The sequence below is a fragment of the Carettochelys insculpta genome, chromosome 11, assembly GCF_033958435.1.
Source record: "Carettochelys insculpta isolate YL-2023 chromosome 11, ASM3395843v1, whole genome shotgun sequence".
Classification (NCBI taxonomy): Eukaryota; Metazoa; Chordata; order Testudines; family Carettochelyidae; genus Carettochelys; species Carettochelys insculpta.
Genome location: NC_134147.1, coordinates 8,486,324 through 8,558,412, shown reverse-complemented (window position 1 = coordinate 8,558,412; position 72,089 = coordinate 8,486,324).

Here is a 72,089-nt window from a genome sequence, read left to right as displayed (position 1 = left end):
AGAAAACTTGTGTTTCTAGAAAGCAAGTATTATCCTGCAAGATTTTTAAAAAATAATTAGAGGGAATTTGATACCTCAGGACAACGCTAAGGCTCAATAGAACTTTTCCCCTGTTAGCCGCAAGTTACAATCCAGACCAGAAGGTATTGACACTTTTACCACCTTGTACCTGTTTGTTAGCCTCTGTGTGAGGTAACTCAGGAGAGTCCCAGTTCTAGGAGGAGTCTAAAAGTCAGATGATGGGCTTAAAAACATGAAGATACTTGCTGTTTGAAAACCTCTTCCTTTCAATGCCCATCTTCTGGTTTTGGGAGGTCTCCCTCAGGATTTTTCATACCACTTACCACAAGCTCAAAAGAGTCTGTCATCAAGATGGAAAAGGCTCATCAGAGATATTTTATTTATGTGCCATGAACATTTCATGTATAAGTTTATTTTTAACAACTTTTTAAAAGTCTGATGATGCAAAGGTTTGAAAGTATTACAAAAAGTGTTTCACGTTGTACTTTGTAGGTCCTACATAGTTCCTAAATCATAACCCTTTAAAAATTTCTGCAACAGCATATTGACAGGAAATTAAGAGTTGGTGTCTAATCTGTGTATAAATGGCTGTTGTGCTTGGTAAGGTCTTAGTCTCAGTAAATGACCAATGTATTTAAAAGTTAATGTTACCCAGAATTGTACTGAGGTTTAAACTCTTTAATCCAGAACCCTCTCATCTGGAAACTTCCTTAATCTGGTATGATTTTAGTTAACTGGATGACCCCTTACACCAGGTGTGGCCAAGTTCCCTGTGGTCCCATAAAATTTCTTTCCATCCACCAGCCCTGGCTCTCAGTGTTCTAGGCTGTTATTTAGCTGTAATTTACCCCTAAATGTCTTCAAAGAGTCCAGTAAGTGGTGGAAGCGCTGGTCAGCTCATGAGGTGCCAGACTCAAGAGGTTCAACCTATAGTGTTTGTGTAGGTACTGCACTTTCAGCTTTAGTAATACAAGTCCTCTCGCCACAGAACGAAGTATAGCACAAGCAGGAGAAAGGCAAGCCCTCCCCACAATCCTTCAACCTTGAATCAAATGGACTAGCTCAAGGATAGAGTTCTCCCAAGAACTTTGCTAGGCCTGCCTAGAAAGGGCAGTTTAAAATGCCTTTATTCTAACTATAAACACTGCCTATAACCACCGCATAAGGGTAGAGCAATGTGAAAAACTCTCCTATTGACCTCGCTCAGTATGGACAGCCAACTAAGCTGAGGGCATATAGGTAGATTCTAGCTACACAATTGCCGTAGCTAGAATTGTGTATCTGTGGTCGACTTACTTTGCCGAGTGTAGACCTACCTTAGGAGTTAGTCACGTAAATGCCTTTTGAAACCTGAAGTCAAGGCTATGTCTACACTAGAGTGATCTGTTGACAGATGTTTCCATTGGACAATATTTTCCAACAAATCTTCTGTCGACAGATCACGGCCAGACTGCCAAGTGGATCAAAAAGTGATCCACTCTGTTGACACAGAGTGGCCAGACTGCCCAGTCATTCTCTTGACAGAATGGCCCAATGGAAGCACAGCAGACAGGGCTGCCCAGTGTCCCAGAAGCCCTGTCTGTTGACAGAGGGCCCCTCGGAGTGTTCAAACCAGCTTTCTGTCAACAGAATCTACTGACAGAGACATCCAGACTCATGGGGAAGTGGCAGAATGCTGGCAACAGAAGTGCCACATTCTGTTTATCTATTGTTGACGGAACGCCTTGGGTATGTGGACGCTTCGCAGGTTTTGTCAACAAAATGCCAGTTTTGTTGCCAAAACTCTCTAGTGTAGACATAGCCTAAGTGACTTATACTGCATCGTGTTCCAGTAGAGAATGTGCTCTTCAAGTCACTTAGGTGCTTTTTAAAATTCCACACATAGACTGCTAATTTGCCATTACTTATCTTCTACACACTTTGAACTGTAGTGCCTATTGAAAGAAAAGAAAGCCTATGTTCATTTAAATGCTTTGAAGTTAATGTTTCTGTATGCATGATACAATGACCTTTTAAAGAATTACAGGAAAGTGACAGCTTTTTAAAAAATGTCAACTATTAACTGAGCAAAAGGAGTTCTCTTCTCTCTCCATACTTGAAGGTTTCCATAAAAAAAAAAAGTACAACTAAGTTGAAGTTGCCTGACAACAGCTTTACCTGCACTGACATTTCATCAAAGACAAATAACGGAGGTTTAAATATGATCCCACACTGAGTGGTTAGTACCTGCTATTCCAAATGCAGAGTTAATTACTGTAATTAAAGTACCTTTATACACATCTTGAAAAAATAATGCACACTAAATTACCCAAGGATTTTGCACTAAAAGCAAAAATGTACTGCATAATAGAATGATTCAAATTACTCTAATTTGAAGTCCTGGTTTTTATTTTTATTTAGTATATGGAGAAAAAGCATGATAGCTTTCTATAGAAAAAAGCTTCTGTGACATTAACATAACATTAACATACATCGAATACTGTTACTGTTACAAAGATGTCACCTATTTGTATCATTCACTTATGTATTTGTATTGCTTGGAATACATTTAATAAACTGTTAAAGCAGCAGCAAAGTACCATCTGATCCAAAGTACTGATCCAAAGCAAAATGTCACTGTCAAGTCTTATACCTTAATTCTCTAGTTGCAACTCTGGGCTCCACTCCCCATTCATCATTCCTTCACCTTGTAATGACGCATAAGCAGGATAGCCAAAAATCATATCTTTTCTAACATAAAGCTAGCATCTTCCCAAAGATAGAAACAAAGATGAATCTGCTGCCTAGGACCAGAGTCAGAAATCTTGGGAGCATGTGCATGTTGGTCAAAATGTTTTAACGCAGGTTGAACCTGTTGCAGGAGGGAAATTTCTGAGGCAGGTTATGGTTTTCTGCTAAAAATCCTATATTAAAATCCTAAAGTCTACAATAGGCCTATAAATCCATAGTTTAGAAATTCGGCTAGCATGAGTGGAAGGTTACCCACACTTGGGCCACCTCCATCTCACTCACAAGACCCAGGGAAGGTCGTCCTAACTCAGACAGGGTGTTGGAGTTTGGAGGGAGGGATAGTTGCCCTGGTAACCACACTCCAAGAGGAAGCCCTGCATGTGAGAACAGAGATACCTCCCATCTGCTATCCCAGGCTGCTACATGAAAACAAACATGCAAGTGCTATATGCTGTTACGGACTTTTGCTTTAATCTTCTAGATAATGCACCCATGAATTATGCCCATGGGAATGCGCCATCATGATTCCCATAGACAGATCATCACTCCAATTAGACCCACGGATGTCATGAAATGTCTGCTTTGTTTAATTAACTTGTTAAGGAAAACAACCTGTACTAGAGATAAGGTGCCCTGCAAGCTATGGGCGGAGCTGCTGTGTAACCCGTTTAGATTATTGGCTAATTGTGCTCATTCCATCTTGCTGCTAGAACCTATCCTTGCTCAGGAAACACCCATTACATTGCTTCCCTCTGCTCATCAGCATCCTACAAAATCAATTGTAACCTACTATCTGGCAGTCTAACAAGCGAAGTGACACTCCACCAGTACTGTGCATAATAAACCCTCTTGCTTGCTTCATACATGGTATCCAGACTTTGTTCCAACATCTATAATCCAGCACCCTTGGACATGACCAGTGCTGGACAAGAGAATTTGCTGGACTACACGAGGTCGTATTGTTTAGCAACATTACCAACACTTCTGCTGCTTACTGGACTGTTAGATGACTCTGGCTATGTCTACATTACAGTGATCTGTCGACAGAAGTTACTGTTGGAAGATATCTTCTGACAAAACTTCTGTCAACAGATTGTAGCCAAACTGAAAAGCAGATTGACACAACAACCAACCAGAAGCACAGCAGACAGGACTGCCCAACAACCTGCAAGCCCTGTCTATCAATGGAGGGGACCATGGAGCATCCACACGGCTTTGTTTTCATAGACAGATTCTGTCGAGAAAGGTGTTCTGCCTCATGGGGAGAGGCAGAAGGCTGTTGACAAAAGTGCTGAGTTCTGTCGACAGTATATCAATAAAAGGCATTTTTAGTATGGACACTCCACGAGTTTTCTTGACAAAATGGGTTTTGTTGACAAAACTCTCTACTGTAGACATAGCTATTCAGGGGTGAATTACAGCTAGTTAACAGCACAGAACCATGTGAACCAGGACCGTTGGCTGGAAACAAACTTTATGGGACCACAGGAAACACAGCCACACCCATGATAAGTGGTCATCCAGCTAACTAAAATCATGCCAGATGACACAGTTCCGGATTAGAGGGGTTAAAACTGTAGTGCTTTTAGAACTAATACTATCATACATCTAGACAATGTGAAACGAGGCACAAAATAAAATGTGTACCAATGTACCTAACAGGGAAATATCTTCTTAAGAGGTCTATGGTGGGAGTGGTAACCGTGAGTTGTGTCTGGATTTAGCACTCCATACCTGGAAACTGGTGTCTCTCACTCTGAAGCACTTTGCAGGAGGTTAGTGATGTTATTAACCCTCTAACAGGGAACAGAGGCAGTGTTAATTATAGCAAGGGAAAACTGGGAGGGAAAAATAACTTGCTCTGTTTTAACTGCATGCTTTGAAGGTTGTTTTAATTTTAGCCAAATGGTTCTAGTTAACTTGCTCAACTCATGATGATTCATCAACTTTTTTCATCAACTTAAAGTAATGGGGAAAGAGTAATTTATTTAATTTTTAATCTCAGTTTTTGTATTTTCTTGTAAGAGTGTTTTCTTTAAATTAACATACTTGAGACTTAACTGAGTGATTGGTTAATCAGTTAGCTGGCTCGCTAGTAGCAATGCACAGCAGAGGAAGTCTGCAAGGGATTCTAAATGAAGAATCCGACAAGCAAGTGGAGGGAAGATGTTTTAGATCCAGTAAATTATGTCAACTAAACCTAAGTTTTTGGGATCTCTCAGTTTCTTCTTACAGAGTTCTATGTGAACTGAACTGTTCAAATTTTATTTTTTTCCTATATTAATGTTTATTGTAACTGTGAAGATAAAGTCCGTGGGTTATAAAATAGTTATGTTACGTTGTAAAAACCAAACTATTATTTATTTCTTCATCATATGATTTTACAAAGTTATTTAATTAAATTAATTTCTTTAGTTCCTTTGGAGACTTGAATATAGGGGGTCCACCCTGTGCAATCCTTGCTGAATATCCCTAGAGACTGAACTCTGGGTTTCCACCTACTTTTCTATGGGAAATGTGTTATTTTAAGGCCCTGGAGAAGGTCAATGAAATGAAGTCTAGTCCACCCAAGGTTATGTGTGAAGGGTGGGGGATTGTTTTATATCTTACATCTATTTAAAGATTGTTATTAGTAACTTTTTTTAATTGTTTTTCTTACTAGTACACACACTCATTACATCCTTCAATATAAGTTTCACCCAAGACTCAGTGGATCAAATTCTGCAGAACAGTGTAAAGCAGCATAAGATACATATCTGTAGGTAGGTAAAGTCCACTTTGCTGAAGAAAGTGTAAATTATACCAGTTTAAATCTGTCTCTGAACCTTCTCTTTAATTTTTAAAATAAATATATCAATGCTAATCCACACATACTATGGAATAGCCAATTCCTGCTCTTCACAGTCTGTGACATGTGTTTCATGGCTGTGAATCTGGTAGGGTCTTAGATATATCCAGCTAAACTTTACTGAGGATACCCTAAAATATATTCACCAAGCACTACTAATCTTAGGCTAATGTCAGTTCATTGATGCATGCAAACAGCCCTCATTTAAATCAGTAAGAGACATGGATACATGTTCAGTGCTGAATTTTACCCCTGAAGCATTGTTTCCTCCTCTTCATTCTTAAACTGTATGAGAGTTCCATATGCACTAAAACAAATTTGAAAATGTATGCCATCAGAATTTTGTAAAAAAAATAACTTTTTTCTTCCAGGTTTCAGTGCTAAGTGAGTATTTATAGCCAAAATTACATAACATATGTGACACAGAATTCCTAATTAAATGAAGTCAACTTTAACTCAAGTTTTACGAATGGTAATTCTCAGATGTAGGACCCATTGATCAATGTCTTGATGCCTTTCCAAGGATCCCAAAGAAATATAGCATCATGCACAGCAAGTGGAAATGACTAGAACCCAGTACTTAAATCAATGGAGTACTAGCTTATTGCATGAGTCATGAACATGCATCAAGTTCAAAGTATATCATATGAAATACCCATATTTTATTATCAAACAACGATGTTAAATATTTAAAAAACATACAAGGTAGGCATTCGGCCTCTTGTACAGTAGTGCTGAAGACTTCATTGTCTCATTCCTCAGATCTGAGACTCTGTCAAATCTGATTTGGCACTAACCCATTATCCTCAATATTTTAGCAGTCAAGGGCTGTGCCTACACTAGCAACCCCCTTTCGAAAGGGGGAGGATAATGAGACACTTTGGGATTCCTATAACCAAATAGGGATAAGGGGCTTTAGAAGTGTGCAGGGACCTATCGAAAAGGACCCCGTGTAGATGAGCCGTGTGCAATCAAAAGTGGCACTTTCAAAGAGCCACAGCTCCCATTATGCTAATAAGGTGCTGCATATTTATTGCAGAGCCTCATAAGCATATCCCAAAGTGTCTCATTAGCATCCCCCTTTTGAAAGGGAGGTGCTAGTGTAGACATAGCCAAGAAGTCCACAATGCACCTAATACGAATCATGAACACCTGGAATTGTATTAGGATATATTCAAACAGTAGGTCTATGTCTACATGACAGCCCTATTTCAAAATAAGGTATTTTAAGATAGCCATTTTGAAATATCCTACTTTGAAATAACATAACCAGACACAAAGGCCATGGCTACACTGGCCATGAACATGCAGTGCCTCATTAGCACAATGGCAGCTGCACGCATTTTGAAAGTGCTAGTTTCTAAATGCATGCCACCCATGTAGCTGGGGGCCTTTCGAAAGGACACGCCCCCCCCAGGACATCGAAAGCCCCTTCTTTTCAAAAACCAAATGGAAAGAAGGGACTTTTGAAGTCCAGGGGGTTCTTTTCGAAAGGCCGCTGTCTACACAGGCGGCATGCATTTAGAAAGCGACACTTTCGAAATGCACGCGGCCGCCATTATGCATATTCATGGCAGTGCCTCATTAGCATCTGCCAAAGTGGCTCATTAGCATGCCCCTTCCAAAAGGCTGGGCTAGTGTAGCCATGACCAAAATTAATATTGAAATAGCACCCATTTATTTCAAAATAGCATTTCCAGGTCCATCGCACTATTTCGAAATAGTGCCATTAGAGCTCATTATGGCCCATTTCGAAATAGGCGTTATTTCTCAGGAAATGAGGTTTACCGGGATCAAAATAACAGACACATTATTTCAAATGGATTGTGAAATAGAGTGTGCATCATTTAGATGCTGCCAAAGCTATTTTGAACTAACTGCTGTTTTTTGGAGATAACTTAGCCACATAGACATAGCCGAGCAGAACAGCCAATGTGTGCAAATCCAAGTATAGTCAAGCATAGAATGTAATATAAAAGAAGAACTATGCTGCAAAAAAGTAAACTTTCACCTCACAGGCAGCAATCTCAGATAGCAATTTAACATAACAACAACAAAAGAAGGAAAATCACTTTAAATTTAAGTGTTTCCATTATTAGTCAAATAATGGGACCAGACTGTCAAAGCACAACACCTGTTTTCACAACTGGGCCTGCAGGAGATTTAAGTTATGTCTACAGAGCCAGTGATATTTCAGAATAAACTGTTCCAGAAGAGATTTGTATCTACACACAAAAGCTGTGTCTACATGTGCCCCCTCCATGTCAGCACCTCATTAGCATCTTCTGAACTGCCTCATTAACATGTAGACAGTTAAAATGTGTATCGAAATAGCACTCAGCTATTTTAAAATAGAGCATCCAAACACAATAGAGTCTATTTTGGATTAGAGCCCTAGCTTATACCAAGATCACCCCTGTTCCCTGTCTACACAGCCTTCATTTCGAAATATCTGTTTTGGAATAGGCACTATTTCTCCTAGAATGAAGTTTACCAAATTCGAACTAAGTCATCTGCTATTTCTAAATTATTTCAAAATAGTGGTTGCATTGTGTAGGGCATGGTTTCCCTGGGGGAGCGTGAAGAAATTTGGGGGGGGGCCAGGTGACCGAGTCTCCCCCGCTTCATTCCCCTTACTCCAAAAAAGAGTTTGCCTCTGCTTCCAGCTCTCAGCCCCTGCTATTTTACATGGGTGATCCAGCTCAGCTGCTATAAAAAGCAGGCTGCTGGCAAAGACCCACATGGAGCTAGCTGCCTCCTGCAACGGAATGTGGGTTGGGGGGGGGAGGAGGAGGAGGATGGGGTTTGATGGGGGTGCCTGGCTTAGGGGAGGGGAAGTGAGGGGAAGGAGATGGGGTAAGAGTGAGGGACTGGTGGTGCCTGGCTTCGAGGGAGGGGAGGGGCTCCAGTGGGTGGCTTGTGGGGATCGGGCAGCTGGCCCCAGCTTGGGCTGGTGGGTGGGCTGGCAGTGCAGGGATTAGGTGGGTGGATGGTTGGTGTGGGCAGCTGGCACAGGGCTCAGGTATCTGGTCAGCTGAGACTGTACCAAGCATCTGCAATGTGGGGGCTGTGCTGTTAGCCTGGCCAGTCCACAGTCAGCGTCTGGGCCAGGATGGGGCTGGCACAGTGTCTGGCACTCCAGCCAGGGCTGCAAGTGGTCTCTGCAGGGCCCGGGCCATACCTGCAGCTCTGGGACCATGCCAGCAGCACATCTGGGGCGGAGCTGGTGCCCATAGGCCCTGGTCCATGTCCAGCATGGGGCTGGAACTAGCCTTCACAGTTTGTGGCTGAGCTGGCGTCAGCCCAGTAGGGGTCAAGGTGCTGCAGGAAGTAAGGGACCCCCGGGGCTGCGGGGGGGTGGCGGCACTAAGGCTCCAGAGGTTGACGTGCGGCTCAGGGCAGAGAGGCACAGCTCCACTGAGTCTGCTATCTGCTATTTTCCAGACAACTTTTCTGGCAATCCCTTTCATAAATTAGTAAGCGATCCATTCAATGTTGAGGTCAATACATTAGCAGAAGTATTACACGAATAAGTACTCAAAATGAAATCTGATTCAAGTGCAAAAGAATTTCAAAAACTCAAGCTTGGAGAAATTTTGGATAAAATATTTCCCAATGAACTTGAAAGTTGGGGATGAAGTGCTACACATTATTCTTCCATTTTTGTCAATATTCTCCTGTGAAAAAAGCTTTTAAAGCTTACTCACATTAAAAACAAAACAAAGAATTCAACTGGATGTCAAAAATTATTTGCGTTGTGCACTTTCATCTTTCAACCTTAGGATTTCCAAACTTGTGAAGAAAATCAGCGTCATCCTTCACATTAAATTCATTTTGTTTCTGCTGTTTCTGCTGTTAAATTACATTTTTATTAAATTTTTAGGCCAAGAAAAAGTATTTGTGCTTATTTTTAATTTTAAATAACATTTTGTATCAAGCTTTTGTGTTTATTTTAAATTATGGATTGAACTTTTGGTTAAAGGGGGGTTGGATGATGGTAAAGAAGACGTAAGGGTGCGAGAAGATCAAAAATCAAAAGGGGGCGTGATGCTGAAAAGTTTGGGAATCACTGGTGTAGGGGCTCACAAAATTGTTTTGGAACAGTGGCCGTTATCATGGAATAATTTTGCTGTGTAGACACATCCTTAGAGAATAGTCAGGTAAGTTTACACAGCAGGAATTTTGCAAATTGGGAGAAAAAAATGCCTGTTCTTAACTTTCCTCAGCCCAGTTACTGTTGTCCTTCTTATTGTCTAACAGCCCGTAGAAGTGACGGGGAGAGAATGGGAAAAACACAGAAAGGATTTAGTGAGATGTAGAGAGAAGGTAGGCCAGACCTAATGAGAGGGGTTGTGCTGAAATATGTGTATGTGTTGTCCATTTCACCAGCCCATTTTGGCTGGGGACCTCTTGCTATGCAAGAATCTACAAGGATTATGAAAACTGGGACAAATTGTGTTTTTTGTGAGACTGACAGAGGTGCTTCTGAAAACAGGGAGAGTTCATTTGTCATGGACACGAGGTGTGACAGATATGATGAACACAGGCATATCAGACCATGCTGCACCTTTGAGAGACAGAAATTGTACTCTGACTCTGAAAGGAAGGATTGCCAATCAATGGAAGGTGGTGACTGCAAATTCTGGAACAGAAAAACAATTCCAAAAAGTAACAGAGAGTAAGCCGTGCTAGTCTACATACTATCAAAACAAAAAGCAGTCAAGTAGCACTTTAAAGACTAGCAAAATAGTTTATTAGGTGAGCTTTCGTGGGACAGACCCACTTCTTCAGACCATAGCCAGACCAGAACAGACTCAATATTTAAGACACAGAGAACCAAAAACAGTAAGCAAGGAGGACAAATCAGAAAAAGATAATCAAGGTGAGCAAATCAGAGAGAGTGGAGGGGTGGGGGGGAAGATCAAGAATTAGATTGAGTTAAGTATGCAGACAAGCCCCTATAGTGACCAAGGAAGTTCCCATCCCGATTCAAACCATGTGTTAATGTTCCGAATTTGAATATAAATGTCAATTTGTCCGATTCTCTTTCAACAGAGGAGCGATAATGTCTTTTCAGTAACACACATACCTTGAGGTCGTTGACAGAATGGCCCATTCCATTAAAATGTTGACTAACTGGTTTGTGGATCTGAAGTGTTCTGATGTCTATTTTGTGCCCCTTGACCCTTTGTCTAAGGCACCCACATGGCCCCACAATACGCTAATATATTTATGGCTGACCTGGAACAACGATTCCTCAGCTCTCGTCCCCTATTACCACTCCTCTACTTAAGATACATTGATGACATCTTTATGATTTGGACCCATGGTACAGAGGCTCTAGAAGAATTCCACAGAGACTTTAACAATCTACACCCCACCATCAACTTATGCCTCGATTACAACGCGCAAGAGATACATTTCCTGGACACTACAGTACTAATCAAGGATGGCCTAATCAGTACCACACTGTACCACAAACCCACTGATCGCAATACTTATCTACACCCTTCTAGTTTCCATCCTGCACACGTGACTAGATCCATTGTTTACAGTCAAGCTCTTAGGTATAATCGCATTTGCTCTGATCCAACTGACAGAGACCAAAAACTACAAGAACTTTACCAAATATTCATAAACCTGAATTACCCACCAGGAGAAGTAAAAAAACAAATCGACAGGGCCAGACGCATACCCAGAAACCAGCTACTCCAAGATCATCCCAAAAAAGCCAAGAACAGAACACCACTGGTCATCACTTACAGCCCCCAACTCAGACCACTGCAACGAATTATTAAAACCTACAACCTATTCTTAATCAGGATGCTACACTCTAGAAGGCCCTGGGTGACATGCCTGTTCTCTCCTACAGACAACCTCCCAACCTCATGAGGATCCTTACTAACACCCACAGTCTATACCCCAGGAACACCAGTCCTGGAACCTTTCCCTGCAACAAAGCCCGCTGCCAGCTTTGTCCACATATCTTCTCTGGAAATACCATCACTGGACCTAACCAGGTTACTCACAGAATCACAGGCACTTTCTCATGCTCCTCTACTAACATCATATATGCCATCATGTGTCAACAATGCCCAGATGCTTTGTATATTGGACAGACTTCTAACTCCCTTAGACAAAGGGTCAACAGGCACAAAACAGACATCAGAACACTTCAGATCCACAAACCAGTTAGTCAACATTTTAATGGAATGGGCCATTCTGTCAACGACCTCAAGGTATGTGTGTTACTGAAAAGACATTATCGCTCCTCTGTTGAAAGAGAATTGGACAAATTGACATTTATATTCAAATTCGGAACATTAACACATGGTTTGAATCGGGATGGGAACTTCCTTGGTCACTATAGGGGCTTGTCTGCATACTTAACTCAATCTAATTCTTGATCTTCCCCCCCACCCCTCCACTCTCTCTGATTTGCTCACCTTGATTATCTTTTTCTGATTTGTCCTCCTTGCTTACTGTTTTTGGTTCTCTGTGTCTTAAATATTGAGTCTGTTCTGGTCTGGCTATGGTCTGAAGAAGTGGGTCTGTCCCACGAAAGCTCACCTAATAAACTATTTTGCTAGTCTTTAAAGTGCTACTTGACTGCTTTTTGTTTTGATAATTCCAAAAAGGTTCCACTCTGTGGATTTTTGCATATACTACATCAGACCAAATAATCAGAGCCAGAGGTCAAGGGCCCAAAGACTGGCTTTTCCTATAAAGACTGATTTTAAATGGACCACGAGGATTCTTGATCTGCAAACTGACAGGAACCATTTACCACAATGGCCAACTCTGCTGGCAGTGTTAAGGATGACACTGACATATACCAAGATCCAAGTGGAAGATGGGTGACCTCTGGTAAGTTAATATTCATTTTGATTTTTCATTATTTAATGGCATTTCCTCCTGAAACAAACATACTTTGGTTTTTAAAGGCTGTCTGGTGACGAGTAAGTCTACAGCCACTATCCTTGGAGAAAGAGGGCAAAGCTGCTTCTGCGGAGGTAAGGTCAGACCTGCTGGGTTAATCACAGTGATCTGTTTGAGGAGTGCATAGTACCTACCAGACTGGAGGTGGAGCGACCTGCCTGTAGAGAGGTACCAGCTGACAGATTGAGATCTACAGGTTCATCCCTGAAGTGACCACAGAGAGGCCAGAAGTGCAGTTACCTCAAAATTGTGACAATGGTAAATCAGTAGATGTAAATGATGTTCAAAGGCAATGAGCAGTAATACAGCAGCTATTACACAATCAACATCATGGTCATTTGGTCTTGTCCAAACTTCCCAGTTATTGGTTATATTTCTAGTAGTCTGTCCCTCTAACCCAGGAGAAAAAAGCAGTTTGTTGCCAACAAAGCACAATGCTAGAGTGAGAATCCATTCTCTCTCTCTCTCTCTTGCTCTCTCTCTCTCTCAGGTGAAAGGCAGAAGATTACAGCTGAAAACCAAAATAGCTTCACTTTAGGAAACAAAGTGTTAAGAGTTGAGTTGTGGGTGGGCAAACCTAATAACTGGGGCCAGAACCAGAGCCCACTGTCACAAGACAGTAATCAGGAGTCAGTTGTGTCAAGATACCTGGAGGTCAGATACAAGAGTCTAACGGGAGATCAGAACCACAAATCATACACTGGGAGTCATGCTCGGTCAGGATGCCAGGAAATCAAAGCCTCTGGAGCACAAGATACACAGTACAGAACAGGATATAGCTATGATTATTCAGACAGCTTCTTGTTCCTGCAGCTGTCTTAATGGCCAGTGGGTCAATCAGCTGTTCCAAGAGAGTGGAGCCTCAGAATGAAGCAAGGCTTCAAGACTCCCAGGTAAGCAAGCAAACGTGGGTGGCCTGCCAGCTGAATGGTTGGAAGATGGCCACTCCTGCAAACCCAGGTGCCAGACACAAAGAGTTTGAATTTAATTTAGTGATGAGAACTTCTCATAAAAAATTCATGGTACCCTTCCTCTCACTCTCAGCTGCTAGTTGCTACAGACAATTTAAAGGCAGGTTAATTTGATGGCAAGATTAGAATTATTTCCTTTTTTCTTAACATTTTTGTTTATATGTTTATTGTCATACAGCTCTTCAATATTTGAAAAAAGTAAGTCAGTCGGGGAAGCTTAGTCACAAGTAAGAACTCTGGCCTTGAGCCTGGAAAGGTTTTAAAAATGATATCATAATGTTTCTATGCAAATAAAAGTCATCCATTCCTGTTGGTAACTTTGTAGACTGCCTCTTTGGTGCCTGTTTGGCATCCTTAGACCAATGACCAGATTGTGGTCTGACTGCACAATCCTCAAGTGTATCACTTTCAGCACTAAGAGAGCAGCACACTTTGCAGTAGCTGCAAGGGAAGAGGAAACCTGGCACACTCCACAAACACCCACACAAAGAGACCGGCAACAGAGCTACACCAGCACATCAGGAAGCATATGTTGTGCTGAGTGTAGACCCAGCATAGCCTTTTTGCTCCTTAGAGTAGGGGAGCGAAACCATCTCCCCACGTCAGCCAGCTCCAGGGTCAGCACAAAAATCATTTTCCAGGTTCCACCTCCCTTGTCCAGTGCACTCGGGACCTGACTGGCCCCAGACTAGAGAAAGTCAATCCCTTACTGGCCTCTGGCCATGCTCCCAGGCTCCCTTCCTGCCACAGCTTGCTGGCCCTGGCCACAGACCACTGGCTTCTTGTTCCCAGACACTGGCTTCAGCCCTGGGCCACCACTCCACAGCCCATGCCACACGATGCTGTTGTCTGTCCTGCCTCCTAGCTCTCAACTCTCAGGGCTCTGGATTATTCTCTGGTCCAGCAATATCCATGTTTGTGTCAGACCATGGATTTTGTCAGAACAGAGAGTCACAGATTTAGAGAGTCAACCTGTACCCTTTATTCTGAGCAGATGAACACTATCAGTTGAGTCCTAACTAAACAAAAATCAAATATAATCCCAGAGAACACCATCACATCCGAATTTGAATTATCCAGTGCTCACAATTAGCCTTAGTTACAGAATGCAAAATTTATAAGGCTTTATTCATATTTTGATAAAACAAGTAAAAATGGTAAAAATAGGTATGATAGATAAATATTCATGGCTAAAGCCACATTTTTAGATTATGTCAAGGTAGCCAATTGCTGAACAGGCCTATTCATTTAAGTGTGGCTCTTAGCAGTTTCAGACAAATACATTTATTTACTGGCAGTAAACAATAAACTAGTTAACTGTCATTTTTATAGCATTCCTATCACAAATTGTTTAGACATCTTAATATGACATTTCTGAACAGCTCCTTATTAAATAAATGTCAAGTTACTGTTTGAATTAAATTGTATGTTCACCCAGGCCACTGTGTATACAGTAGAGAACAAAACATTGAAAAGACAGTTTTATATTCAGACTAGAACAGTAACAATAACCAAAGATTTTATAGTAACAGAGAGGGAGCCGTGCTAGTCTATATATTATCAAAACAAAAAAGCAGTCAAGTAGCACTAAAAGAATAATTTTAGAAAGATTTTATGGGAGTTAGATCAGTTATACAGTTACAGTTAAACAAGGAAAAAACTTTGAATAAGAAACAGTAGAAGATACACAAATAGGCCTTTTGTGCCTTAGAATTTGCCCTCTTCACAGTCACTGCTATAGTAGTGCTGATGTAAACCTTTGGAATAGTTTATTTCAGAATAAGGCTGCTGTGTAGACATATCCTAAGAGATTACAAAAGACAGTTAGCTACCTGTTCTATAACTGGTGTTCTCAGCGATGTGTTGCTCATGTCCATTCCAACTTGGGTGTGCGTGACACACGCCCAGTTGCTGGAAGCCTTTTGCCCTAGTCAGTAGTCATAGGACCAGTGCGACACCCCCAGGAGTGACATTGATATGGGGAAAAATATATGCACCCCCCACACACTCAGTTCCTTCTTGCTGGCTACTGTGACAGTGGGAAAGCGGGAGGGGTTTGGAATGGACACGAGCAACACATGTCGAAGAACACCAGTTACAGAACAGGTAACTGTCTCTTCTTCTTCGAGTGATTTCTCAGGTCCATTCCAAGTTGGGTGATCACAAGCCAATGCCTAGGAGGTGGAGTCGGAGCCCTGAAAGGAATGCAGGACAGCCCTGCCCACCACAGCATCTTCCCATGCGCACTGCATCAAAGCATAATGTACTGTGAACATATGAATTGAGGACCAGGTGGCCACCCTACAGATGTCCTGGATAGGCACTTGTGCCATATATGCCACAGAGGATGCCTGCGCTCTAGTGGAGTGAGCCCTAACTGCTGGGGAGGGGGAAACCCCCATGAGCTTGTAACACTCCTTGATGCACGTCACTATCCAGGAGGAAATCACTGGGGGAGACCGGAAGGCTCTTCATCCTATCAGCTACTGCCACAAACGGCTGCTGCATCCTTCTAAAGGGCCTAGACCTATCCACATCGAAGGCCAGCGCCCTTCTAACATCCAAGGTATGCAAACATTGCTCCCTCATGGAGGAATGAGGTTTTAAGTAGAATACTGGTAGGGAAATGTCTTGGTTAATGTGAAATGCAGAGACCACCGAAGGTAAAAATGAGTGGTGATCTCTCAGCCTAACTTTACCCTTGTGAAACACCATGTACAAGGGGTCCACTGAAAGTGCTCACAACTCATATATCCTCCTGGTTGAGGTGATTGCCAGCAAAAACGCTGTTTTGTAACTCAGATACATCAGGGAGCAGGTAGACAGGGGTTCAAAGAGGGCCCCTGTAAGCTTGGCTAACACCAAACTGAGATCCCACGGGGGCAGTGGCACCCAAACCTGGGGCTTGATTCTTTCTAAACCTTTCAGAAACCTTTTGATTACAGGGTCTGAGAACACAGAAGATGTTCCATGACCCGGGTGAAAGGCTGAGATGGCAGCTAAGGGCACCCTAACCAAGGAGAGAGACAAGCCCTCTGGTACCAGATCCCATAGGTAATCTAAAATCATCAGGATGGGAGCTTGTGGGGGAGAAAACCCTCTGTGAGACACCCACACTGAAAACCTTTTCCACTTAGCCAAATAAGTCACCCTCTTGGAGGGTTTTCTACTGTTTAATAACACTTCCTTTATAGGATCCGAACAGGCCAGCTCCCGGTCTCCCAGCCACGGAGCATCCACGCTGTGTGATGCAGTGACTGGAGACTGGGGTGTTGCAGTCTCCCCTCTTGCTGCATCTGAAGTGTCCCTTACTAGGAAAAGAAAGGGCTGCTGAGGTTTCAAAAATGAGGTTGGGGCCCCTGTGGCCCCTTTTGGTGGCCCTGAGGCTGCTGGCCTGAATGGTACCAGCCCATACTGTTCCGTCTTCTGCTACCACCCCTTTGCGGCTGTGGAAACTGTCTTTGCTGTGGATGGGGGTTAAAATGCCTGCATTGATTGGCAGGCGTATGTAGGCGCAAGGAGCGCTGGGTGGCCCTAGACTCTTTCAGACTATGCAGTCTTTTATCTGTCTTGTCTAAAAACAGGATATGGCCATCAAAGCCCTGGTTCAGGATCGTTTGCTGGACCTCATATGGTAGGCCCAAAACCTACAACCATGCTCCCCGGCACATTGCCACTCCAGAAGCCATAACCCTCATGGCAGCAACCTCAGTATCCTGTGCTGCCTGCATGGCCACCCTTGAAACCAGTTTGTTCTTCTCAGCCACCACTTTGAAGTCCTACTTGGCTTCAGGTGGTACCATCTCAGAGAACCTAGACAGGGCACTGACTGTATTGTAAGCATACCTGCTAACCAGAGCCTGGTGTTAGCAATCCATAGTTGTAACCCCTCATTGAGTAAGCCTTCTTCCCACAGAGGTCCAAGTGCTTAGCGTCTCTATTTTTTTGGGGAGGGATCCTGGATCCCTTGGTGCTCTCTGTGGTTTGCAGCATCCAGTACCAGGGAGTCAGGTGGGGGGAGGTTAAGCAAATGTTCATTGCCTTGGGATGGGACAAAGTACCATCTCTCATTCCTATGGGCAGCAGGAAGGGTGGAAGCCCACCACCACCTCATCCAGGGAGGAAGAGGATGATAGCCCTTGTGCCTCCATTTGGAGGGGAACGCCAGTAGGGACCTGCTCAGTCAAGTGGCCCCCCCATGGGAATTACGGGGCAAGCAGTAGGCACCGTGAGTGGAGCTGGCATGGGTACCAGCTGGCCAGAAAACCCCCGAACAGGTGGTATAAATGGCACCGGTATCACACCCTGTACTTGAGCCTGTGCCCGGGCTTGTACCTGCCCTTTTGGCACTGGAGGGATTCTCACCAACGGCACCAGCACCAATGGGGTCCAGTCCCACTGTGAAGATGCCAACGATGGTGTAAAGGTCGATGCTGACAAGATAGATGTAGGCAGCTCTATGATGTTTGCTGCTTCCTGCTGTTGCTCCAGCGGTGGGGCACCCAGCGACACCGATGGTGCAGAGCGCAGGATTGGCAGGGCCCCCAGCACCATTGATGTTACTCCCACACTTTGGCCCTGAGCCTCGTGAAATGCTCCTGGGATCCAGAAGGCCCACTGTTGCGGCACCTGCAAAGCCGACAGCCAACCCATATTATCCAAACAATGATTACGGTGCCTGCGATGGCTATGGCGTGACCTTCTCGAGCTCCTGCTGAATCTGAAGTTTGAGTAGAACAAGTCTGACTCTGACCCCAATTCAGAAGCAGATGACCATGGTGGGGCCACCAGAATCGGCCCCAATATCAAGCGTACCAAAGACAGTGCCAGTGCTGGAGCATAGGGCACCTGAAGCTGGCCCACAGTCACTCCCTGATGGGTCAGCACTGGCATGCTCAGCACTAAGTACAGTGTCAGTGCCGGCATCGATGTTGGCGATGGTGTCATGTCCATCAGCCCTGATCACTCAGTCTCAGTGCTACAACGCCAGTCCTCCATAGATGAAGAAGAACCTGGCCCCGTCATTTGAAGAAGGCCTTGTGCCGCTCAAAATGCCTCCTGTGTTGATGGCAAGTCCAGCGCCTGCAGACTCCCACTCCACACTGGCTTCAATGTACATGCCACCTGCCCTTCAATGGTGCGTGCCAGAGCCTTGTACTTGAGGCCACCACGTTTGCACATCGGAGACCAATGTCTATCATGCCTTCTCTTCTTTTTCAGCACTGGAGATTGACTCCTAAGGCACCGAGAAGGTGACGGTGCCTGCTGCCCCAGTGCCGAGAGTCCTTGGACGGCACCATGATAGACTGTGCTGGTGCAATTTGCACCAAGGAGGGTCCAGTCTCTGCTCTTGCTGGAGACTCCTGAGGCTTAAGAGCCACCTCCATTAGCATGAATTTAAGACACTGGGCCCCAAAGTTCTGGGTTTAAAGGCCTTACAAACTGAGCAGCGGTCACGCAAGTGGCCTTCCCCCAAGCAAATCAGACAACACAAATGGGGGTCACTCTTGGGCATGTGTTGGCCACACTTGGAACAAGTCTTAAAGCCTGGGGAGCCAGGCATTCCCCAGTGCCAAGGCACAAAGGGGGATGGAAAGCCCCACCTCAGCTATGAGTTAAGACACTAAAGACTAACTATCAAACACTAAAACTATTTACACTTCTTTGAGAACTATTTACACCACAAAAGGCTACTAGCTAATAATTTGAACAAAGAAAGCAAGAGCTCCAACAACCAGCAACACCGTGAGAAGGAGCTGAGCGGGTGACGGCGGGTAGGGTGGTGCATATATTTGTCGCCTTATCGGTGCCATTCCAGGGGGCACCGCACCAAACCTATGGCTACTGGCTAGGGCAAAAAGCTTCCGGTTAAGTGGGCATGTGCCAGCACATACCCAACTTGGAATGCACATGAGCAATCACTCAAAGAAGAACCTCTCGATTCCACTTTCATTGTAATCCAAGATGAGCAGGGAGAGTTTGTGAAATGCCTGCTATGAACAAAAACATGGAACTCATACAGCCATGTTCCTTTGAAGAACATGGTATAAAGAAGAGAATTTGAAAGATTCAGGTACATCAACCTAAAGCCATACTACTGCAGAAGACTGACCCGCTCAGGATCAATCTTCTGTGGTTTTGTTTCAACCACGCGCGAAATGGTCCTTTCTGGGGTCAAAATTGACCTCAAAACTCCTCACAAGCAGCGAGGATAAAGGAAGGTTAATGGGAGAAACACTCCTGTTGACCTTCTTCCATGTAAGCAGCCATTGTAGTCGACCACTGATAAGTCGATTTTAATTATGTATCAGCAGCCTATTGCTAGTATAGACAGAGCCTCAGATTATTTACCCTGTTGCTATGTCTACACTAGCTCCCACCTTCAAAGGGAGCATGGTAAGCAGGGTGTTGGGAGATTATTAGTGAAGTGCTGTGTTGCATATGCAGCACTTCATCAAGCTACTTCTCCCCCATGCCAACTTCGAAGTGTTAAACCTTGAAGTGTCGGCTTGCATGTAGCTGCGGCTCACCCAGGGGTTCTTTGAAATGTCTGGGCTACTTTGAAGTCCCTTTACTCCTATGTACACCCTACTTATCATGCTCACTTGGAAGTTGGGAGCTAGTGTAGACACAGCCTATGAGTCTGATTTGACATGCTGTCAACTGATTTCATTGGATCTGCATAAAATAAATCCATCTCTAGAGCAATTATGCAATTCTTTCCACATATATTCTTCAGAAAAAGTTAATTATAAAAATGTATCTGGCGACATGAAGCATTTCTAGTGTAGAGGCAAGTCATGAAGACAGTAATGATTTTTATACGCATATCAGCAGATAGACCTAATGTATCACTCTTCCATTCTCTTAAGCTTTATTGCTTCTCTAACTCAGTAACATAAATTGCAGTCAATTCTTCAAGGGTATCTCTTACTGAAATTGCATTGCAGTAGATAAAAAGGAGACAAATGACACAAAATAATCGCAATCTCAAAACCACATTAATCAGATAAGTCATACTTCAAAAAGTGAATAATGATACTGGGCTAAGCTTGGAGAACAATGAATATAGGCAAGTAAATTAGAATTTCAAAATGCTAGTTAATATTCTCATTCTTTTTAGAGCCACGTCAAAAGATCAAGTTATTTATTTTTAATGGATATATTGGACTTATTTTAAAAGATTATATGAAAAAGTATCCATATGTTCACAGGCAAAGGTTTCTTCATACGAGATATAACAACCCATTCAGGCTTGTAGAGTTACTGAAAAAGTTGCAATGTGTTGGAAATGTAGAACACATTAAAATTACACTCTGACTGATACAAGAGAGGAGGAAAAATCAGCCAAAGTGTGTCACTTAGCTTTAGTCACCTGTTGTTTGATACCAGTAGGTCAACTGCTCTAAGCTTTGGATATTGGGTCATCTTTCTTATTATATTAAATGAAATGTGAAGCAAATTGTTATGGAGCAAGCACAGGCACTGTTCTGAAATCCAGGTCTCAAGAATGGAAATGCCTTTCAGCAATAAAGTATTTTTCCAATCTAATATTTATTGTTTTAATTATAATTTTTCCTCCCTTTCAAACTGGCTGCAGACAAATTAGCAGCGTAAAATGAATTTTAGAGTGAGTAATAGTCTAGTTTATTTGTTTTCATACTCCAGCCCTGATATAATGACACATAAAGGGAAGCCATGAATAAGCCTGGCAGCAGTACAATCAGCTCACTTGCCTGAACCTATAATAATAATTTACATGAAGAAAACTTGGAGACTGCTACCATTTTATTGTGTCCGCACAAAACTATTTCAAGTAAGTAATCCCACCCTTGGGCATGATCCAGACAAGCCTTAGCAGTTGGTGACATAACAAATCTATGACTCTGCTATTCTAGTGATGCCTCTTTAAATAACATCTATAAAGCTTGCATTGGATGGCTGCTGGGATAAAGTCTGAAATGAAGCCTAACTTTAGTCTTTTTTTTTTTGTGAGAATGTTCAATATTTTGAAATTGATAGTGTAGGTAAAGTGAAATTACTAACAGGTCCATTTAATATGCCTCTCAGGCTTCCAGATGAATTAGATCTATTGTGGAATAATTCAAATTAACTCATGCACACCTTTCAATAACCAGATACACATCACCAGAATCTGAGAAGAAAGAAACCCTTCAGCCTCATCTAGTGGTACACTAGAACACAAATTGTTCAGACACTGACATTGTCTGATACAGACAATCTGAAACAGGCCTACTATTTCTCGAATTAGAAAAAGTACAAAAAAGATACTTAAATCTGGGAAATTGGGAAGTTTGATTTGCCTGTGGAACTTTTTACTGTCTTTAGTACACTGTGAAGCACTTGGAAATGACATCAGTGAACTTCAATGAACTTATCTACTGATTACCTAGAAAGCTTAATGAGACCTTGGATTTTCAATGGTGGAGTTAATTTAGGTGAACTAATGAAGATTAGACAATCATGGTCCTAAAATCTTATACTCTTCCCTGACTACTCTAATCCCATCACCCAGGGAAATCTGTTTACTGACCCTGAGCCTGAGACAGTGGTCATGGACTAGTAGGGTTTATGTGACTATTCCTGGCTGACAAGAGACTGAACTCATTGACAAGGGGATATGAAAGAGAGACAGAAGACCTGCATGAACACCACATAAATTTAATCTATTTATAATAAAAAGAAGCAGACAGCAGAGGAGAGACAACCACAGCTGTGGATGTTTAAATGCCATAACTCATTGTATATGCCCAGAAAACAAGAATTTGCATATGTGTACAGGACATACCTGGAAAACCGTTCATTGTAAATATTATGTTAATCAATTACAACCAGCCACAGGGATTCATTACAAGATACAAAACTTTTCATTGACAATGAAGCTTAGGCTGATCTTAGAAGTGGATACTGTTTAATTTTTATTTCATGGCCCGTAATAAATGAGTTGACGGCATCTGAATATTTCTATTGGACAATCCTATATTTTAGCAAACACTTTGTTGATTTTCTAGCTAGAGGATCCACGGACCTACACTATGAAGCTGTTCCCTGCACAGACACACTGGAGTAGCCACTTGCAGTACTTTTATAGTTGTTACTAGTATTACACTAACCATGTGAGGGCCCCAGTCATGAATGAGGATCCCATTCTGATAGGCACTGGAAAAAAAGCACAAAAGAGATGATCCCTATCCCAATGCGTAAGTGCATGCATGTCACTCCTCATTAGCCTGCTTCCTGAATAAAAAGGCTGCTGTCTACAAATCTGGCAATCCAGTACATCACAAAAAATTAATGAGACTAAAAATAAAAGCATCTCTGTGTTAAACAGATAAGCATTCTTAACTGGGATTCAGAAAGTGATGCTACATTGAACATTGTCGTGGTTTTACTGGACTGAACTAGAAACATGGCTTTAATCTGGTGGATTAATCTGGAGAAGCATCTTCCCAGTACATTTCCTGGATGGTTTCAAATGCTACAGTGGCAAACCAGAACAACATTAATGTAACAAACACCTGCAATTGTACCAAAAATAACTGAAACAGAGGAAATGAATGACTTACCTTACATATGCCTGATTTGGGTCTCACGCAACAGCATGCAGGCACTAAACGGAAAAAAAAAAAGAATGAGTCTTAATCTTGGGAGATGTAAATTACTGATTGAGGACATTGCACGGCAGACGCAAGGATCCATCCCAGCCATTTAATTATGTTCAACTTTATCTGGGTCTCATTTGTTCTATTCCATAAGCACTAGAAATATTTTCCTGCTCCACAGATCTGAGAGTAAGCGTAAAAAATACCTAGCACTAATTTCAATTTAACTGCAGTGTGAAAAACCTACAGTAGTTATAACAAATGTCAAAATCAAAACATTTACAAATGTGGGTCCATGTTGTTATGAATTACAGCAAATTCTTAACTACTCTCTGGTCAAGTGCAGAGCTAAAAGCATTTAAAGGAGCCTAGATATAAGCAAGATGTTCTCAGATTTCCTCAGAAATATATTGACTCAAAAGGGGGTAATAAATAACTGTGCACAATATTCAGAGTTATAGATCACATTGACTTTTGGACGAGATGAAGGGATGGAACTCTTCTAGGAACTGACATCAAGAGAAATCATGAAGATAAATTGTTTCCATATTTAACACTTTGGGCTCCCAAACCTGGTAGTAAGAAGTTCCTATTTCAATACATTTTGGAGGCAATTTTAAATACTTTAAATACACAAAGACTAAATTTACAATAGCCAAGATAACATCTGAGTGGCATAAGATGTTCTACTAAATCTAACATCTTGACATTAGCCACTCTGAGTATTTTGGTATGAGTTTGTGCACTGATACGTTTGAAAAACAGCCATCTGACAGTCTGAGAAATCTTGGCATACTGAATAAAACAACTTTAATACCAACTTCTCACCTACGTCCCCAAAGTATTTTAGAAATATAAAGCAGATATACAAAACTGATTAAATAATACTTTATTCACAACCAAAATGCAAACACTTCTTAAGTGTAATTTAATACTTCCTGTTCACAGTTTGAACCCTGAACATCAGTGTGGGCCAGGAATTAAAAGCTAATAATGTATCCAATTTAAACATCGGGGTTAATTTAGAAGGTCAACATGTAATTAGGTAAATTAGAATTTAATTTCAAGACCAAAGCTATCACACTTGCTGTAAGTGTCATCGGATCTAATTACCACACATCATCAGTATCTTTATTTTACATCTCATCCAAAAGATGGTATGGTATTTACAGCAATGCAGGTTTTCCAAGTTTCTAATGCCTTGTTGGGGCATACTGTCACCAGATACTAAATAGTAAAAGTGCCATCATTGAATCTTCAAAAGCACTTTCCTGTGTTTCCCTAGGAACTTCCCCATCCCACAGGGAAAAATATATGGCTATTAAAAAAAGCTGTACAACTACAGGCTGCATCTAAATTAGAGATAGGGCAATTATTCTATACATAATTGCAATGCAATCAATATCTGGAATACTAGTATTAATGTATTCTAGCCAATACATTACATTGGTAAGTCAGAGGTAGATTCTAAGAAGAGCAAACCCAATAATGGTGCTGGGAGAATCACAGAATCCTAGAGCTGGAAGGGATCTCAGGAGGTCATGGAGTGCAGCCCCCTGCCTAAAGCAGGATCAACCCTAACTAAATCCTCCCAGCCAGAACTTTATCAAGCTGGGACTTAAAAACCTCTAAGGATGGAGATTCCACCACCTCTCTGGGGCTGCATCTACACTACGAGATACATCTGAATTTCTTAGTATTGATGTTGTAGTTCTGGAATTTACAAATTTGATTTTGACCATCCTCACCTCCCCACATGCTCTTTACAATTTCACTTAGTGCTGCTACTCTCAACTAGCAAACACTGACTGTTGCAGTAGTGCATTGTGGGAACCTATCTCACAGCTTCCTCATTGCCATAGCATTCTGCATATGCTTGCTGGTCTTGGACATCATCTTACCACATTGCATTTTCCTCATTCCCTCCCGTCCAGTAAGCTAATGTCCATTTTTCCCATTGGAAGGAAGGAAAAGTAGGGCATCAGCAGAGATGGCAAAAAACTGCACAGAAATCTCCTCTGTACCTGAATTCTCAACTGGCTATCCACTGAGTGCCACGCCCCCAAGTAATTGCATACAAGCCCTGAAAATAACACAGAGACCCTGACTGTATTCTCAAAGTTAGAAGAAAGAGGATAGAAAAGTCTAGGAAAAAAAGATTTTTGTCTTCCCTCTTCATTACACAGATACTGCCAAGATGGGGGATTGCAGTGAAATATCAGGCATTGAACTTATAATAGAAACAGGAATCTCAATTTGCACCCCCACATTTTGTGGGGGGCAAAGCAGGAAGACAGATACTAAATGTTAGGAAAAAGATTTTATAACAGAAATATCAAACCAACAGGTGTTTGCAATGGACAGCAAGGCCCAAAACCACTTTTGGTGGTGGGGGTGCTGTGGTCTGCAGCTGCAGAGCCAGTTCAAATATTTAAGTAGTCCAAGTAGTCCCCCTGACTATCTTAGCCACCAGGATGGACTTCTCCCTAGCAGTAGCACGCCCCCGATTATCTTAGCCGCCAGGGGAGACTTCCCCCCAGGGGCAGCAAGCCCGTTTATCTTAGCTGCCAGGGGACACTTCCCCACCAGTGACAACAAGGGCCACCCAAAAGGGTCTCATGCTGGGGCATGGGGAACGTTTAGTGGGGGGGGCAGTTGAAGTACTTCCCCCAACCCACCGGGGTAGACTTCCCCCAGATGTCAGCACACCCCCAAACTATCTTAGCCGCTGGGGAGACTTCCCCTTGGTGGCAGCAAGCCCCAATGGCCCGATGCTTGGGTGGGGGCGGTTAGCAGAGGGCCAGTTGAAGTGGTCCTCCCAACTATCTTAGTTGCCAGGGGAAACTCCCCCCCCAGTGGCTGCAAGCCCCCACAATTCTTTCCTGCCCTTGGAACCCTAACCACGCACAAGCCAGGTCATGTTGCTGCCTGGCAGCCTGGTCAGCACCAAATAGCAGGCACATCCTTTCATTGGGTTGGGGGGGCTACCCACATGATGTGGTTGAATGTGGAAAAGACCCTGATTGTGTGGCACCTGTAGAAGAGAGGGAGGGGGTTCATGCACAAATGTAAACTGCTGAGAAGTTTCTCAGACTCTTATACAAGCACAGCCCACACAACTGCCTTGCTGCCACATGGTGCAGCAGCTGGTGCCAGGCAGTGCAGAAAAAAACAAACAAGTATAGAGACAGAACCGTGAACTCCATGCTCAGGCTATTTGTAATGGGTAGATGTGCTCACAGCGCTAATAGCAGAGAAAGGCAGACATTTCTCAGTCTCTCACACAAACATGATCCCACAGGCTTCATGTTCATGATTTGAAATTCATTGTCTTTCTGTTACCTAATTCCAACACACTTGGAGAGCAGCAGCCAAAGCGGAGCACTGAGGGGCATTGTGGGTTATATACGGGACACCTCTGGAGGCTAATAAATTTGATTTTAAAACATGGCACTTCCACCCTGGCCTTTAATGAAACTTCTGTATTTGAGCTTGATGCTATATCCATCAGGTAACAAAGATATTGTAATCTCGATATTAATGCTCCCTGAATCAAGCTAACGGTATTTAAAATGAAGAGTCGTGGCAATATCAAGCTAACTTCCTTAAATTTGAATTTATCTCATTGTGTAGACGTAGCCTAGGTAATTTACAAGGTACAATGTGTACCTTGGCTAGGCAATTCCTAACTAAAATATATGACATTGGCCTACAAACGTATAGGCTACGTCTACACTACAGAGATCTTTCAAATGAAGCCCTTCTGGAAGATCTCTTCCAGAAGATCTTCTTTTGAATGAGTGCGTCCATACACAGAAAAGCGGATCAAAAGAGTGGTCTGCACTTTTGAAAGAGAGCATCTACATAGCCCCACTGTTTTGAAAGAACAGGCCAAGGATTGAAAAATTAGGCCCCATGAGTACTGCTCTTTAAAAAAAGGGCCTGTGGCACATCTACACACATTTGCTTTCGAAGGAGTGCCACATTCTTTTGATTTACTTTTGAAAGAACATTTCTAGTGTGTAGACACTCCACATGATTTTCCAAAACCGTGCCCTTCTTCCGAAAACACTTTTGAAAGAACTTGTACTGTAGACGCAGCCATAAGAATCAACCTCAAGGAAGGAAAGGAATTTAGTGTGATGGATGGAGCATGTATTCTGCTTTCTTGGTAACTGTAAATAAATAGAGAATAAGACTAATACTGTGTAAGGCTTTTTTCAGTGGCACAGATCCTACATACCTGCAGGAAATTACGCTCTGCGCCTTAGGAATTGGGTAAGGGTGGGAGTTTAAAATGACAGGGTCACGCCTTGAGCCCTTGGGATTGGGTAAAAGTGTGTGTGTCCCTGAAGTGTGGAAGGAATAAAGAAATTTGTCTGGGTAACACTTTGTTACAATGTCACCTGAAAGTGAGACCAGGCAGTCCTGCAGCATTGTTATAACCAGTGTGGCAAGATATTTACGTTCCAGATGCACTAAACCATTCATGTGTCCCTTCATGCTTTATTTCAAAGGAAATGAGTCCAGGCTGATCATGGTCTCTGCTCGATGATACTCCAAAGCAGTGCAGTTTATTTTCATCATCTGACTCAAATACTACCAGCAGGAGGGGGATTTTATTTTTTGATGGTTTGAGTTTTGTAGTTTCTGCTTCAGGGTGTTGCTCTTTTTAGATGCCTGAGAGCACGCTCCTAACTTCATCCCTCTTAGATTTGGGACAGCATTTAGATTCTTATAGCATGGGTTGAGTGTTCTAGCTGTCTTTACAAGTCTCATATTGTTACCTTCTTTGTGTTTGTACAAATCTGCAGTGAAAGTGTTCCTAAAATGACCAATATGTGCTTGGTTATCACACAAGACTCCTACAACATGAAAGAGATAGCAGAATGTGGATAAAAACAGTGCAAGAGGCATGCAATTCTCCCCCTAGTGTTGTCAGAAATTTAATTAACGTTTGTTTTTTTTTAACAAGTGTAATCAGCATGGAAACAGTTCTTTTAGAATGGTGGCCAAAGCATGAAGGGCCATACATATGGTTGGCATACCTGGAGCACAAGTACCTTGTAATGCCAGTTACAAAAGACCCCTGCAAACATCTGTTCTCACTTCCAGCTGATGCTGTAAATAAGAAGCATGCAGCATTATCTCCCATAAATGTAAACAAACTTGTTTGTCTTAGCAATTGGCTGAACCAGAAGTAAGATGGAGTGGATTATAGGGTCTGACATTGTACATTGTTTTCTTTGAATGAAGTTCTGTAAACAAAACAAAAGACGACATATGTAAATTGCACTTTCACAATAAAGAGATTCCACTACAATCCTTATATGAGGTGAACTCAAAACACTCTTTCTTCTGTTTATCATTTTACAGTGCACAGATGAGTAACAAAAATATAAAGTGAACACTATAACCTTTGTATTCTGTGTTGTAACTGAAATCCATATATTTGAAAATGTAGAAACTCAGTCAAAATGTTTAATACATTTCAGTTGGTTTAACAGTGTATTTAGAACTATAATTAATAACAATTTTAATCATGATTTTTTAATGAATCACATCAGCTAATTGCAGTTAACTGTCAGCCTTAGTATAAATCCAGAAAATATATATATGGACCGGAGTTCCAATACTAGGGATGGCAACCAGATACCTACATACTCTTTTTAATCTAATTGTTTTGAATCTATACCAACCCTATACTATTTAAAATTGAGAGATCCAATGAGACCATAGCCCATGCTTGTATTGCAACCCTCACAGAACAATCCATGTTGGTTTTTAAAACATTTTACTTTGGTTCAAAGAATTAGCCAAGATTATAACAGTTCAGTTCACATTGCCATGTGTTATTTTTAGTGTTTTGGAAAATTACAGTAGTTAGAACTATAACACATTGCTATAAAATTCCCTATAAAAGTGACTGATTTGAGAAATCTAATCATTCATGAGAGAAAAAATAGTTTCATAATTTGCTATCACAATCTTCAAGCTTCAGTTGTTTCCTTTAATTCTTTAAACCTTTAAGCTGCGTCTACACGTGCACGCTACTTCGAAGTAGCGGCACCAAATTCGAAATAGCACCCATCGCGTCTACACGCGTCGGGTGCTATTTCGAAGTTAACTTCGACGTTAGGCGGTGAGACATCGAAGTCGCTAACCTCATGAGGAGATAGGAATAGCGCCCTACTTCGACGTTCAACGTCGAAGTAGGGACTGTGTAGACAATCCGCGTCCCGCAACGTCGAAATTGCTGGGTCCTCCATGGTGGCCATCAGCTGGGGGGTTGAGAGATGCTCTCTCTCCAGCCCCTGCGGGGCTCTATGGTCACCGTGGGCAGCAGCCCTTAGCCCAGGGCTTCTGGCTGCTTCTGCGGCAGCTGGGGATCTATGCTGCAGGCACAGGGTCTGCAACCAGTTGTCAGCTCTGTGGATCTTGTGTTGTTTAGTGCAACTGTGTCTGGGAGGGGCCCTTTAAGGGAGCGGCTTGCTGTTGAGTCCGCCCTGTGACCCTGTCTGCAGCTGTGCCTGGCATCCCTATTTCGATGTGTGCTACTTTGACGTGTAGACATTCCCTCGCTGCGCCTATTTCGATGTTGGGCTGAGCAACGTCGAAGTTGAACATCGACGTTGCTGGCCCTGGAGGACGTGTAGACGTTATTCATCGAAATAGACTATTTCGATGTCGCCACATCGAAATAAGCAATTTCGATGTTGGCTGCACGTGTAGACGTAGCCTTACTGAAGCAAAAGTTCAGAATGCTTGAAAATGCCTAACAGCATTGGGCAGAAAACATGAATAATTAGGTAGATATTGGTGATCTAAGAGCTTGCTGTGGAGAACAAAGCATTATGATATTTAAGAATTTTTTTGATGAGGGAAAAGATTTATGGCTTCCTGAGACAAAGTTTGATATAAGAACTGAAGACTGAGCTCTAAAGATGTCAATTTGAATCTGTACCTCATCTAAAAATCTGGCAGAGCTATGGAATATAAAGTTGAGATTCTGCAGACATGTACTTACAAATTATCTTCTTTCAGAAGGAGAGGAAATGGTTTTTGAATGGAGCGTGAGCACACAAGAAAAGCTGATTAAGCTAAAAGGATGGCTGGCGTTGATACTCTGCCCCCATTTCTCCTGTGCTATGATGTTCAACTTTGTTCAAAGAGCACCCAGAGCAGTTTAGGAAGGCAGAGGTACACATGTCTTCTGCATTCACCTCGCTACCCCTTGCCTTGAGCTGTCTGGGAAGCAGGCTGATTCCAAAGTGTAAAGGGTAGACAGAAGTATCTCTAATTTACATCAGTCGCCAATGGATCCAAAAAGGCTGGTACATTGACTGGGCATTACTGACATGTTGTGACACCCTGACCCTCCTTTTGCAATGTCTGAAGGTTGGAAGGATGATGTAGGAGACACTAGGGGCACATCTACACAGAGCTGTTCTCTCAGCAGCTCCATGTTAATAAGTAGTCTCGCAATTGCAAGTGGCTGCTCATTAGCATAACATTCAGGGACAAGAAACTGGCAAGAGAGGGTTTTAGCCAGCAGAGGCACATCCACACGGCTTGTTTTCTGCTGGCAAGCAGTCTCTGCCAGCAATGAGATTGTGTACAGCTATGCTAATTGGCTGTGCAATATGCTAATGAGCAGCCATTTGCAATTGTGAGACTGCTCATTAGCATGGAGCTGCCAAGAGAACAACTCCATGTAGACATGCCCTAGGATAGTTGTGTGCTACATGAGGCATTGTCTAGGGTTGGTTACTCCAGCTTTAGAGTTGTTTTGTATCAACAGAAATATGTAATTTGTCCACATGCTGAGATACAGGTTGAACCTCTCTAATCCGGAACTCTCTAGTCTGGCAACATCCATAATCTGGCGTGATTTTATTAAACCGGACAACCACTTATCATGGGTGCAGCCAAGTTTCCTGTGGCCCCATAAATTTTGTTTTCAGACACCAGTCCAGGCTCTCAATGTTCTGTGCTGTTATCTAGCTTTAATTTACCCCAATCGTCTTCTAAGAGCCCAGTAAGCAGCAGAAGTATTGGTAAGTGCACTAGACAATACTGACCTCCTCTGGTCTGGCATATTCTCTTATTCAGCACCTCTTAGATCCCAAGTTTGCCGGACAAAAGAGGTTCAATCTGTATATACAGTACTTTCCTCCAGCTACTAAATTGCACATTTTCTTCATTCTTTCCCTGTACCACACTGCACCAACCCTGATCACAACCAAACTAACCTCCTAGCAGCAATGAGGATACAATGCATCCTGTATTTCTGCATATATGTGAATGTTAAAAATAAAAATAAGTATATCATTAAAGTATTGTGCATTAACAGTCTTTGCTTCAAAACCCTTCCTTTTAAGTAAACATCAGTATCTTTAAGTCACTTAATCCTGCAATTCCACCTTGATACATTTTTACATTGCATCTCAGAAAACACTTCTCAGTCCTAGACTCACACGGTTCTGTCCACTAATCAACCACATGTATAGTAATGTCATTCACAAGGCGTATTTTTAGTAAAAATACCTCAATTCACATATGCTGTGCCAGAGTCTTATATGCATGACTTATATGCATGACTTCAGTGATAAGATCTGGTAACATTCTACTAACTGTTCAAAATGTTGTAGTCATTTGCTTCAAGCCACAGTACTATTCCAACACCTTGACAGAACTTCTTGTACTTGTACTATTTTCTACAACTCAAGGCTACATCTACACTAGAGAGTTTTGTCAACAAAAACTCGCGCAGCGTCCACACACAAAATGCGTCCTCTAAACAGCCTGTCAACAAAACTCGGCTGTGCCTCCGACAGTGTTCTGCCTCTCTGCAATGAGGAATAACGCCTTTGTTGACAGTTTCTGTTGGCAAAAAAAGACATGTAGACACTCCAGGGGGCCCTCTGTCAACAGACAGGGCTTCTGGTTCACCAGGCAGCCCTGTTTGCTGAGCTTCTGGTTGGCCATTCTGCTGAGAGAGCAGCTGGGCAGTCTAGCCACTCTCTTTCGATGGAGTGGATTGCTTTTTCAAGCTGCTTGTGTGTGTGGAAGTGAATTGTCAACATAGGTTTTGCCCACAGTAACTTCTGTCGACAAATCGCTGTAGTGCAGGTGCAGCCATTACGTAGAACTCTGGCTTTTGATAGACAGTATTTTCCATTAGTTTCTTTATTTGATTGTCTTCTACTTACACAACTTTTAGTCCAAATGTAAACAAGCTTGATCAGTATCAAAACGTGCTGATTACGGTGTTCAACACTCATGCCAAACATTAATGTTCAGTCAAAATTGGATATCAACTCTTAGCCAAATCTTAAACACCAGACAATAGAAAAAATTTCCTTTTTTCAGAACATGACGATACTGTAGTCAGCACTCCCTCTAGATTACTACCTGACTCCATATGATCTGTCAATTGCTTAACACGCTGTAGATGCTACATAACAGGTAATGTCAATTTTTTAAAGATTAAAACAAAAATTCAATTAATTGAAAATTCTTTTTGTCGAGACATGAAGAGTTGTATCATTATCATTAGCAAAGGCTCCCTGTAGTGAGGCAGAGTGGCCCCTCACTGATCCAGAAGGGGAAGAACCCCTCCCTGAGCCCTGGAGGGGTGGAGCACCACACCTGCCCATCACCTGGCCAGAAGCCAGAGGGTGTGACAAGAAGTATAATACCTAAGCCCAGGAGCTCAGTTGAGCCCCAGCAACTGGAGAAGACAGATACTCGTCCTGAGATCCCAGACTTGGAGGCTAACCAGTCCTGCAAGATACTGAAGAGTGGCCCAGAATGCAGGGCCCCCAGCTAGATTTCACAGAGGGAGGAGCTTCAAGCTGTGATAGAGACCCCGCTTCACCCAGACATAGAGGACCTCAACTTGCAGCCCCGTGAGGGGAGCTTGGAATTGGCCCAGGGACGGATGAATCAGCACGGTGCTGTTTGAATCCCTGCTGACCTCAATGGCAGACCACTCTGCCACTGACAGGGCCCTGGGTTGGGGCACACTGGAGTGGGTGCGTCTGCACCCCTGAATCTGTGCGGCAGTTTCCCCCTCTCACAACTGTAGGCATATGCCTGTGCTTGTCGGCCTCTGCACTGCTAAGAGGCCAGACCCTTTGCTGCCCCACACTGTGCTAGGGTCTGGGTTTATAGCGTGGGAACTGTTTGTGGTCCTGCTCTGAGAGGGCATGGGCCCATTTGACTGTTTGCTTGGCCTGACCACAGGCCTGAGTCCTGGGACTAGTGCAGTTAAGACTGATTCTCCATACGCACCTGTCCAGTGAAGCGGAGTAGCCCCTCACTGATCTGGAAGGGTGATGAACCCTTCCCCGAGCCCAACTGTGCTACATTCCCAAAGTGGGACAGGGAGAAGGTGGAGGTGAAGCAAGGAGAGAAATCAGTCAGAACAATTAGAAGTTTATTTTTGGAGAAGAGAGACACTACTTGTCTGAGGAAGCTGCATGCTTGTCTATGTCTGGTGTGAAGCGTTACTTTTTATGGTATTAGAAGACTCGCTAGAGGCATGAAGCAGGAAAGGGAAAAATGCCTTAGATAAGGAACATCCCAGCAAACAAAGCAGCCAGACTGATCACCGTGAGGAGGCAACACAGGGGCAGATGTTTTGCCAAGGCTGAGAATCTAGAGATCTAAACAACACTTGGAGCCCCCCACCCCCACTTCAAGCACAGAAAAGGTGAATCATAGAAGAGTAGGACTGGAAGGGACCTCGAGAGGCCATCGAGTCCAGCCCCCTGCCCTCATGGCAGGACCAAGCACTTTCTAGACCATCCCTGAAAGCCTTCTATCTAACCTCTTCTTAAATAGCTCCAGTGATGGAGATTCTACCACCTCCCTCGGCAATTCGTTCCAGTGTTTGATCACCCTGACAGTTAAAAACTTTTTCCTAATGTCCAACCTGAACCTCCTCTGCTGCAATTTCAGTCCATTGCCTCTTGTTCTATCCTCAGAGGCAAGGAAGAACAAGTTCCCTCCCTCTGCCTTATGACACCCTTTTAGATACCTGAAAACTGCTATCATGTCCCCCCTCAATCTTCTCTTTTCCAAACTAAACAAGCCCAATTTTTTCAGCCTTTCTTCATAGGTCATGTTCTCTAGACCTTTGATCATTCTCGTTGCTCTCCTCTGGACCCTCTCCAATTCCTCCATATCCTTCCTGAACTGCGGTGCCCAGAACTGGACACAATACTCCAGCTGAGGCCTAACCAACGCAGAGTAGAGCGGGAGAATGACTTCTCGTGTCTTGTTCACGACACACCTGTTAATGCACCCTAGAATCATGTTTGCCTTTTTCGCAACAGCATCACACTGTTGACTCATATTTAGCTTGTGGTCCACTATAACCCCCAGATCCCTTTCTGCTGTACTCATTTATAGGCAGTCCTTTCCCATTCTGTATGTGTGACACTGATTGTTTCTTCCTAAGTGGAGCACTTTGCATTTGTCCTTATTAAACTTCATCCTGTTTATCTCAGCCCATTTCTCCAGTTTATCCAGATCCTTTTGAATTATGACCCTATCCTCCAAAGAAGTTGCAACCCCTCCCAGCTTGGTATCATCTGCAAACTTAATAAGTGTACTTTCTATGTCAATATCTAAATCGTTAATGAAGATATTGAACAGAACCGGTCCTAAAACAGACCCCTGCGGAACCCCACTAGTTATACTTTTCCAGCCAGATTGAAAACCATTAATAACTACTCTCTGGGTATGGTTATCCAGCCAGTTGTTCACCCACATTATAGTAGCCCCATCTAAGTTGTATTTGCATAGTTTATTGATAAGTATATTATGTGAGACCGTGTCAAATGCTTTACTGAAGTCTAGGTATACCACATCCACCGCTTCCCCCTTATCCACAAGACTCGTTATTCTATCAAAGAAAGCTATTAGATTGGTTTGACATGATCTGTTTTTAACAAAGCCATGCTGGCTGTTCCCTAGCACCTTACCACCTTCCAAATGCTTACAGATGATTTCTTTAATTACCTGCTCCATTATCTTTCCTGGCACAGAAGTTAAGCTGACTGGCCTGTAGTTTCCTGGGTTATTCTTGTTCCCCTTTTTATAAATGGGTATTATATTTGCCCTTTTCCAGTCTTCTGGAATCTCTCCCGTCTCCCACGATTTACCAAAAATGATTGCTAAAGGCTCAGATACCTCTTCTATCAGCTCCTTGAGGATTCTAGGATGCATTTCATCAGGCCCTGGTGATTTGCAGACATCTAATTTTTCTCAGTAAATTTTAATTTGTTCTTTTCTTATTTCAACTTCTAAGCCTACCCCTTTTTCACTAGCATTCTCTATGTCAGGCATTCCTTCAGATTTCTCAGTGAAGACTGAAACAAAGAAATCATTAAACATTTTTGCCATTTCCAAATTCCCTGTTACTGTTCCTCCCTCCTCACTGACCAATGGCCCTACCCTCTCCTTAGTCTTCCTCTTGTTACCAATGTATTTGTAAAAAGCCTTCTTGTTTCCCTTTATGATTGCAGCTAGTTTGAGCTCATTTTGTGCCTTAGCCTTTCTAATCTTGCTCCTGCACACTTGTGTCGTTTGCCCATATTCATCCTTTGTAATTTGTCCTAGTTTCCATTTCTTATAAGATTCCTTTTTTATTTTGAGATCATGCAAGATCTCCTGGTTAAGCCAAGGCAGTCTTTTGCCATGTTTTCTATCTTTCCTACACAGTGGGATAGCTTGCTTTTGGGCTCTTAATAATGTCCCTTTGAAAAACTGTCAACTCTCCTCAGCCATTTTTCCCCTCAGTTTAGCTTCCCATGGGACCTTACCTACCAGCTGTCTGAGTTTACCAAAATCTGCCTTCCTGAAATTCTTTATCTCTATTGTACTGTTTTCCCTTCTACCCTTCCTTAGAAATGTGAACTCTATGATTTCATGATCACTTTCACCCAAGCATCCTTCCACTTTCAAATTCTCAATAATTTCCTCCCTATTTGTTAAAATTAAATCTAGAACAGCTTCCCCTCTGGTAGCTTTTTCAACCTTTTGGAATAAAAAGTTGTCTGCAATGCAATCCAAGAATTTATTGGACAGTCTGTCCCCTGCTGTATTAGTTTCCCAACATATACCTGGATAGTTGAAGTCCCCCATCACCACCAAATTCTGGGCCCTGGATGATTTTGTTAGCTGTTTAAAGAAAGCCTCATCCACCTGGGTAGGGGGCCTGTAGTAGACTCCTAGTAGGACCTCATCTGTGTTTTTTACTCCTCTGAGTCTAACCCAGAGACTTTTAACCCGTCCATCTCCTACGTCCATCTCCACCTCTGTCCAAGTGTGTACATTTTTAATATACAAGGCAACACCTCCTCCCTTCTTTCCCTGTCTGTCCTTCCTAAGCAGGCTGTACCCTTCAATACCAACATTCCAATCATGAGTATTATACCACCAAGTTTCTGTGATGCCAACGATATCATAGTTGTATTCATTTATTAGTACTTCCAATTCTTCTTGCTTATTTCCCATACTTCTTGCATTTGTATATAGGCATCTCAGACATTGATTTGGTCTTGCCTCCCAGTTTTGCCCTGGCCCTCTTTTTACTCTCCCAGTGTAGCCCATACTCCCTCCCATTTCAAATTCATCTCCCATGTATTCATGCTGTCCACTTACCTGCAGGCTTTGCTCCCCTGCCCCCGTCGAACCTAGTTTAAAGCCCTCCTCACTAGGTTAGCCAGCCTGTGAAGGGTGAGGCTGCCCAGAAAGCATCAGAGGAAACAGTCACACTGACTAGGGAATACAAAGAGACAGGAAGACAGTCTATTCCTCCCAAACACGGATGAGGGTTAACTAATCTGACAAGAGTTTACCAAAACCTGGCAAGGAAAGACGAAAATGCACCTCAGAAATCAGCAGATAGCCCCTTTACTGCTTTGCCTTTTTTTGCTTTGAGCCTTTGAGGGAGAACTGAATATTAGGTTTTGAAGATGATATTTTTGAGCTGCTTTAAGTTAACTTACTGGTTACAGATCTCCAGAGTAAAAAGGTTTGGAAAGTCCCACATAAAACTGAATCTGCCTGGTTAACACAGAAGGGCTGACCCGCAGACACCCAGCCCCAGAATTGTCATGCTGCATGTTTCCATCCATAGTGAGGTACAGGAAGCCGGGTCTGCCTCCCAAGAGAGTGAACTTGGTACTCATTGGGGAATTCTGCACCACTACACAAGTGCAGAACCAGTGTCCCCTGCAGATGCTCTCCACCCTCCCCCACTCACCACAGAAGATAATTGATTCTGATGGGGAGGTGCAGGGAAGCTACACATACACCTTTCACCCTGGAAGAGAGAGGGCAGATGGCTCCAAGCAGCCAACTGCAGAGAGAAAGGGGTGGGAGGCTGCCTGCAGGGCCAGGTAAGGAGACATAGGATATGGGTGGAAAGATAACAGAGAGACACATGAAGCTGCTGGGAGAAGAATCATCACATTAAGCCAGTGGCTGAATGAGTGTGCAGGTGCACGGCCACATGGGAACAGGGCCAAATATGTCTGACTGAATGGAATAGGCTAGAGGTCAGCCAGGGTCTGCCTCAGGGAGACCTCCCAACTCCCCAACAATCCCTCTCCCCCACCTAAAATATCCCTCCTCCATGCTTTCCCCTCCTACACCCAACAACCCTGCAGGTTCACTCCCACCAATTACTCCTCTCCCTCAGCTCCTCCAGTATCCAACTGCCCCAAGCCCTTGCATGGCTTATGAGGGGTGCGAGAAATAGTTTCTGTATTGTAGCTTAAATGTATTGCCACCACAAGTTTTGTATTGTATATGCCTAGGAAAGAATGTATTTGTCAAATACATTATTTGAACCTTTTTGTTACAAATGTACTTGCCAGCTATTATTTTAAATAAATTATCAAAGTAATTGAAACTGGTATGATGATAAGCAGTCCTGTAGCACCTTACAGACTAACAAATTTGTTAGTTAATGAGCTTTCGTGGGTAAGACCCACTTTAGATTATTGGAGCAGACAGTTAGAATCCAGGCTTTACACAGCAGAGAGAGGTGGGGAAGGAAGGAGGTAAAAATTGGGGTTACCTGTCACTGGTAGGACCAGTAGATGAAGCAAATTAAGTTAAGCAGGGTGTGTGCCATTCCTGCAAACATCAAAGGTGGGGAAATTGGTCTTGTAATGCATTAGATAATTGAGATCTCTGTTAAGGCCTATTTTCAATGTGTTGAATTTTCAAACGAATTCCAAATCAGATGTCTCCCTGTGTAATCTTGTAATCCTTCTGGAGAAGAATGACCACTCTGACATCCATTATTGAATGTCCAGGGTTAAAGTTTTCCCCTACAGGTTCATGTGTTTTCCAGTTCCTGATGTCGGACTTATGTCCATTCATCCTTTGGCTCAGAGACTGTCTGGTTTGTCCAATGTACATGGCAGAGGGACACAGTTGGCACATGATGATGATATATCACATGACTGGATGTGCAGGTATATGAACCCCTGATGTTGTGGCTAATACGGTGAAGTCCAGTGATGGTGTCGCTAGTATAGCTATGTGGACAGATCTGGCAATGGGGCTTGTTGCAGGGATAGGTTCCTAGGTTAGTATTTCTGTGATGTGATTGTGTGGCTGCTAGGGAGTATTTTCTTGAGGCTGGGCAGCTGTCTGTAGGAGAGAGCAGGTATGATGTTTTGACACGCTATTCAGAATTTTCAAATAAGCACAGCATTTTTAAATTTTTGGTACAGAATATTTAGGTGCAGAATTCCCCAGGAGTGACTCGAAAGGGGCTCACAGTGCAGTCCCACACTGTCACTGTGATGATACAAACTGCATCATCACCCCTCAATTCTACACATGGCAAGTGGGCCAATAGCTTTCATAGAATAGGCTAGCACTGGATTCAAGCCAGTAACTGAATCACTGTATTTTTAATGGTCTGAGAGAAACTGAAGTTTGGAACCCACTATTTACTGCTCACTGAAGGGATCAGACTTGAGACCCAGAAAGTGGCAGAGCAGTACATGAGCTCTCTGAAATGGGTGGTCTAGACTGCATTGTACTCAGCCTCAGAGCTTCCAGTCACTTCAAAAAGTAGCAGTTTCAGCAATCCCACAGACTTCGCTCTGCCATTCAATCACATTGTGAAATTACAACAGCTGGAGGCCAAGGAACGCATTAGACAATGCAACCAACAACGACGCTCGGAGGCTGACTGCCAGAAAAAGAGAAATTGTACTTTTGAGATTGTTTTATTATTTATATTTTATATATAAGGATATAAATCTTTAATTTTTAATGTTTTCCTTGCCTTGTATGAAGATTATTATCGTTTATACACCATTTGAAATGCATCTTGTCCTTCTGATAAACCAGGAGTTCGGTACTAGTCATTATAGCATTACAAAACAAAACTGACAGCCTGTGTGTTAGCTCAATATGTCAAAAAGACAACCTGTAGAGCCTCTCAGTGGCTATGTCTCATCAAGTGACAAATTGGAAAAGTTGTGAGTGCCAAGTTTCCTTGTTCTATTAGATCAGTCAAGGGGGTTGGTCTAAAGACCAGTTTTGTCTTAGAGAAGATACACCCAAAATAGTAGCTGGGACGGTTGAGAAAGCAAAGCTTGTCGGGGGATGAGGGGGAGCGTGGTCAGGAAATGGTCATTATGACACCACGGTCTGTTTGAATTGCCCCAAATGCTATGGAACTTTCAAGGAGGAAAATGTATGCTTATAACCTTAGTGTTTCGGCATCATTAGAGACAAGATTGACATCCAGGATCAATTTCCAGACTCCACAAACTTTTCTTAAAGGCCAAAAAGAGTTGCAAGCACTACACTGACTCTATGATACTCAAGCCAGGGGTCAGGAAAGTTACAGCGTGGAGGCTCAGCATTTAAGACCATGCTATATGACAAGGTCCTTCAGAAACTTTTTCAGAATGCTATTTCCCAGTATTGAATTGTTCAGAAGAGTGTCTGAGGGGACATTGAAACAACAGAGCTCCCCTCATGTACAATGAGATGCAGTGGAGGGTACTGCATGGTAAATTGTACGTTACAGATAATCTACATAGGCTGTGTACACTATGAGATAAAATTGAATTTGAAGGAGTTGTCTCAATATTAAAATACCAATGTCTTCACTGTAAATACCATTTGGTCGATTTACTGAGCTGTAATAATGAAAACAAAATGTCGATATTATGGGACAGGTATAGTGTCAAATTCTAATTTAAAATTTGGAATAAAGGCTTGTTTGGAAGTGCCATGTCCTTAATTCAAATTTCTTAGCCTCCAGAAGCATCCCGTATGCATCTCACAAAGCTATGCAGTGACCCTCCAAGTATGGCCGCTCCTTCTCTGCTGCTCTCCATCCAGGTGCACAAGAAGAAGATCACAGGAAGCCTGTGAATTTTTGATTGAATTAGAATTTGAACTGGAATTCAGCAGTGTGGAGCCCGCAAATATAAAGGGCGCCCATTCAGAAAAAATTCCTTTGCCCATCACATCACACCACATCAGTAGCCACTGCACCGCATTGGTAGCAATTGCATTGGTAGCCGTCTACTGCAACCATGAGCAATCAGAATAGTGATCTGCCTAGTACTTCCAGTCTCACAAGAGAGCCCCAGTGTGCATCCACCAGGAGATTCTGGAACTTCTTGCAATTTGGGGAGACCAATTAGTGGTGAAGAGACTTTGGGTGGCCGAGAGAATTGCGGCAATCTGTGATCAGATGTCATGTAAGATGATCATCTGGGGTTACTCTCGAGACTCTATGCAATGCCAGGTGAAGGTGAAAGAACTCTGGCAGGACTATTAAAAAGTCCGGGAAGCCAACCAGCAGTCAGAGCAGCTCTACAGACCTGTTGCTATTATGAACAGCTGCATGTGCTGATGAGGAGAGACCCCACCACAGAGCCTGGTCCTAATTACAACACTTGTGGAGGCCCTGATCTGGAGTTTGAGGTGAGCCAAGAGGAGCTGGGTCCCCCAGAGGAAAAGGCCAATGGACAGGAAGAAGGAGGTAGTGAGCAGGGGACTGAGGAATTTGTTTCCGACTGCCCAGAGATCTTCACCATAGACCTGGAACCAGCTCCCTTCACACCCGTCCCCGCCAGGCTAGTCACCTCCACACAGGTCCCAAGCCCCAGAACCAAACTGTTCAGATGAGTATTTATCCTGCATGCTCGAAGATGGTTGTAGGTGGGTACCTATAGGTATAGGGTTGGTTATGGGTATAGCTTTGTTATGGTGCCGCACCCTTCCACACAGTGTGTTAATGTTTCTTGGGGTGGAGCGCTTCTCCATTTTGGACATCTCCTCAAAAGCGTCATCCAGACACACTTGTATTTTTTCACAAGGTTCTTGGGCAGTCCTCATTTGCTGTAGCTTCCATGATAGCACACCGCGCCATGCCTGGCAATCAGATGGCAATCTGGTATCATGGCACCACACAGCATTTTAGAAAATTTTCCAGGTTTGTGTTCACACAGTTCGAGCAAGTCTTTTTTGTCCATATGTTAGTTTCAGGAGGGTGATATCTTCTTTCGCAACTTACAGAAGCAGTGGAATTTGCATCGGACGTTTTTTACCATGCTTCCTGACCGTTTAAATTGCCTGCAGCAGGTGGTGGGTGCTCTGTTTCCTGCCCCCTCAATGCAGTTTGCAGGCTCTGCCAAGCATCTCCCCTCCCATGTCCCTTTCCACCCAGCATTTACATTTTTAAGCACTCTGCAGCGCCACCGCTCTGCACCTTCTGAGTCAGTGATTGAAGTTTTCCTTGCTGGGGTCCAGGGCTCCTGTGTAGGGCTTCATAAGGCAAGGGAGCAGAGGGTAAGCAGGGCCACCCAATATAACAATAGGCATTTCCACATTTCCAATCATGATTTTCTGGTCTGGAAAAATAGTCCCATCCAGGAGCTTTCTGTACAGCCCAGCATTTTGAAAGATGTGCACATTGGAACCCTCCCCGACCATCCAAAGTTGATGTCAGTGAAATGATCTTTGTGATCTACCAACCCCTGCAACATCATCGAGAAGTACCCCTATCAGTTTATATACTCAGAGGCGAAGGACTCCGGGGCCATCATGGAGATGTGTGTGCTATCTATTGCTCCACTACAGTCAGGAAACCCCATGACAGCAATGCCACTCACTACTGCCTGTACATCTCCCAGGGTCAAGGTCTTCCTGAGGAGATGCCAACAAATTGCATGGACCACCTCCATCACCATGGACCCCACTGAAGATCTGCCTACCCTGAATTGATTTGCCACTGACCAGTAACTGTCTGGCATTGCAAACTGCCACTCGCTTCTGAACTGTTAAAGCCAGCCTCATTCTTGTGTTGCTGTGCTTCAGGGTGGGGGCCAGAACATCACAAAGTTCCACAAAAGTTGATTTGCACATGAGAAAGTTCTGCATACACTGACGGTTGTCCCGGAACTCCAAAACAATGTGGTCCCACTAGTGTGTGCTGACCTCACAAGTCCAAAACTGCCACTCCGCTGTCACCGATGCAGCCAGCCGCTCTGAGTTCTTGGACAGCAGTTGGGAGATTTGCTCTTCAAAATCATCATCATCATCATCATCATCATGATAGTGAACTGTCACTGCCAGCGTGGTTGACAAAACTATGTGGGCTATGAGTTGAAGCATTTGGGGATCCATGCTTCTGCTGGAAAGCTGCAGCAGGAAATGGCACAATCTCCAATTTGTTTTCATGCAGTTACTCAGTGCTCTGAATTCTGGGACAGTGCTTTGCATTTTGGGATTCAAACATGAAATACCCACAAGCAACCAGCGCTAAGGCACTGTGGAATAGGTACCACAATGCACTGCCCATGCTGTTGAACTTGCACAGGGCAATGGGGATGCAGAAACTCAACACGGAAAAACGGTCAAATTTCAAGAAGCTTTGTGGACACTTAATTCGAATTCATAACAACAAGGTTAAAAATCAAATTTGTAAAAAAATTGAATGTTATCTCATAGTGTAGATGCAGACATAGTAGATAAAGGCTACCATCTGGAAAACTGCACTGCATCAGAGGAGACTATGGAAGACTATTATCCTGCTGTTTAAACATCTGTACAGTAGTCCCTCGAGTAAGGCGAGGTTGTGTTCCCATGAATCCTCACACAACTCACATTTCATGTAAGTTGGGGGCGGCTTTTTTCCCCAGTGGAACACATGTTCTGCAGCCAGGGAAGCAGTAGGAGCACCTGGAGCTCCTTTGGAAAAGTAAATCCTGGGGTTGTGGGGGGCTGTTGGGGAGGTTTAAGCCTGACAGTGGATTGGGGCAGTGGTAGGGGGCAGGGGGGTTAAGCCTGGGGTGAGTTAGGCCTGCGGGGGGAAGTGGGGGATGGAGCTGAGCCAGGGCCACACGGCCATGCCAGGGGTTGAACCACACCTGTGCAGTGGGACAGGTAAGCTGCAGCTGCGCAGAAGGGGAGGGATAAGTCAGAGCCACGCACGGGGCATGGAGTGAGCTGGGCCACAGGGGGTTTGAACCAGGTCCATGAGGGGCGGGGGGGGTGGGAGCTGAACCAGGGCTGGAGGGAGCAGGATTTTGAGCTGCACTTAACTCATATTAATGCAAGGTAAGCACAACTCAGAATCATGCATTTTGAAGGATTATTGCACTTCAGCATCCATTGGCTTCAAAACTGCAAGTTCCACTGTAGAATGGACAGCATTACTGACACTTAGCTGTAGGACTTGTTCGAACACTGGTGCCTCTAAGGACAGACATTAGCCATTTGCTTGCTTTGAGCCCCTGGCATGGTTAATGCAAGTTTTAGTTTATCTATGGCAGAGTGTCTTTGTTCAGCCTGTTTTCAAATGTAGGCTGACTCACCTGAAGCTTCACCTGAAACTACTGGTGCAGTCTTTCAGCTGCTTGCAATAGCTGAAAAAAAACAAAATGAGTTTGACAAAATGTAAATCATAATAAGGCCTATGGTATTGTACCCATCTTTTAGTTCTCCAGACAAGTTTGGGGAGTACTGTGACTAATTTGGGTAATTTGTTTTGACATTTTATTTAACAAACAAGTGGAGAACAAAGAATAAAAACAGAAGTTCTGCCTGCTCTACTTGAAGACTGATGATCTCTAGGCATCTACTACTTTCAATCATAGAAATTAACTCATTCATGCTCTGTAGTAGTAAGTTGCATTGGTAACTTTTGGAATTATAGCAAATGGTTAATCATAAAACTGTTACTCCACATTGCCCAAGCCCTGTTGGGTAGTCCTGATTTGTTTATATGGTATCTTGAGAAGGAAGGGATACTCACCATGCGCAGCAACTGGAATTCTTCGAGATGCTGTCCCAGTGGGTGCTCCACCTTAGGTGCATCCACACTGCGCCCACGGGTGGAAGATTTGTGCAGCACTGTCCCCCTCAGCAGCTGCCCATGCGCACAGAGCACAGGCAACAAGATGCCAGTGACAGCTACTGTGCATATTCAGGCAGTCAGTCCCCTCAGCTCCTCTCTGATCTGGAAGTCAAGGCAGAAATCCAAAGCAGAGGGGAGGAGGTTGAGTGGCGGAGCACCCACAGGGACAACATCTTGAAGAACTCCCGTTACTGCACAGGGTGACTAACCTCTCCTTGAGGGTCCCCGTTGGTGTGCCACCTTTAGGTGTCTATAAAGCAGTGTCACTGTTTAGAGGAGGATATTTTGGATGGTGCAGATCGGTGATAACGATACAGATTGGCCAAAGGAAAACTGTGAATCGGAAAAGGCTTCTCTAGTGTAATGCTGAGTGAAGGTGTGATCAGATGCCCATGATGTTGCTCTGCAAATGTCATCAATAGACACACTTCAGAGAAAAGTTGTAGAACTAGCCACTGCACATGTGAAATGTGCACAAACGCCTGTTGGGGGTTCTTTATCAAAGTCAATGTTGGCAAGTCTTATACAATAGGAGACCATTTAGAGAGCCTCTGTTTGGAGATGAGCATGCCATGTGACCTTTCAGCTGTGGAGACAGAGTCCAGTCATTTTCCAGAAAGACTGAGTTCTCTGCAGGTAGAACACCAAGGCCCAGCAGACATAGAGGGTGTGCATGGTTCTATCGCTAGCATTGATGTGCAGTTTAGGAAAGAAGACAGGTAAGAATACCAGTTCATTGCAGTGGAAAGAGGTGAGTACTTTAGGGAGGAATTTAGACTGGGTGCATAGGACCACCTTATCTGTATGAAAAGTTTCAGATGGTGGTTTCGACATCAGCACACTGATCTCTCATACCCTCCGTGACAAGGTGATTGCCACCAAGAAAGCTACTTTCATGGAGAGACGCAGCAAAGAGCAGGTGGCTAACAGCTCATAGGGTTTGCCAGTTAGGGCTCTGAGGATTAAGTTGAGGTCCTATGCAGGTGTCAACTCTCTGGTCAGGGGGAAGGTGATGCAGAGGCCCTGCAGGAAACCCTTGACAAAAAAGGGTGAAAATCGAGCAGTGTTGGAGGCAGGTGGAAGGCCAATATGGCTGTTAGATTCATTTGCTGAAGGTGAAGTAGGTAAGTAAGTGTATATGGGATCCCTGCTTGCATGGGATCACAGGGTTGGGAGTGGCATCAGGCCATGAAATGTTACCATTTTTGTGAATAGGTTTTTTTCATTGCAGGTCGTATGCTATTTTCAAGGATCATGAGGACCTGAGGTGGGCAATGAAGTTTTGTCAGCCAACCAAGAATCATGCATGGGGGTGAAGGTGGTTGACAGATGGATCCATTCTGCCAGGTCAAAAGCAGAAACATGGTAGGAAGACAGTGTGGGCGACACCTGGAGACCTGTAGAAGCTCAGAGAACCAGGTGTATCTGGGTGCTAGGAGTATGATCTGAGGCCTGTCCTATCTTATCTTGACCATGACCCTCTGAATGAGAGGAACCTGTGGGAACGCATATACTAAAGGTGAATTATATGTGATGTTGAAGGCATTCTCTAGTGAATTGCAGCCTAATCCATGTCTGGAGCAATAATGGGGGCAGCATATGCTGGCAGCTGTGGTAAACAGATCCATGATTGGGAAGCCCCATTTACAGAAGATGTGGCACATGGTGATCTGTTGATTTCCCACTCATAGTCAAAGGGGAAATTGCAGCTGAGGTCATCTGCAAGTATGTTGTTCCTTCTTGATATGTAAGTTGCTAGCAGGTGGATTTGCTGGGGGATATACTACTCCCAGAGTTACACTGCTTCTTCACAGAATCTTCTTGAGCATACTCCGCCCTGTTTGTTTACATATTGCATTGCTGCTTTATTGTCCATCGTTATGCAGACTGTGTTGCTGCAGATCTGCATGGAGAAGTCATCCCACCCAGGACCTTGTCAAACCAGGACTTAAAAACCTCTAGGAATGGAGAATCCACCACCTCGCTAGGCAATGCATTCCAGTGCTTCGCCACCCTGCTGGTGAAATAGTTTTTCTTAATATCCAACCTAATCCTCTCCTTTTGTAACTTCAGACCATTGCTCCTTGTTTTGTTATCTGTCACCACTTAGAACAGTTTCTCTCCATCCTCTTTAGAGCACCCCTTCAGGAAGTTGAAGGTTGCTATTAAATCATCCCTCAGTCTTCTCTTCTATAAACTAAATAAGCTCAAATCCCTCAGCCTCCAGATGTGGCCTCACCAGTGCCAAACAGAGGGGAATAACCGCTTCTGTAGATCTGCTCGCAATGCTCCTCCTAATGCACCCTAATATGCTGTTAGCCTTCTTGGCTACAAGGACACACTGTTTACTCATATCCTGCCTTTCATTCACCACAACCCCTAGGTCCCTTTCCGCTGTACTGCTGCTTAGCCAGTCAGTCCCCAGCCTATAACAATGCTTGGGATTCTTCCATCCCAAGTGCAGAGCTCTAAACTTCTCCTTCTTGAACCGCATCAGATTTCTTTTGGCTCAATCCTCCAATTTATCCGGGTCATGCTAGATTCTCTCTCTACTCTCCACCTTATCTATCCCTCCGCCTAGTTTTGTGTCATCTGCAAACTTGCTGAGGGTGCAATCCAGTCCCTCATCCAAGTCATTAATAAAGATTTTGAACAACACCGATCCCAGAACCAAGCCTTGGGGCACCCCGCTTGAAACCAACCGCCATCCAGATATTGAGTCACTGACCACCACCCATTGGGCCCGACTGTCAAGTCAGCTTTCTATCCATGTTATAGTCCGTGGATCCAATCCATACTTCCTCAACTTGTGGGCAAGCATGTTGTGGGAGACTGTATCAAAAGCTTTGCTGAAGTCAAAGTATATCACATTCACTGACTTCCCTGTGCCCACAGAGCCTGTTATTTTGTCACAGAAGTTAATGAGATTGTTCAGGCACAACTTGCCCTTGGTGAGTCCATGTGAACTAAATTGCTTGTTTTGTTTGCACACTGCAGTGCTTGTTTGGATGCCCGCGGTACATAAGGTGGCCTTTGAATCTTTAAGGGAGTGAAGCATCTCGGTGGTATTTTTGGCGAAGAACTGAGACATCTTGAAAGGAAGATCCTCAACAGGAAATGTAATATAGGAAGGAGGTGGGCAGCTCTCGGTGGGTACAGAACAGGTTAGGAGCTATTTAGAAAAGCTAGATGCACACAGACCCATGGGTCCAGATTTAATGCATCCAAGAGTACTGAGGGACTTGGCAGATGTCATTGCAGAGCTGTTGCCTATTATCTTTGAAAACTGATGGAGGTCAGGAGAGGTCCTGGATGACTGAAAAAAGGCAAGAATGAGGAGCAATTTGATAGCCGCCTTCAACTTACTGAAAGGGGGGTCTAAAGAGCTTGTAGGGAGACTGTTCTCAGTGGTGACACATGGTAGAACAAGGAGCAGTGCTCTGAAGTTACAGTGGGAGAGGTGTAGGTTGGAGATTAGGAAAAACTATTTCACTAGAAAGGTGGTGGAGCACTGGAATGCGTTACCTAAAGAGGTGGTGGAACCTCCATCCCTAAAGATGTTTAAGTCCTGGCTTGACAAAGTTCTGTCTGGGATGATTTAGTTAGGGTTGGTCCTGCTCTGGGCAGGGGACTGGACTAGATGGCCTCCCCTAAGGCCCCTTCCAGCCCTATGATTCTATGGCAGTGCTTTGGATCTCCTCAAGGAAACCAGAGAGTTGTAGCCAGGGCACCCGCCAGATAACTCATGCTGATGTAAGGGACCAGGCAGCGGCGTCTGCCGCTTCAAGAGTGGATTGTAAAGCTGTTCTTGAAATCAAGGAGTCCTCCCCCATGGGGGGCTTTGCATTCATCTCTTTTATTGTCTGGAATTGTCTTAAGAAAGGTGTGAAGCTGCTCATAGACATGGTGCATATATTTTGTGCATAGTGCCATGTAATTGGCAATATGAAACTGAAGGCTGGCTGAGGAGTATGGCTTCTTCCCCACTGCATCCAGCCTTTTCCACACTTTGTCTCCTGGGGTGATTCTAGTATTCTGCTGTCTACCCCTCTGATTCACGGCCTCTACTATCAGAGTTACGGGGTGCATGACAGAAAAGGAAATCAGTGCCCTTTGAGGCCACATAGTATTTGTGCTCCAGCCTCTCTGATGTGGGTGTAATGGGGGCAGGGGTGTTCCAGAGAAGCTTGGCTGGGTCCAGAAGTGCCTCATTAATTCGTATTGCCAGTCTATTCTGGGTGGATGTGCATAGTATATTTGTCAGTTTCTGCTGTGTATCCCTTGTGGTCAAGAGGGATATTTCGAATCTGTCTGAGACCCTTCTAAAGAGGTCTTGAAATGTCCTAGAGTTATCTCTTGAGGGATTTTAGAAGGTAGTAAAAATAAGTACCTTATGAAAAGAGGCTGCTGTTGGACTGAGCTGTCAATCAACAGATCTCATAAAAGGCAAAATACACCTATGCCACTGTTAAATTCCTACCTCTTCCATATAGAAACCCCCACCGCTACCAGATAATCAGGCCATAGATGCATTTTCTGCCTTCCAATGTGGACGAGATAAAGGAGTATATAACAGAGAGTAAAGTCAGATAACTACAATATTTGATTAACAGAGCTTGTTAAATAGATCATGTTACAAAGGAACTAGACGCCTAACATTGGAAGGAAGATGCCTGAAGCAATTATATATTGCAACATTTTTTAAAATAAATGGTTTGTTGAGATTCTGCTATTCACAGATGCACAGAGGCATTGCTATGAGTACCTATGAGAAAAACAGAGGCAAAGCAATGATAAAGGATGTCGTCATCTTTTCACTGCAAACTGTAACAACACCCAAAATGTAAACAAACTTGTGTGGATGAGGGAAAGCAGCTAAAATAAAGGGGTAGTGAAGATATAAACCACTACATACAATTTCCTGTACAGGTTAAGGTACACCATTAGGAAAACAACAGGGTTTTTTTTCTTGTTTGTTTTTTTAAAGCTGACTGGAGACCTGAACACTGCCCCCCATCAGTCCCCAGGCTTTTTGGTAATTCTAATAAAGCTTCTCTACTTCATGCGCTACTAATCAAATTGTCAGCAATCCATTTAGTAATTTCTCAGTGTCCATATTTCATAAAGATGGCAAGAGTATCTCTGTTCAATCCCAAATTGGAATTTATTATGGATTTTTTCATCCCTCTGAAACAATACTGTCCTGACAACAAATTACTGTTAACTTTATAAACAATAGGTCACCTCCTCCTCCTGGGTGGCCCATGTGGGGACTCGCCATGTCATTCCTGCTCCCAGTAGTGGGGCTCTTCCCATTCTGAGGTCAGCATGTTGCTCTCCAGCTGCCTCCAGCTTCAGCATGACTGGGCACTTGGGGGTGCTCAGGAGGGTCTCCAGGGCCCGCACTAACCACAACAGCCCACTCTGCCTGGCTAACACAGCAACTCCCCGCAGCACAGCTGCCTTGTCCCAGGCCGTTGGCTCTGGGGCATCCCATCATCAGGGGCTCTGCTCCTTGTATGACCAAAGGCGGGAGAGGAGTGGGACAGGGAGATGGCTATGAGCAGTGCAGCCCCCTGGGGGAGGAGGCCTAGTCACTGGGATGGCACATGGTGCCAGATGCTTGAGAATTCCAGTAGACTGAATAACGGTTAAAAGAGAAGCAGCAGAAACGTAGCACTTTAAAGACTAACATATTGATTTATTCAGTGATGAGCTTTCATGGGACAAACCCACTTCATCAGAGTTTACTGTAAGTTGAAACCAGAAATGAGCTTTACAACCACCAAATTTGTCATGTGCATTTTATTAGCAATTTTATAAATATTCTACTTAATTGCAAACAAATGTACTGACTGAATCCAGATTCATAGCACAACTCAAACTATTTAAAAGAAAACAAAAATAAGCCAGTTCAGAAACTTCTCATTTGTTCAGTTTTACCTGCATTTCACAAAATGCTCACATACAAACACAAATATCAGGAGTTACTACCAACTGCTTTTCTAAAGGCATACCTCTAACTCCAGAGTATTACTAAAAAGAGTTCTCAGGATAACAACTATTACAACCTGGTTCCATAAAGCTTCAAGGCTTTCTTCAACATAAATGATTAGGTGATGAGCTTTCTTCACAAAACAAAAAACCAGTCCTGTAGCACCTTAAAGACTAATGGCATAATTTATTAGGTGATGAGCGTAGGTGGGAAACACCCACTTCTTCAGGTCTGGAAAATTCTGCTAAATGAAAACTGAGACAAAGAGTTCATCTCAGTTTTCATTTATCAGGATTTTTGGATCTGAAGAAGTGGGTCTGTCCCACCAACGCTCATCACCTAGTAAATTATATTGTTAGTCTTTAAGGTGCTACAGGACTGCTTTTTTTTGTTTTGTGAAGATACAGACTAACACAGCTACCTCTCTGTGACTATTCAACATAAATGTTTCTTCCTTCAGTGGACCAGTTTAACTCTCTTGCATAATAATACTATCCATAAACCACATCTACACTAGCAATTTCTTTTGAAAAATCAGGCCCTTTTTCAAAAGAACACACAGACTGTCCACACACAAAATGCACTCTTTCGATCCAAAACTGAAAGAACAGGGCTCTTCTTCTGGAAGCTCTCTTCTGCTCCTGGATCAGCAATAGAGCTTTCTTTCAAAAGCTTCTTTGGAAAAAAAGCAAATGTAGATACTCCATTGGCCCTTCTTTTGAAAGAGCAATCCTCATGGTGCCAGATTTTTCGATCACTGGCCCATTCTATTGAAGGAACTGGGGCTGTGTGAAAGGTGTCTATTGAAAGAGTGAATCGATCTTTTGAGTCACTTTTTTATATGTGGACACGTTCTTTCGAAAGATCATCTGAAAGTTTGCTGTAGTGTTGACACGGCCATAGTGAACACAGCACAAGGGGGATAATTCTAAAGAGCAAAGAAACTCACCATTATGCACTCTCAGAAACTATTTTGAGATTTTTAGAACAAGTCCCTCTTCCAAATGGAAATCCACGGCTGGCAAACTGCTACTTCAAACATTCTCAGCCACGAATCATGCCCTGAACTTTTAATGAATGCACAATCTTTCTGGGCTACCTGTGTATTAAACTGCCAATCTGCCCATTAACAGCGAGGATGATAAGTTTTTCTAGGACTAAATGACAACTGACAAGGGATTTAGATGGGCAATTCACATATTGCTTCTTACTTCCACCTATCTCTAATGTAAGGAGTCCCTCCACTGTGACAGCATGGACACATTCACACCACATGTCTCTTTACACTAAGTCAAAACCTGCTGCTTTTCTGCGCCAAAAAAAGAATATGAACAGTTTGATGGGGGAGTGACACGTCCACAGGCTTTTATGGCTGCAAATGAGACAGACTGTACTGAAACAGACACTTAGGAAACCAAATGAAAGCATAATATACTCATAAGATTTGCAATATGAGGTATGTAAGAGCGAAGTTTCTAACCATTCTGCATGACAGCAGAACATAGCACTGGGGATAAGCTAAATCAAAGCACTCAATCTAAAGTTGTTCACTTACCCACAAAATGATGAATTTAATAAATACAACAGTTCAGATTCACTGTATTTTAGTAAGGTATTCAAACATTTATAGAAAGGCAACATCTACTGTGTTCCTACAGGTGACTTCATCATGATCCTCACATTTATTACAATTCTTAGGCTACATAAAATAATATTATTCCTTATTGTTAGATTATGGTGTTTATTTTGGTTTCTGATGATCTCCAAAATTTACACAGGCCACCACAAATGATTAACATACTGTAACTAAAGGCACTTTCTACCACATCTGGTGAATGTTTGCACACATACTCATTTCTGTACACCTTACTGTCAGATAGAACCATGTTTCACTGGATAATAACATTGCAATTTCTCCTTAGACCTCATCCTTTTCTATTTTATCTTATGCTATGTATAGATTACAGTGATTTGTCAAGAGAAGTTTTTGAGAGCTTGACAGACTATGCTGAATGATGTTTTTTTCCAGCAGGCTCTCACATGGAACCCACAAGGGAAACACGAAAAAGGAAGACCTCGGACAATGTGGAGAAGATCTACTGAGAAGGAAGAACAGCTGGGGTACTCCTGGAGTCAGCTAGAAGTTTTGTCTTGAGACAGAGTGAAGTGGAGGAGACTTGTAGATAATCTATGCTCTACTTGGAGTACAAGGGTTTAAGTCAAGTCAAGGAAGTCATGTTAGAAGGCACACGTGTAAAACAATCCCAAAATTATAAAGCATATTTTTAAAAAAAAACCTGAAGATAAACTTAATTTTCTTTCAGGGCAAAAATCAGAATCGTTTTGATTAATGATTCCTGACTAAGAGAAGTAAAAACAAAACAAAAAAATCTCTTTGGGAGTTGGAGGAAATTACTGAACATTATTAACCCATCTGTAACAACTCTGTCTTGACAACCCAGGTCTCTTTGGTTTTACTCAGAGTCAATTGCCAGCTGTGAATGCAGCAATGGAGTAGAAGAGAAAACTGTATGATAGTTACATGTGCTCTAAAAGGAACATAAATCTAGTGATAAAAAAGCTTCAAAAGCTTCAGATATTTATTTCATATCCTCAAAGACTGACGCTTTGATAATCCACATGGAAAATGTACATCCAAAGCTTTTTGGTCTTAAAATTGCCCTGGAAATCTTCTAAAAGCAAGAGTCTCTCCTGAGATTTCAAGTAAAATCTACATCAAAGAAATTTTATTGTTTGAATTTGATAACTTCAGTTTGGGTTTGTTTCTACTTCAGACAATGAACTTCTCTCTTGCAATAATATATACGATATTGTTAAACTGTGTGCTATTTCATGCACTAAAATGCTTAGATGTGATTCATAACTTTGTTTCCCACTTTCTGGCAGTCTGTGGAGGCAACTGCTATTTGTTCTCCAGTTGTAATATGTCAGTGCTGTTTACCCTTTCCTGTATATAATCACACTTGATCAGATCTTTGTGAAATTCACCACTAGAAGCTGAAAATGATATACAGTGATACTTTTACACACGGCTACTGATTTTTCTTAAACTCGAGTTGTAGCAGCTTTCAGTTTTGGCAATGACAGTACATAGATGTTATTCCCTATAGTGCACTCTGGGGCTACGTCTACACGTGCAGCCAACATCGAAATAGCTTATTTCGATGTTGCGACATCGAAATAGTCTATTTCGATGAATAACGTCTACACGTCCTCCAGGGCCGGCAACGTCGATGTTCAACTTCGACGTTGCTCAGCCCAACATCGAAATAGGCGCAGCGAGGGAACGTCTACACGTCAAAGTAGCACACATCGAAATAGGGATGCCAGGCACAGCTGCAGACAGGGTCACAGGACGGACTCAACAGCAAGCCGCTCCCTTAAAGAGCCCCTCCCAGACACAGTTGCACTAAACAACACAAGATACACAGAGCCGACAACTGGTTGCAGACCCTGTGCCTGCAGCATAGATCCCCAGCTGCCGCAGAAGCAGCCAGAAGCCCTGGGCTAAGGGCTGCTGCCCACGGTGACCATAGAGCCCCTCAGGGGCTGGAGGGAGAGCATCTCTCAACCCCCCAGCTGATGGCCGCCGTGGAGGACCCGGCAATTTCGACGTTGCGGGACGCGGATCGTCTACACGGTCCCTACTTCGACGTTGAACGTCGAAGTAGGGCGCTATTCCTATCTCCTCATGAGGTTAGCGACTTCGACGTCTCGCCGCCTAACGTCGAAGTTAACTTCGAAATAGCGCCCGACGCGTGTAGACGCGACGGGCGCTATTTCGAAGTTGGTGCCGCTACTTCGAAGTAGCGTGCACGTGTAGACGCAGCTTGGAAGTTTTAACTGATGGTTATATATTGAGAGTCCCATTCACTGTTCAGTGGCTGTACTGACAGGTGAAAGGTTTCTAGGGGATTGTCTGTGGGGAAACCATCAATAATAATTAGGCTAGTGGCATTTTATCCCAAAACCCTTCATATGAGACAGACTAATATCAACACAGTGCTGGTGCTACCTGCCATCAACTAGCTCTACTTTGGTACTGTCTAGTTGATAACTGACTGAAAATCTGAACCATCTCTACCTTGCAAATATCTGGTTTAGCTGGAAAATAGCTCCAGTGTTTTGCCAAGATTCCTGGTCTGGCTAACCTTTGCCAAACTGAAAAAAACTTAGTTAAGAATTGTTAGTCTGGATTATGCTTTCTGTTCTATAAAAACAAATATTGACATACATTAAAGTCTTAATAAACTTCGTCATATATTGTCCTATGGTCATTGTTGTGTATAATATATGATCCAGATTTACAGAATCACAGGGCTGGAAGGGACCTCAGGAGGTCATCTAGTCGAGCCCCCTGCTTCTAGCAGGATCAACCCCTACTAAGTCATCCCAGCCAGGACCTTGTCCAGCCGGGACTTAAAAACCTCAAGGGATGGAGAATCCACCACCTCTCTAGGCAATGTATTCCAATGCTTCACCACCCACCTGGTAAAGTAGTTTTTCCTAATATCTAACCTACACCTTTTCCTCTTCCACTTCTGACCATTACTCCTTGTTCTGCCATCTGACACCACTGAGAACAGTTTCTCACCCTCCTTTTTAGAGCTCCCCTTCAGGAAGTTGAAGGCTGCTATTAAATCACCTCTAAGTCTTCTCTTCTGTAAATTAAACAAACCCAAATCCCTCAGCCTATCCTCATAGGTCTTGTGCTCCAGACCCTTAATCATTTTTGTTGACCTTTGCTGAACCTGCCCCAGCAAATCCACATCCTTTTTATACTGGGGGGCCCAAAACTGGACACAATATTCCAGATGTGGCCTCACCAGTGCCGAATAAAGAGGAATAACTACTTCTCTAGATTTGCTCGAAATGCTCCTCCTAATGCACCCCAGTATGCCGTTAGCTTTCTTGGCTACAACGGCACACTGTTTACTCATATCCAGCCTTTCATCCACCATAACCCCTAGGTCCCTTTCCATCGTACTGCTGCTGAGCCAGTCAGTCCCCAGCCTGTAACAATGTTTGGGATTCTTCCACCCCAGGTGCACGACTCTACACTTCTCCTTACTGAACCACATCAGATTTCTTTTGGCCCAGTCCTTCAATTTAACCAGGTCCCTCTGGATTCCCTCTCTACCTTCTAATGAATCTATCTCTCCCCCTAGTTTTGTGTCGTCTGCAAACTTGCTGAGGGTGCAACCCAGTCCCTCATCCAGGTCATTAATAAAGATGTTGAATAACACCGGTCCCAGAACCGAGCCTTGCGGCACTCTGCTCAAAACAGACCGTCATCCAGATATTGACCCATTGACCACTACCCGTTGGGCCCGACCATCAAGCCAGCTTTCTATCCGTCTTATAGTCCAAGGATCCAATCCATATTTCCTTAACTTATGGACAAGAATGTTGTGGGAGACCATATCAAAAGCCTTGCTGAAGTCAAGGTATATCACATCCACTGACTTCTCCATGTCCACAGAGCTTGTTACCTCGTCATAGAAGCTAATCAGATTGGTCAGGCAGGACTTGCCCCTGGTGAATCCATGTTGGCTGCTTTTGATCACTTTCCCCTCTTCCAAGTGCTTCAAAATGGATTCCTTGAGGATTCCCTCCATTATTTTCCCAGGGATTGAAGTAAGGCTGATGGGTCTATAGTTCCCTGGATTGTCCTTCTTTCCTTTTTTAAAGATGGGCACTATGTTTGCCTTCTTCCAGTCACCCGGTATCTCCCCTGATCTCCAAGAGTCTTCAAGGGTAATGGCCAAAGGTTCAGCAATGACCTCTGCCAATTCCCTCAGTACCCTGGGGTGCATTAAATCCAGACCCATGGACTTGTGCACATCTAGTTTTTCTAGATAGCTCAGAACTTGTTCCTTCCCCACAGATGGCTGCCCTCCATCTTCCCATACTGCATCATCTAGGACCGTCATGGGGAAGTTGACTTTGTCCGTGAACACTGAGGCAGAAAAAGCATTGAATACTTCAGCTTTTCCTGCATCATCTGTCAGATGTCTCCATAGGTGGATTTTAGATTGTTTTTTAAAATCAAATGTGCTCAGTTTTAGTGACAAGGATGATAAATGTACATGATATTGAAATTAAATATATAAACTTAGTTCATTTTTGTAGCTTCCTCAATTATTTGTTCACATTCTTACCAAAACATAAGAAAAATGGCTGCCTTAACATTGTTTGCTGTGCTCATGGGTATGTCTACGAAGCAGCCTTATTTCAAAATAAGCTATTCTGGAAGAGATATTCTGAATAACTTATTTTGAAATAACACTGCTACACACAAAAATGCATCTGGAAATAGCATTAGCTCCAGTATTTCAAACTACAGCATCTCTACATATAAGCTGTGTCTACACTTACATTCCTCTTTCGAAAGAGGCATACAAATGAAGGAAATTGAAAATGGAAATGAAACACTGATTTATATATCTGATGCCTCATTTGCATATTCTCCTTTCAAAAGAGCTTCTTTTGAAAGAAAAAAAAGGAGTGGAGACGGGGCTCTTTCGAAAGCAAACACCATTTTTGAAAGAACCCTTCTTCCTATTTTCCGTCAGGAAGAAGGGTTCTTTTGAAGATGGGGCACACTTTCAAAGGAATTCTAGCTCCACATCTATTTTTATTTCGAAAACCAGCACTTTTGACAGGCCAGGTGGCTTCCATTATGCAAATGAGTCATTGAATATGCTTATCAGTGCCTCGTTTGCATTTTCAAACAGTGCATTTACATGTCCTTCCAAAGGGTGGGGGTAGCGTAGCCATGGCCAGAATGAGGTTTATAAGCCAACCACTATTTTGAAATTATTCAAAATAGCAGGTGCATTGTGTAGGTGCTAGGATAATTATTTTGAATAACTTTGCTGCATAGACATACTTTAATAGGTAGTGGCAGCCCTATCTTTAAGGCATTTCATTAATTCTTGAAGGCTATGGCTACACTAGAAGCATCTGTCGACAGAAGTGTCTCTCGGAAGAGATGTTGTGACAAAACATCTCTCAGCAGAGTGCGGCCATACGCTAAAGTGGATCAAAAGAGCGAACTGCTCTGTCAACAGAGCGGCCGAATTGTCCGGCCACACTCTCAACAAAACAGCCAACCAGAAGCACAGCACACAGAGCTGTCCAGTGTGCTGGAAGCTCTGTCTGTCAACAGAAGGCCCCCCCCAGAGCATCCACACAGCTTTTTTGACAACAGAATCTGTCAACAAAGATGTTCTTCCTCATCTGGGAGGGGCAGAAGCTTTTCAGCAGAAGTGCTGAGTTTTGTCAGCAGACTGTCAACAAAACACATTTTGTGTGTGGATGTGTGGCGAGCTTTGTCGAAAAAACTCGCTGGTGTAGCTGTAGGCGAATAATTCTATCAGAAAATGAGGGTGACTGCTGAATATGCTCTGTCTGAAAACTACAGTTGAGAAATGCAACTAATTGCTTATTGCACTTGGGCAAACTTAGGTGTTATGTCTAGTATTTGTATCTTGCTGTTTTAATGTTTGCAAGTTGCTTTTATTTTTGTATGCTCTGCATTTCTAAGTTACTAAATTTGCCAGAGAGAAACTGAAATGAGCTCAGGGAATAGCCTCAGGGAAACAAAGATACAAACTTCTGAAGCAAAGGAATTCAACGAATTGTTTAGATTGCACTAAGGACTGAGGACTAGTATTCCAAATCGCCAGATGTGCCAGTAGTGTGAAAACTTCCTATCATAGAATCACAGAATCCTAGGGCCGGAAGGGACCTCAGGAGGTCATCTAGTCCAGCCCCCTGCTTCAAGCAGGATGAACCCCATCTAAGTCATCCCAGCCAGGATCTTGTCAAGCTGGGACCACCACCTCTCTAGACATAAGAACAGAAGAACGGCCATACTGTGTCAGACCAAAGGTCCATCCAGCCCAGTATCCTGTCTGCCGACTGTGGCCAGTGCCAGATACCCCAGAGGAGGTGAACCAAAGACAATGATCAAGCGATTTGTCTCCTGCCATCTGTCTCCAGCCTTTGACTAAAGGCTAGGGGCACCATACTTTACCTTTGGCTAATAGCCATTTATGGACCTAACCTCCAAAAATTTATCAAGCTCTTTTTTAAACTCTGTTAGAGTGCTGGCCTTCATAGCCTCCTCTGGCAAGGAGTTCCACAGGTTGACTGTGCACCGTGTGAAGAAAAATTTTCTTTTATTAGTTTTGAACCTACTACCCATTCATTTCATTTGGTGTCCTCTAGTTCTTATATTATGGGAACAAGTAAATAACTTTTCAATATTCACTTTCTCCACACCATTCATGATTTTATATACCTCTACCATATCGCTCCTAAATCTCCTCTTTTCTAGACTGAAAAGTCCCACTCTCTCTAGCCTCTCCTCATATGGGACCCTTTCCAAACCCTTAATCATTTTAGTTGCCCTTTTCTGAACTTTTTCTAATGCCAGTATATCTTTCTTGAGGTGAGGAGACCACATCTGCACGCAGCACTCAAGATGTAGGAGTACCATAGTTTTATATAGGGGAAGTATGATATTCTTCATCTTATTCTCTATCCCTTTTTTAATAATTTCTAACATCCTATTTGCTTTACTGACTGCCACTGCACACTGTGTGGATGTTTTCAGAGAACTATCCACTATTTCCAAGATCCCTTTCCTGATCTATTGTATCTAAATTTGCCCCCATCACATTGTATGTATAATTGGGGCTATTTATCCCAATGTGCATTACCTCACACTTACCCACATTAAATTTCATTTGCCATTTTGCTGCCCAATCACTCAGTTTGCTGAGATCTTTTTGAAGTTCTTCACAATCTACTTTGGTTTTGACTATCCTGAACAGCTTGGTATCATCTGCAAACTTTGCCACCTCACTGCTTGCTCCTTTCTCTACATCATTGATGAACAAGTTGAACAGAATTGGTCCCAGGACTGACCCTTGTTACCCACTAGTTACCCCCCTCCAGTAACACCACTAGTTACCCCCCTCCAGTGCTTCATCATACTCCTGGTGAAGTAGTTTTTCCTAATATCCAACCTACTCCTCTGATTCTGTAACTTCAGACCATTGCTCCTTGTTTTGCTATCTGTCACCACTGACAACAATTTTTTCCCATCTTTTTTAGAGCACCCCTTCAGAAAGTTGAAGGCTGCTATTAAATTGCCCCTCAGTCTTCTCTTCTGTAAACTAAATAAACCCAAGTCCCTCAGCCTCTCCTCATAGGTCATGTGCTCCAGTCCCAAAGGGGACTTTGAAGTTGCTGCGGGGGGGGCGGAACTTTGGGTGAGCAGCGGCTAGACGCTTGCCGGTACTTCGAAGTTTAAAACTTCGAACTTGCCGCGGGGTGAATTTGCTTTATGAAGTGCTGCCTATGCACAGCAGCACTTCATTAGTAAACTCCCAACACCCTACTTACCATCCTTCCTTCAAAGGAAAGTGGTAGTGTAGACAAGCCCTGTAAGTAGTTTGACTCTTTTAAACTTTTACTTCAGAACACGTCAAGGTCTTTTTCCTCATTCAGTAAGATGGATGCTACACCCAGCAGCTTTCTAGTTTAGAAAACTATCATAATATATTCCGCACTGCAAAGTTTTAATTCTTTGGAGAAACTGGACTGTTAAAATAACAGTTTGCAAATCTCTCATTAGATTATTGCCTTTAATAATAATAAATTTAATATTATGCTAACATTTTTAGCAGGAAGAATCCCCAAATTCTTTATACATTATAGATGCACACGTAATCCTTAATAGCCACTTCCTGGGGCAGAAGGCATCAGTTGATGCACAGTAATACTATCTACATTTCATTTATGGTTCTCCACTGAAGAACCTATATTCAGTGTGAATTTAGCCAAATAGAAAACAGTTCATTCAATCTAGAATTTGGCCACGAGATAATGTTATTTTGTGTGCTTATTCAGGACTCTTTTCGTTCCCATGGGATTTTGCAACCCTCATTTGCATAGGTTGAGCACACAGAAGTGGATGATTTCTCTGTAGTTTTTTTTTAAGATTGGCATTTTTTTTAATTTCACTGCTTCATATGTCACACAAAAATTGAGATCTAATCTTGAAGGTCCTGCAAGTTAGTCCCATTGAAATCAGTGAGATATAATACAATGGACCCCACCATGCTTCACAAAAATTGGCTTAAGAATATAAAAACACATAACTCAGAGATACTTTGGACAAAATACCTCTTGTGATCTATCATTTTAATATTATAATCAGATGAACCTGTATATCCTATCTCTGTGCATGTATCATTCTTCCATGTGAAGTTAGAAATACAGTGCATGTCTGTTTATCATTTTGAATTTGCTAATGAAGGCCATTACCAACGCTCCCCCAACCCAAACAATTGGGTGATCAGTGTAACAACTTGTTAACAGCCACGTTTGTCCTGTAAGTCTAAAGGATGGTTGGTGCTAAAAAGACATGTGACCATACCACCTGCTACCAAAATCCATTTTGACTAATATTTTTCCATGGGATGGGGGGACAGGTGTTGGAGAGCAAAGATTTCCCAACATGGAAAAAGCCTATCTAAGGAATGCGAAGGTATTGGGCCTTGTCTTCAGCTTGCCTTGGAAACCACCTGACACACTGTAAGGGGAGAAAGAACTTCTCAGAGAACTGGAGACCAAAGTCAGAAGAACATCATTTCTGACTTGAAACTTTCACCTGATAAGAAACAATATGCAAAACCAAGGCGGTGATGAAGGTCCAGAAAATGGAAGAAAAACATGGGCAAGTTAATCAAACTAGCAGTTTCATCTCTCACCCCAGCATCAAGGAGCTCCCATATTTTTCAGATTAAGTAGATATAAACCAATTATATTCAGCTTGAAGTTTAAAAGGAAATTCATTGTAACTTTTATCAACAGGATTATGGCCGGTGGGTAATGATAGCTGGAGGAACAGGGTACCAGTGATTTAAATGTGTTAGAATAAAATGTATTGCCCTTCTGTGTCAGAAAGCATTAGTTGAATGAAAAATGTGGATCCATTTTTCAGAACATAAAAAGCTTTTACAGGAAACTTCTTTTTAAAAGTTTCAATTATTCTGTATACTTGGTGAGAGCGGACAGCCTGATCCACCAGTCTAATTGCATACTGTGCCATTTTTCACATCCTGTACTGCTGTGCATCTCTGGGTTCCATCTCCATCATATGTGTACAGCAGGCTGCTGCTGCCTCCCTCCCTTCATTTTTCTAAGACTCTTTTTTCCTTCACTCTGCATTTATGGTATATCCTATTAGGAATTGATCTAGTACAATTCTGAGGGTTTGGGTACCATATTTATTAAAATCCAGGGTTACCAACCCATGCATTCAAAAATCATAAATCAGGCTCACCAGAAATAATGAGACTGACTTCATATATTGAGATTATATTAAAGCAAAATAAATTTCTGATTTTTATTTTCCTTGTTTTTAAGCCTTTACAATTCATGTTTTCCAGTTTTACTCCACATCCACAATGTCTAAACGTTGCTTATAAATGAAGGCTGAGATGTTTACATAGTCATATGACTTGTGTATCTATGGCATTAAAAAATGCAATAAATGACTTTTAGCTCATGATAAAATTTCTGGATTTGGGCAACACATGAAAACCGTACATATTTTAGTGCTTCCCCAGATCAGAGTTGCCTCAGATGGCCTTGTCTCTTCTTCTTAACTCTAGGGCTGCGGCTATATTGCCCCTCCCTTTTGGAAGGGGCATGCAAATGTGGCCGATCGGAAATGCAAATGAGGTGTCAATTTAAATATCTCATGCCTGATTTGCATACTCACAAGGGATCTTTGATTCCAGAAGAGCTGATTTCAAAAGCCAAAACAGCCATGGAGATGGGGTTCATTTGAATGGAAACCCCACTTTCCTAACCACCCTTCTTCCTGAAAAAAATTAGAAAGAAAGGTGATTTCGAAAGCTGGGTTTCCTTTTGAATGAACCCAGCCTCCATGGCTGTTATATTTTAACCTGTTTGACTTCAAGCATTTGTTGTCATCGTCCTCCAATTTGTTTTAAGAAACCATACATGGGTGGCCTGGTGGCAGACACCTTGAAAATACCTGAGACATACAGAAAAGTTCTAGGTAGCACTCATCCAGAAGTTCCTTCCACAAAAAGAAGAGGCTAGCCAAATTAGTTGGCAACCATACAAATTTTTGACCGAGATCTCATCAATATTGTTATTGATAAACTGTCTGATCTGCTGCCATGTAATCAGGCACATTATGAAAATCATTAGTTTTAATGGACTTCTATATATTGTAAGAACATAATTTATGAATGCCTTTTCTTAGCAAATAAGTAAACACATAACTGATCCCTGCTTATAAGTTAGTATGCATTAATTAACAGACGGAGCACAACATGCCTTGCATAAAAAACTACCTTTCTGGCTCACTGATGAATCTGTTCTGGATGCATCTCTCAATGCAGTCATGCTGAATGCTTTATCTAGATCACTGCAAGTCATTATCACTCCTTGGTGGTCTTTAATCCCCACACTCTAAAGCTGTCATTTAAAAAAAATAGGAGGGAGTAAATTAGCATTGAATAAACAGCCAATGTTCAGATACTTGGATAAGCAGTTAGAATTACAGTGTTTTATCTAAACTATTTAATCTCTCTGCAATAGCAAAATAGAGATTAAAATCTCATAACAGTAAATTTTCTTGTAAAGTTACTGATACTTTCCTACTTCAAACTCACCAGAAATAATTTGAGAACAGCTTTGCCCACAGTACCTTGGAACTTTTCCTTTTGATCCTGTCCACATCTGGGATGATAAAGAACTTTAAAAATGAAATCAAGTTTTTGTAAATTTAAAAGCAATGTTTTTTAGTCTTTTGAGCAACAGTTTGGTCATGTTTTGTTTTGGGTCTAATGATTTTCCTATTCCTTTCTAAGAAAAATGACACAAAGACACAAATCCTGTACTCTTTCTGTGAACCACATGGCACCTATTTTTATGTATTATAAAGCTCACAATTTCTGATAATAAGCTGTAGGTTTCTAGAACTTTCTGACTTGGGCCTCTATTGCATTTTATCTTTGCATATTTCTGCCTTAAATGTGACCCAGTTTAAGATTTAAATTCACCACTTAAGCACGTGCCTTAGTACTCTACAAAATAAGGATGGACTTAAAAATATGCTACAGTGCTTCACTAAACCAAAGCACTCCCTGCAGCTAAAACTGGAGGGCTTTGTTGGGAAGCAAAGTTGTGGCTCCTTTAAGATTCCCAGCTGCTTGTGGGTTTGGAGGTGAGGCCAAAGAGACCCTGAGCCCAGGGAAGATTGGAAAAAGCTGGCCCAAGTGGGAGCATAGCACGGGAGGATGGGTATTTATTCAACTGTACTTTCCAAATGGAATGGGCCAGCATGGTCACGGGACTGGAGAAGGAGGAGGTTTTTATGACCTTCTGTGGACATTGTGCTAGTTGGCCTCTTTGTTTTAGAACAAACCACCAGATTGGTCATGAAGTGGTGTTTTTCCCCCCCACCTTCTCCATAGCAAGTAAGAAACCCAATTGCATGCATAACGGCAAAGTTCTTTTGGTTTAGCACGCAGCACGTCTCCAGCACAAGGGACTATCCCATACAGAGCCAATTTCTTGATAAAGAGGAGTTGGAATTGGACTTGGAGGAAGGTTAGTTCCTAAGGAAGTTCTAGAAGAGGAATTGAAGGTGAGCTGGAGCTCCAGACTCCTAGTGCTTGTGAGCAGCACTGCACTCTTTATTGCTGGATATTTTCAAGGTGTATGAATAAAGGTGTGGCCTAATTAAACTACATCATCCTTCTTCCTGTATGGCCAAGACAAAGACAAAGAGTATTCCAGCAGTAAGAGGAGGCAGCCAGAAAGGATTATAACACAATTATAACACAATTGAAGAAATAAAGGGCTAGGAGTGACCTTGAGCAGTCATCAAATTCAGCTACCTGTGCTGAGGAAGAATCAAATCTAACTAGACAATCCCTGATACATGTTTGTCCAACCTGTTCTTAAAAAAACTCCGATGATTGGGCTTCCATAACTACTGCTGGAAGTATATGCCAGAGCCTAATTACCCTTTAATGAGAAAGCTTTTCCTAATATTTAACCTAAATCTCCCTTGTTGTTAAGTGGTCCCTTTCCTCTTTACAACAGCCCTTAACGTAGCTGAAATATTTTATCAGATCCTCCCTCCATCTTCTCTTCTCAAAATTAAACACGTCCAGTTTCTTTAACTTTACCTCAGAGATCAGGTTTTCTATTATTTTTGTTGTTCTCCTCTGGATTCTCACCAGTTTGCCCACAGCTTTCATAACATGTGGCACCCAGAACTGGACACAGAGCCAGGAAAGTAAACCTAAAGTCCAGAGTCACTAACCAGGTCAGTGTGTCATGTGCTGCGCCTGCTAAATTTCAACCAGAGCCTAGGTTGATTGTGGTGCCCTTAATCTTAGGCTTGGATTACTTGCTTACTGAGAACAAATAGCTCATTTGCCAGAAAAAAAAGTAAAGCTTTACAATGTTAAATAAAACAATGGTTATTGTGACAAAAATGCAACTTAACATACACTAAGTCATTTATTAAACACTCAACACATACAAATCACAATTTATCTTCAGAAAGAATGAAATCAGCACATACATATACATCTGAGCAACTCAGTCAACCAGGGCAACTGAAAGGTTCCCCCAGCAGTTTAATGTTTTTTAGTTAGAAAGCTCTGCATTTAACCATCCTTTCTTATTTTGAGACAGTACAGAATAAAGGCTGCTCAGTTGTCTGTGCCAATTAGTTTACTCCAGATTTTTCCCCTGTCACATTCGCTTTCCCTTTTTTCCCAGCATCTACCTTAGTGGTTGATAATATCCTCTGCTGTACAAACTATTTTGAGTCACTTTAAGCTTGTGTTTTTAAATAAAGCACTTCAGTAGCTTCTCTTTTTTGATGGAGTATTTTTAAACAAGGGGGTTCATTTTTGCTATCCTTACTCAAACAAGATTCTAAATGACCTTAGTAGAAATAACAGCACAAAAACATAGGATTATCCACCAAAAGATGAAGATCAAGACTTTCAGAAGTGACTGGTGATTTTAGATGACCAGCATGACACATTAAGGACGACTGATTTTCAGAAGACAGACAACTCAGCAGTTCCTGAAGATGAGGATCCTTTAAAGTGGAGGCTGAGTATCAAAAATCACTAGTCATTTTAAAAGTCACTACTCATTGGTCGTCCCCCATCCAGGCCTTTGCTCGTGTTGTTAACGTAAAGGGAGAGAGGGATAGCTAAACATAAGCTCTCAGGATCTGATCCAAAGCCCACTGACATTAAAAGGGAAAGACTCCCATTCATTGTAATGAATTAACAATGACGCTCCATATTGTAAATGAATACCACAAAGAAATTAGACACTGGCCTCTGTGACTGACTTAGGGATATTATCCTCTCTTTCACTGACTGTGTTCCAATATACGGTGTATACAACTGTGTATTTTGCAAAAGATAACGAAGAAAATACTAGATAACTCTCCATTGACCAGAAAGTCGTTTCTATGTCAGTTTGCTTCTGTCACAACTACATATTGCACTTCAGCTTACACATGAAAAGATGACAGACAAGTGTTTTGACCCCAAATAAGCATCTGAGACTGGACAAGAGAAAGTGAAAAATGGCTCTATTTGAATGCCAGTGTGTTTTACCCATGTGCTGCTTTTCCCAGCCTCCTGGAATTGAGCCAGAGCATGGCAGGCTGTCCCAGGAATATAGACCATAAAATAAAGATTAGGCTGGATTTTTGTGACATGCATTTTGGAGAAAAGTACCAATACTACTGCTAGCCTATCAGAGAAATACATCAAGAAGTTTAACATGGCAGCTAATGATGAAGCTGACAATGATTCACACAGCAGCTCACTATTTCAATCCCATTTACTCAATCACTTCATTCAGCTTGGCTCATTACAGCTCAGTTATGTGAACTGCTTCACTGAAGTGATGTACTTGCTGATGACACTATACAGAAGCAAAAAAAAAATAAAAAGCAGATGCCTCTACAAGAAGAAAGGCCAATTTTGAAAGAAGGGCAGATTTTCACATAAGCTCTCACACATAACTGGGACCAGAGTTTCAAGAGGGTCCGACAGCCAAGCTCCCATTCCATGGAAAATAGCAGGAGTTGATGGATGGTCTGAGAAACTAAAAAACTGTCCACTCTACTGAAATGCGTAAACAGGAAAAAAAACCAAGTATTTGCTTTTGCAAGGGCCTCTGATATCTGAGAGGACAATCCAGAGTAGGTGTGCGGCCCTGCCCTTGTCACTTGGGATGACATTTACAATGCTTTGCTGCTGTGGCCTCCAGCCTGGATTGCTCACAAACAGCCGCCAGCATGTTAGGCCTGTCTATGCTGCCACAGTAAGTTGCCCTAACGTAACTGGAGTTGACATAGCTTAGGTCAGTTTACTGTGGTATCTACGCTGTGCTGCATCTGTCAATGGGAGACAGTCGCCCATTGATTTATCTTACTCTTCTCATTCTGGAGGAGGACTGGAAAGCTGAAGGAAGAGAAACAGGATGGGGATGTTCATGCATGTACTAGAATCATATGCGTTGACTTGCTGCTCTGCAAGGTACTAGAATCTAATATTCTGAACACTCACATATAATACAGATCTTAAGACATGTGCACCTCTTCTACTATCAGTTAGGGCCACATGTGGATATAAAAATAAAGAAGACGCCCTCCAAAACATGGCTAATATGGTGAGAAATGGACTTTAGTCACACACAGGATAATGGGTGCAAAAGAGAACATAAAGTTTCTAAAACAAAACTAACTTGACAGAGATCCCTGAAAACAGGAGAGTAAATGCAACTATAAAACTTGAAAAAACAAAAGCTGGAGGCCTCATGCACGGGGAAGACTCAATAAAGAAACAGTGCAGCACTGCACAGCCTATCCTCACCTTTAATTAGTAAGATGGCAGTGGGGAAATAAACAGAGGAGCCCATCATATACCCAATGAAGTCAATGTGTATTTTAAAAACAATGAAAGCTTATGCTCCACAATATCAGTTAGTCTATAAGGTGCCACAAGACTTTTCATTGTTTTTGCAGATACTAGCATAACTACCCCTCTGATACGTGTCTTTTGTTGCAAGACTGCAGCCTAGGATAGAAGTGGCAATAATAATTTTAGATATTGTCCAAACCATGATGTGCAAAGAGCCCCCACTAACAACTAAAAATGAAGCAAAAGACAGAATGGAAATTACCCTCAACTCACAGAAAGGCAGGGTTCGGATTCTGAGCCTCAATCCAAAGGTTACAAATGTCTGCTTTCTTGGCAATAGACCAAACCAAAAAAAAATTGTTCCATGTGCACTTAGTATTATGGAAGGATTTTGCAGTTAGTTCCATCCCTTTCAAAAACTAATACTTATTTCTAATTTTTTCTTACATATTGGCTTTGGTAAAATAAGTGCTCATTTAATGCCACTGACAGTGTCTAAGGTATGTTTACACAAGAAAGTTATTTGAAATATAACTTTTTTAGCATCTGCACAATGCAACCACTATTTTGAAAGAATTTCAAAATAGCGGTTTGCTTATTCTGAAATAGAAAAATCTCATTGCATGAGGAACAGCACCTATTTTGAAATAGGGAATGGGTAGACAGAGAATAGAGCCTATTTTGAAATAAGCCACCGTGTGTCCAATGGCTCTATTTAGAAATACACTCTATTATGTGCAGATGCTATATTTTGAAATAGCTAAGTGCTATTTCCAAAAGCATTTTTGTGTGTAGCAGCATCATTCTAAAATAAACTATTCCAGAATAGCTCTTCCAGAAGAGCTTATTTTGTTATAATGCTGCTGTGTAGACATACCCTAAGATCTAGTTTAGCAATTTCAAACATTCAGAAACTTAGAAAATTAACAGGCAGTGCAAGTTACCTTCCAGCCAATACACAATCTTCCTCAATTATCCATGCCTAAGATTTGATTCTTCACTTGTGCACCTTCTACTAAAAAAAAGAGATAAAATTGCCTGACACCTATCAGTGGAGATCTTTGCATGTATGCAGCAGAAGGAACAGCTACACCAATGCTGCTTTTTGGCTTTGCTTCCTTGTTCTTAAGAATCTAGGTTAAGCCAGCCCGTCTTTTCAAACACTCCCTGCAACACTCTCAGCAAGCATGAGGCCAAAAAAAAAAAACACAACAACAATAACAAGCTCTCTCACAGGAGTTGATCAACCATTTCCCCATTTGCTCAAAAGCAGGCAATTCCAAGTATTCTTCCACGCATTCTTCTTTAAGAATGCAGACGCACACACTGCAGACTGGGGTGACAAACAGGATGAATATCTCCCAGTTCAGAAAACAAGGTCAACCAATATCCCTGTTTGTTGTACTGAAAAGAACATACACCATCAGTTGCAGTTTATTGTCACTGCACCTTAAACATAAAAGAAATCTGTTGCTGAGTAGGAATAGATTTCCTGGAGCCAGTTGTCTCCCCTTTTCTCATCTACCTTCTGCACATTTTGTCTTCTCTCTAAAGTTATTATGGACCTTGCCATAATTACAGTTACCCAACTACTACACCTCTTACCTCACTATAAGGGCTCACCAAACTTACATCACTTTCCAGACAGTCTTCTGTGTTGGTGTTTTGCCATGTTTTTAGTGCCCAGGGTAGAGCACATTTGCAGCACAAATGCACATGCATGGGTGCATGGGAAGACACAACCACATGCTTACACAAGCCAACCCCTCCCCCCGAACACACTTATGGCCAAATGGTAGAGCCATGTGGCATGCCCTCAAAGTTGCTTGGCACCTTGAGCAGCTGTCCTCCTTACTTATGCCTAGAGCCCTGCATAATCCATACACTGAAGATACATGAACACAGTAGTAGTAGGCATCGTTCAGTCTGCATAGACTATGGATCACGCCCTTTATAGTTTCAGTTGAGGACTTCATTTACAGCATCTACCGTGACTATGAAGACCCACACGAGAGTGACAGTCCTTGCTGCATCTCTTGCAGATGTGGTGGGTGTCTGGCAAGTCCTTAGTGTGCTTTCTGTGCACTCGCGTCACCTCTGCTAGCTGTCTGATCCTCATCTCGCCCTTCTGAAGGCCCTTGTGTAACCCCTGCCTCCATCTGCTGCGGTCGAGCACAGGACATTAGAGGAATGGGGTCTAGAGCTGTAAAATACAGAGACTCACAAAGTAATCAGGAAAGTAGGGAACAGAAATCCATTTCTCTTGGCATCCAGCCCTGTGTTGCACATATTCCCCTAGATTTGCCTCTCCTGAGATTCTCCCTTGGAAAAAAAAATGATAAAACATTTACTACCTGTCCTATCTCCCAAATAAAAAAATCAGCTGTAGGGATTATTTTTTCCATCTTTTTTGTCCCCAGCTTTTTTGTCCCAAAACTTTTCTGCCATATCTTTATTAACTTCCAGACCATCCACAGTGAGTACATTCATGGCACAAACTAGGAAAAATATCCCATCGCATTTTTTATAAAACCAATAAAAAGGGGAAAGTATATCGTCCAGCTCTGAAACTTACCTTTTCTTGTTTACAGGAATGATACGCTTGAACCTCCATACTCCTGGTGTCACTAATCCAGGAACACCCATCACAGGGAGGAAGAAGTGGCTCTGTGCTCTGCCACTCCCCTCACTTCTTCAGCCCAACTGAGGGAATGGCAGCATGCAGATCCACTTCCCCTGAGGGTTTTACTCACCCCTCCCCTAGCAGTGGGAGTGGTGCCTGGGAGTGGCGGAAGATGCCACATATGCCTCCGAGACAGGAGTACCAGGTAAGTGCCCCACCCCACCCCCTCACAGCAGGACCCCGCAGCACCCCCCAACCCAGAACAATCTTTAATCCAACATACCTTGTTTACTGGGGTTGCTGGATTAAAGATGCTCCTGTGAGACAGCAAATACCATTTCCACAGAATCTCCTCTATGAGGACAGCTTTCATGAATTCCTCTTTAAGCATGCTCAAGCATTAGAGGAAAGTGCAAATGTGTATCCTTTATAGTTACATGTAGCCTGAGAGAAACTGGTAACTTTCTTTTAAACAGAACATTCAGTAATACTGAAAGCGAAAATACATAAATATCTAATGTGGGAATATTTGTACCATAAGCTACACTTTCATGAAATCTACAAAGTTCTGTCACTTCCTACACTATGCAAAGATCCCCATTCACTCTCCAAGGATATCTACAAAGAGAGAAATGTAACAGCTTGCCTGTGGCTTTAAAAATAAATTAAAATAAGCAGATTTTTAAGGATGCAACAAGGCCAGGAGCTGCAATCAAGTATAAAATGTATGATTAAACTTCTCAAAGTCTGGCTACTGCAAAATTCTCACAGTCAGGACACAAATAGGCTTCTATAAAGCCTTTCAGTTACAAAAAAATGGCTCTGGATAAATAAAAAAACAACACTAAACTTTCAAAGTGCAGTTTTCCTCCTCTTCCTTTCTCTGTCTCTCTCTGCCCCTCTCTGCCCCACAAGACTTCCATACACTCCAAGCACTCTACTAAGACCACTCCAAGGGTAATGAGATATTACTTAATTCACTAGCACAGGTGGATGGGCTTTGTAACTTTGTCCTCATAACCAATTCAGATTTGGGGACAATTTATACTTTGAAGTCAGCAGCACTGCTATGGGTATCCGCATGGCAGCACAATATCACAACTTTTTTATGGCTGTCTTAGAGCAATGCTTCCTCAGCTCTTGTCACCAAGTGCCACTCCCCTGCTTGCATTGCACTGATGACCTCTTTATCATCTAGACCCAGAGGAAGGAAGCACTTGAAGAATTCCACTGGGATTTTAATAATTTCCATCCCACCATCAACCTCAGGGTAGACCAGACAAGAGATACACTTCCTGGACACTACAGTGCAAATAAATGATGGTCTTATAAGCACCACTGGAAACCTACTGATTGCTATACTTATATACCTGCCTCCAGCTGTCACCCAGAACTCATCACCCAACCCATTGTCTACAGCCAAGCCCTAAGATACACCCACATTTGCTCCAGTCCCTCAGACAAAAACCTACAGAATCTTTGTCAAGCATACTTAAAACTACAGTACCCACCCAATGAAGAGAAGACACAGATTGACAGAGACAGTCAGATATCCAGAAGTCACTGACTACTGGACAGGCCCAACAAAGAAAGCAACAGAATGCCAGTGTCCATTACCTACCACAGGCCATTACGCAGATAAAGCCTCTCCTACCCACCACCAACAATCTACAAGCTATGGTATATGATGATCCCTCAATTTTACAAACCTTGAGGGGCAGACCAGTCCTCATTTACAGACAGCCCCCCAACCTGAAACTAATACCACCAACTACACACCACACAACAGAAGCACTAACCCAGTTACCAATCCCTGCAACAAACCCCATTGCCAACTCTGTCCACACATCTACCCTAGTGATACCATCAG